The sequence below is a fragment of the Muscardinus avellanarius genome (genome assembly GCF_963383645.1).
Source record: "Muscardinus avellanarius genome assembly, chromosome: 11".
NCBI classification, from domain to species: domain Eukaryota; kingdom Metazoa; phylum Chordata; class Mammalia; order Rodentia; family Gliridae; genus Muscardinus; species Muscardinus avellanarius.
In genome coordinates this window covers 68,771,523-68,842,276 of record NC_137797.1, presented here as the reverse complement: position 1 = coordinate 68,842,276, position 70,754 = coordinate 68,771,523, and the positions used below count along the sequence as shown (strand labels likewise).

At 48.9% G+C, this 70,754-nt stretch overlaps 3 protein-coding genes across 3 annotated transcripts; 1 reads left to right on the top strand and 2 right to left on the bottom strand.

The window, feature by feature from the left end:
* Window positions 1-30,374: 30,374 nt before the first annotated feature.
* On the bottom strand, window positions 30,375-43,224 carry LOC308269517 (thiol S-methyltransferase TMT1A-like; the record flags this gene model as incomplete). The annotated part of the gene is made up of 4 exons (XM_080704881.1): window positions 30,375-30,940; window positions 42,178-42,235; window positions 42,947-43,116; window positions 43,200-43,224. The coding sequence occupies 4 exons, from the start codon at window positions 43,222-43,224 to the stop codon at window positions 30,375-30,377; spliced, it is 819 nt and encodes a 272-aa protein (XP_080561007.1).
* A 79-nt stretch (window positions 43,225-43,303) lies between these two features.
* KRT7 (keratin 7) lies at window positions 43,304-57,120 on the top strand (the record flags this gene model as incomplete). Its single annotated transcript, XM_080705884.1, has 9 exons — window positions 43,304-43,624; window positions 45,004-45,215; window positions 47,413-47,473; window positions 48,595-48,690; window positions 49,194-49,358; window positions 50,753-50,878; window positions 53,758-53,978; window positions 56,543-56,577; window positions 56,972-57,120. The coding sequence occupies 9 exons, from the start codon at window positions 43,304-43,306 to the stop codon at window positions 57,118-57,120; spliced, it is 1,386 nt and encodes a 461-aa protein (XP_080562010.1).
* Window positions 57,121-58,553: 1,433 nt separating this feature from the next.
* Window positions 58,554-65,852, bottom strand: LOC308270148 (keratin, type II cuticular Hb1-like; the record flags this gene model as incomplete). Its single annotated transcript, XM_080705882.1, has 9 exons — window positions 58,554-58,729; window positions 59,230-59,261; window positions 59,468-59,688; window positions 59,971-60,096; window positions 60,346-60,510; window positions 61,023-61,118; window positions 61,997-62,057; window positions 62,921-63,129; window positions 65,472-65,852. The coding sequence occupies 9 exons, from the start codon at window positions 65,850-65,852 to the stop codon at window positions 58,554-58,556; spliced, it is 1,467 nt and encodes a 488-aa protein (XP_080562008.1).
* Window positions 65,853-70,754: the final 4,902 nt, after the last annotated feature.

The following is a 70,754-nucleotide window of genomic DNA, read 5'->3' as shown; positions in this document are numbered from 1 at the left end:
GGAGCGTAGAGTGTGGAGAGGGTTAGGAGGCACAAGGCTTCCCTGAGGTGGAGGGCAGGAGTGAGAGCAGCAGGCAGCTGGCATGTTCTCAAAAGAGCCCGGACTTGGTGACCTGCTACCCTGGGAATTTGCTCAGTCCTAAGTGGGGACTGACCACCATATCCTTGCCTAGCCCATCTGATGCCACTTGAAAAATGACATGGAAACATGGATTAGCCCTGAGCCAGAACCTCCTCTGGGGATTTTGGGCCTCGGCACACTGAAGTGCTTCTCTATGGGATATTGGGGAGGAAAAAGCAGGATAAGAGTGGCTCCGTGCAGTGGGGCTGAGGGAGCATCTGGGGTGCTCACACAGTCTCTGTCTCCTTCCTCAGAGGGCCCCAGCCACCTGCCTCTGTGCCTGGCTGCTTCTGGGGCCAGAGCCTGGGCCTGGGCAGTGGAGAGGAGCCTCTGATTGCCAGAGTCCCTGAGCTGGAGAGGTCCTTAGTCTACCCCTTTCTTTACAGAGAGAACTTGGAGAGCAGGGGTGGGGAGGGGATGAGTGTGTGTGTGTGTGTGTGTATGCATGTGTGTGTGTGTAAACACACTGCTGGTTTTCAGGGAGTTCCCTTGAGGGTGGAGAAGCCTGGCACATCCCTGGGCACCAGCACTGGGGAGAGGAGTGGGGAGGGACAGGTAGCCCCACGAGTCCCTATAGGAGCAGTGGGTCATGAAGCAGAGCCGGGGATGGGGCCCCTGGGGGTAGAGGGGTTGAGAAACACAAGTGTCTGGTGCATTGAACTCCAAGCAGATGAAGCCTTTGTCTGCAAATCGGGCAAGGGGAGCTCCGGAGGCCACTGGCCGGGTCTCCTCCTGCTGGGTTCAGCAAGCTGCGGTCTGTCCAACAAGGCCTTGGGGAGGGATCTCTTGACTCCAGGGGTGGGTTTGGGGGTGGGTGGAGAGGATTATTTGGGGTGGTACATTCAGAAACTTGCCAGGGAAGGTGAGGTCGAAGATCAAGATTCAGGAAAACTTTGGGGCTGGGGCTGACTACCTCTAGGGACGCCCTGAAACAGAGACAGACGCGCCTATTTGGGGATTCAGAGTCACTTTATAACTGGCATTTAGGTGTGCGCCTGTAGCAGCCTCAGGAATGACAGCATTTGACCATTCCCCTCCCGCCCAGCAAATACTTCTTGCCTTAATAGAAGGGCACTCCATTTAGGGCCAGTAGAGAGGCACAAGGGAGACTGGCCCTGGGGAAACACAGTGAGCTGTCCTTGCCTCGCTGCCTGCCTTTGGCCATGGGCAGCACCGGAGGGCCCGGGAGGAGGAGTAGAGTTGGTGGGTCTCTGGCTGAGGGCCACATGTGGAGGCCAGAGGGGCACTGACTGACCCACCGGGATGGCTCTCTTCTGGACTCTCAGCAGCTTTCCCGCCTCCCAACCTCAGGCTCCGTGCCCAGGTCCTGTCGTCAGCACCTGCTCCCTGAGCCAGTGCTGGGCAGATGCAGCCATGAGGTCATGGGGTGGGGTGAGTTGGCAGGCCCCCGATCTTCCTGGAGCCATGGCAGGTGCATGTCGGAGCCCTGGGCCCGGCGCCTCTGTAATCTCCCTCCTGGCCCTGTATCCCTGCAGGGAGGAGGCTCCTCCAACAAGCCAGTTCAGTTTCTTCCACCTCGGCCTCAGACTCCAAGAAAGTGGTGTGAAGCCTTGAGATCAGACGTCAAGGACTTCCTACCTGAAAGATGGGATGGTGGGATAAGGAAGGGGGAGTTAACATCAAGGACACATATTAATAACAAGGGTAACCCTCATCACCGTGGGCTTACGCTGTGCCCTGCTCTGTGCCAAGGGCTTCGCAGGCAGTTCTCATGCACTCTTTGCTGTGACCTTATGGAACACAGAAACTCAGGTGGAGCTCTCACAAGCAGTAAGCAGAGGTGCTGGCACCACACGTGAGCTCTCAGCTCTGGGATCAACCTCAGGTCTGGCGGGGGCGGAACACAGGAGGACCACGGGCATTCACTCTGGCCTACCAAGGTGAAAGAGACAGGTCTCTGGAGGGCAGGAGCTGGAGGTCAAAGAGTTAGGAGAGATAAGAGCCATGCACATTCCTGAGGGCACATTCCTGAGTCAGCCATTCGGAGGGGGTGGGCCTATTTCTGTCTCCCCCCATCTTGAGTCAGAAAGGAAGCAAGCTCATCGGAAATGCAGCAAGAGGGGCAAGGTGAGATAGCAAGGCATTCTGACTTCCGAGGCTGCATGTGGTTGGCAGGCGAAGGACGGAAGGACGGGCTCCCTGGAGAGAGAGGTTGTGGATGACCCAGGCTGGGGTCCGTGTAGGCTGTGTGTGCGCCTGTGTGTGTGTGCGCACACATGCACATTTGTGTGTTCATGGTCTCTATTGACACATTTTCTGCCCTCACTGGCTCTGAGCTCTCCCTGGCATCTGTGTTGCACCAGCCTTGGGGAAGGACTGTTGTCTCTGGAACATACTTTCTGTTTGGGTGCAGCGCTGTCTTGGTTGGGGACCATTCTTGTTCTTCAAATGTCTTACAGTTTTTCAGATCACTTAGGTTCAATCTGGAAACCCAACCCTTAATTATTTCCAGAAGTTTCCCTGCTTCTCCAAAGACCCTGCCCCTTCCCCTTTCCCTGAGGACAAGCTGGGGCCAAGATTCCAGCCAGTGGGGGGCACATCTCCCTCCTTCCCTGGGTGCCACAGTCCCCCTTTGTCTTGCTCACCCCTGTGTCACAGCTTCCCGAGGACTAAACCCACTGCAGCGAGTCTGCCCAGAAGACCAGACCCAGGATGACCGGGGGCACGGCTGGGGTCAACCCTCAGGTCTCCTGTCAGATGACATGCTGGCTACTGGCCCCTGCCTTCCTTGCTGTTTACACATCAGGGATCTGGTGTCAGATTCTGTGCTTCAAGTTCCAGCAGCAATACACACAATCAGAGTCTTAGGGTGTCTGGGCCAGGTGGGACTCCAGAGACCACCCAGGCCCATCTGTTCTTTATTAATGAACATCAAGAGAGGGAAGGGCTCGGGCCTTGTTCTCGCAGGGACAGAGCAGGTGACCGCCAGCTGCAGCCCCTCTCACCGTGCCCTGTCTCCCTAATTTTGACACGCCCTCCCTCTCCCTCTCTTCACTCCTCTCCATATTTTTCTCATGGTTCCCTCTCTCAAGTTCACCATCCTGACCTTGCCCACTTCTCAGGCACAGCCTATCAGATTTCTCTCTTCCGTACCACTAGTAGCAAGTCCTGCTAATTCTCATTTCCTAATTGTCTGTAAACAAATTAATGCTTTATTGCTTGGTGCTCTAATGACCTGGGCTCTACCCAGGCTCAATTGCCTCCTAGCTAGTAACCCTGAGTGAGTTACTTAACATCCTTAATCCTCTGTTTTCTCATCTGTAGAATGGGGCAGGCTGTGTCCCAGTGAGCTGCAGAAGGCTCAGCTTTGAGAGAAGTGGCTTTGGGAAAGGTCAAGGCAGGGATGTAAGGTGTGGTAGGTGTGGGTGGGGATGATGGTAGAGAGACCGGTGAGGGCTGGGTTAGGGGGAGCCTCAGCCAGGGTAGACTATGCTTTGGGGAATGGGGAGCTCTTGAAGCTTTCTTGGTAGGGAATAGTAAACCCCATCTAGACTTTGGGGTGACCATCAGGTGAGGGTAGAAAGGGCCTGGGCTTTGGAGTTTGAAGGTCTGGATTTGAATCGCTGCAAACTGGTTGACATTGCACAAATTGCTAGATGTCTCTGAGCCTCTTGTTTTCAGCCTGCAAAATAAGGACTATACCTATTCTACAGAGCGTGGTAAGGATTAAATGAGAAAATGTCTATAATTGCTTAGCTTGGAGACTTGCCCTTGGCGGGAGTGCTTAAGAGGGGTGGTGCCATGACCGCTGGCGCCATGACTGCCCGCCGTTGTTCCCGCCCCCCACGGCGCACCTCTGCCTGCATCCTGGCCTGGCGTGGTGCCCGGTCTTCTTGGTCCCTGGGTGTCAGGCTCGCTCCTCATTTCCCAACCTGGAAGCTTCCCAAGGGCAGGGCTCACATGCATTTTCTTGCTCCAGATACTGTTGAGAATGCGTGATGTCACCCCTTGGGGCCTCTGGGTGGCTCTGCAGACGCCCCAGGGACCTGCGGGCAGGTGGGGCGTCTAGGGCCCTCTAGGCCACCCTTGGCCTTGCAGTGTCAGAAGGGTTAGGAGCACAGGGAGCTTGGTGAGGACATGATGTGTACCCCGCCCTCCCTGGGCTATGTAGCCAGCTCTGCCAAGGACAGCTCTTGGGCCTCAGGCACTGTGATGGGCCCACTGTTGCTCAAAGACCCCACAGAGGGGCAGGCTTACTACCCAGAGAGGGAGCCCCAGGCCTGGGGGTGACTGCCAGTGACCCCTCCCCCCTGCCAAGAACCACCTAGGCCCACGAGATTGGAGAGCAGAGCCGGATATACATCATCAATGAAATCATTACAGTCTAATAATTATTGGAAAATATTAATAACACACCTCCTAGGGTGTGGAGCAGTGTGTCAGGTGCTGAGGCGAATCACTTGGCAAAGATCAGCTGAGTCCCTGCCTGTGGAGAGGTCTCAGAGGAGAGGGCATTCAGATGAGGTTTCCTAGGCTACTTCGCCCGGGGTGGGGGCTGTGGGATTCTGAGGGGTGCGTTTTGGCCGGCCCGGAGTGGCAGGCTGCAGCTGTGTGGAGGAGATGTAGCTGAGCCCTGCAGGGGACCTGAAAGCAGTTTTGTGATTTGGAAGCACATGGTGCTGTGGTAGTGTTGATGGGGAGGGTAATGAGACTGGGGATGAAGCCAGAAAACGTTGACAAGATTAAACCCAGGGGCGCTCTACTTCCCAGCTACCATCAGCTCTTTTTATTTTTTGTTTTGAAACAGGGTATCACTAGGTTGCTGACCGTCTTACTACTTGCTGAGGCTTTAATCCTCCTGTCTCAGCCTCCTGGGTACTGGGATTACAGGTGTGTACCACCACGCCCGGCAGCAGGGGTCTTGAATGCCACACTGAGAAGTGTGCTCTCTAGGTAAGGGAACTGTGGGGACACTGAAGGGTTTTAGGCAGGGAGAGATATGGTCGGACACAGGGCTGCGGGGCTGTGGGAACGGCAAGGACAAGGACGGGGTGGCCTGCCTTCGCATTTCCCGAGGTAGTAGTGATGGGGGGGTGTCAAGATCCCAGGGAGGGGCTGATCATGGAGCAGGGTGTGAAGAGTCCAGAGGGGGGAGTCTGAGGTAGGCCTGCCCCAAGATACGAGGGCAGGGCTGAGCCTGGGCTCTGATGGAGGGGGAGGTGGAGGCAGAGGACTGGAGCTGAAGGAATAGCAGGCTGGGCTGAACCCTGACAGTGGCCCCCTCTCCTCTCTTGGGCCTCAAAGTCTGGTGTTCTCCACAGGCCAACAGACTAGCGCGTTGCCTCTCTGAACTCTCATCTGATAGTTGGAGAGGGTGACCTATTGTTTAGCCTCCCCCAGGAGTATCCACTTAGGTGATTGGTCTTTGTGTTTCTATCTGGGCACTGAGTTCTGGGATAGAACCTGAGAGAGGTAGGGCCCGGGGCCCAACAGGTGCCCCCAGGCTGCCACAGGGCCTGAGCTGGCTCTGGGAGCGTTTCGGGGGGCTGGAGGGACAGGAGCTCTGGGGGTGTGTCAACAGGAGCTCCAGCTCTGGTTCTCCTCTGGGAGATGGGGCAGGGCAGGAGGGATTAGGCATTTCCAGCTCTGTCTGAGGGTTCTAGTTTTCTCCTCACCTGGTGGAGCCGCTGGGCTGCAGGGGACAAAAGGCGCGTACCCTCCGGTCTATCAGGGTCTGTCAGTCCCCCTGCCTGTCCTCTGGGGCACCTGGGTCTTGCTGGAAGCTTTCCCCGTGGAGGTCAGGCAGGGGCAGAGCTGGCAGTCAAGGTGCTGAGGTAGTGCGCCCCCTGCAGGGGATTCCTGGGAGTGGAGGTTGGGGGAGGTGGGTCCTGTGAGCCCCAGAGGGGAGAGGAGCCCCCTGCCCACTGCTGGGTCTCCACTCCTGGAAATGGTGCTTCCCCAGCCTAGCCGCCTTTGGGGTTCAGTGAGCCCGGCCTGCCTGCCTCAAGACCCTGAGAGTCTGGGTTGGAGGGGGGCGCAGGGCTCTGTCTTCCTGCCTGGGAGTTGGGGCGGGTAGGACAAGGAAGCTAGCTGGCGGAGTGAACCGTGTCTCACTCCCCCTCCCCTCCTGGCACCTCTCTGGTCTCAGTCCTTCCCTCCATCTCCTCTGTTTTCCCAGCGCCCCTCACCGTTCCTTTCCCCTCCTCCTGCTGCCCTCAGTTCTCTACTCTCACCTCCCCGTTGGACTCTGCCTTCCTTGAGTTTAAGCTGCACTTTCCTCTTGGAGCCCCTGGCCATCTTGGCAGGCCAACCCTCACCCTGCAGGAGTCCAGGGTCACTAGGATGTCCCTCTTCTCTCTCCCCAAGGCTTGCTGGGTTCCCACGGCAGCCCGAAGTTGCTTCCTGCCGCCCGCCTGGTTCCCACAGCCCTGCTGCCGGGCTGGCTCTGCCCTTCACAACCCAGGGCTGGGGGTGTGGGCTTGACAGCGCCCCCAGAGGCGGGGCTGGGGATTGCTGCTTCCTACAGCTGCAGCCTGGCCCTGCTCAAATCCTCACCCTGCCCCCAACCCAGATCCTGAAGGTCCGGCTTGGGTGTTTATGGTTGTGAATGAGTGTGTGTGTGGACATCTGGGCATAGTATGTCATTTAGGCACAGATACCTGTGTCTAGGGTGTGTGTGTTTGATCCAAGTGTGTATGTCCTGTTGTGTGAAGTGTGTATGTCAAGTAGATGGGTGTGAATGGGTGTGAATGGCATGCATGGGTGTGAATGGCATGCTGGTTCTTGTCTTTGCACACCTGTGAGTGTGTACACGGGCAGTGTGTAGTACACAGGCAGGTGTGTGGGTACTTGGGGAGTTAGAAGCTTTGCTAAGTGTGAGCTCACATGTGCTTGGAGACCAGGGAGCAGGGAGTGAGGGGCTGTGAGTGTGTTCCTGGGCATGCTCACGGTGCACGCCTGTGCTGCGAGAGCCTGGCTGCCTTCCTGAGTTAGGCTGATGTGCATGTTCATGGCCCATGTGAAGGAGGTGACACCCCAGGAGGGTCCATGGTGTTACACAGGTGCGTGTGAGCCACAAGGGAAGTGGTCTGTGTGTACCTGAGAATCCTCCTGGGCCAGGGGCGTGGCTTGATTACTTAGTAATTTGTAAGTTTTTTTTTTTTTTTTTGGTACTGGGGATGGAACCCAGGGGCATTCTACCTCCAAGTGACACCCCCGGCCCTAATTTTTTTATTCTTTATTTTGAAACAGGGTCTCACTGAGTTGCAAAGGGCCTCACTAAGTAGCTGAGGCTGTCTGTGAACTGTGAGATTCTTCTGTCTCAGTCTCCTGCATGCTGGGATTACAAGTGTGCGCCACCACACCAGCTGTAAGCTTTTAAAGACATGCCTAAGAGGCTGGCATGGTGGCACACGCTTGCAATCCCAGCATTTGGGAGGCTGAGGCAGGAGGATCCAGGTTTGAGGACAGCCTCAGCTACTTAGTGAGGCCTTCTGCAAGTTAATGAGACCCTGTTTCAAAAGAAAGAATAAAAAATAGGGCTGGGGGTGTAGCTCAGAGGTAGAATGCCCCTGGGTTCCATCTCTAGTACCGCAAGGAAAAAAAAAAAAAGATATGCCTCAGACCCCAGACACCATGAGTCCTGAATCACTTAGCCCTGACTCAAAGGTACTCGAAGCACAGGAATGAGAGGGGGTATGGTGGACCCCTGCCCCACCTGCCCACCCCCTGCAGGGCAGAAGCCCCTGCCCTGAGCACCTGGCCACTGCAGGCCTGTGCTGCCACATCAGACCCCCAGCCACTGAGGCCATGCTGATTTCTCCTTGGCTGAGATGGGCTTATAGGGACCTGGGTGGACCTGGGGTCCAGGTAGATCTCTTCCAACCAGGCCTGGTTCCTTCAGGAGAGCTGAGTGGGCCTCCTCTAGGCTGATATTTCAGACTGAGTGGCTACAAAGCAGAGGGGAGGAAGCCCTCAGTAAATTTTGGCTGTGAAAATGAAACAAAGGTCGATACTGGGGGAAAACGGTGGCTTCATGCTGGGAGACTGGCCTCTGAATTCACTTCGACCTAATCTCAGCTTCCTTTTCCTCCTTTCTAGGAAAGGGCAGCCACCCCCTCTCCAGGCTCATCACACCAGGGTGGCACTGCGCCTGGTGCCTTGCACGTGGTAGGTGCTCAGGTGGCGATCGATGTCTGCTCTCTGAGAGTTGGCAGCTGCCCTCAGCCCCTTGCATAGCACCTTTGGATCAGCCATGAGTCAGCCACTGCCGGGCAGCAGGACTCCTTGGGTTCCTATTCTGGAAGCATGAGTCAGGCCCAAACTGAGGAGGAGGGAGGTCACACTGGGGTCAGATGCCGGACCCAGGCAGGAGTGGGCACGTGCCCAGCTGCCTCCTTATCATGATGCCCATTGCCAGTACCTGGATCTCAGGAGCTGGGAAAGCCAGGCCCTGGGGCTGCACTGGGCACCCTAGCTTTGTGGGCAGAGGTGGTGTTGGCATGGGCTTCATGATGTGCAGATGTTTTTCAGATAGAACAGCTTGAGAAGGGCCTTGGCAAGGCCCGAAGGCCCTGCTTTTTCTGCTGCTGTGGGCAGGAGTCCAGCCGGGGCTTGTATCAGAGCTCGCCTGGGTTCCTCACTTATTTCAGCGCTCCAGAATCCAGCTTGCCAGCCCAGATCCTGCCTCAGGATTCCCTGAGAGCACACTCTTCCCCAAGATTTGGTAAACATCCAAGAATGGAAATTCCTACTCTTCGCCCTCTCTCCTGCACCCCTGACTCTGAGCAGTGGCCCGCCTTTCCTTGTTGCTGCAAACACCATTTGCAAGTGCTCTTCATTATGACGGACAGTGTTCGTGTGTGGGGTGGTTGGATGAGCTGGGGCTGAGTGACTCGGTATCTTGCAACAGTCAGTATTTTCACCACGCTACACATATCTTCAGTGCTCAGCTGCTTAATTCTAGGGGCTGTTGTTTCTCTGGGGCCAAGAACTTGTCATTGTCTTATGGCTGATAGCTATGGCTTGTCCATCTCTCAGTAATGAAACATGCCATTCTAGACATCCATGTGCATAGATGACTTTATTTAGGGTGAGGTGTCACAGAGAGAGGCTTTGCAGGCTAAAAATGGAAGGAAGCAGTATGGTGATGGGGCTTCTCTCATTGCCTTCCAGATATACAGACACAGACAGTTAAAACACATCTGAGCACATACATACAGAGAGAAACACAGCATAGCTGAGCACCTGCTGTGGACCATGCTCATTAGGCACCAGGAAGGAGCAGATACAAAGGGCTGCGTGAGTCTGAATATGCACAGGCCTTGTGAGACAGCTGCTCACAGCTGCACAGAGGAGGTAGAGACTCATCACATCAACAGACATTGAATTTTCCCCTCATTTTTTTTCAGTACTGGGAATTGAACTCAGGGGCATTTTATCTCCGGTATATACCCCCAGCCCTATTTTTTATTCTTTATTTTGAAACAGGGTCTCATTAAGTTGCACAGGGCTTCACTAAATAGCTGAGGCTGGCCTGGAACCTGCCATCCTCCTGTCTCAGCCTTCCAAGTACTGTGATTACAAGCATGAGCCATGATGCCTGGCTTCCCCCAGTTCTTAACATCTGTAGAACTATCCCAGAAAAATCAAACCTGGTAAGGTAAGCAAAGACAAAGTAGCAACTTTGCTGAGGGGAGAAACCAAACCTCCCCAAACTCTTAGAGACCAGCCTTGGATGCACTGTTCCCTAAAGCAGTTCCAGTGGCTACACAGTGGTTGGTCCATGCCTGCCCCTGCTGCAGAAGCAATGCTGGGGACATGACCAAGAGGCCCAAGGACAACAGGGTTTGATGATTTAAATAAAATTAACAAATGCCTATTTATTATAAACATAATGTGACAATACCCAAAGCCAAAGGTCCTGCTCTCTTCATTCTCTCTCTCTCCTTTAATTTTCAAGCTCCACCTTCTCTGGGTGTTCAGGGTTAGAGGCGAAGGTCTTGGTCCTTGTGGGGTGTGGAAAGAATCCTGGTTTGCTTCTCCTCCGGGTCCTTGGCCCCAGCGGCCATGGTCTTCTGACTTGCTCCATATATCCTGAGTGAAGAGATGCTCACTGAAGCCTGGGCCTGTGGCCTCACACTGGCTCCCCCCTGCCCAGCCTCAGGTCTAAACCCCTGGACAGAGAGGTGTTTGCCTGGCCCACGCCTGGCACTCTGTCCTTGACATTCAGGATGAACAGGTTTGGCTGCTGGAGCTGGCTACAGCCTTTGCTTTCAGTGGGATAAATGAAGAGTCAGAGCTTTGGGCTACAGCTGACGTGAACTTTTTGGACTTTCTTTTTGGAATCATTTCTAATGTATGGAAATTTGCAAGAAGAATACAAAGAACACCCCCCTCCCTCCTAAAATACTTGAGAGTAATTTGTTGATCCTATGACTCTTAACTCCCAAATACTTAATGTGAATTTCCTAGAACGTTCTCTCTCTTACTTAACTACAATGCAACTATTAAAACCAGGAGTTAATATCAATATGTGACTGCCCTCGAATCCTCAGATTCCACTTGAATTTTACCAGTCTTCTCAATATTGTGTGTGTATGTGTCTCTGTGTGTGTGTCTGTGTGTGTGTGTGTGTATTGTAGTGCTAGAGATTGCATGCTAAGAAAGTGCCCTGAGCCTGAGCCTGGCCTGGTAGCTCATACTTGTAATCCCAGTACTTGGGAGGCTGAGACAGGAAGATTGCAGGTTCAAGGCCAGCCTCAGCAAATTGTGAGGCCCTCTGCAACTTAATGAGACCCTGTTTCAAAATAAAGAATGAAAAATAGGGCTGAGGGCATAGCTCAGAGGTAGAATGCCCCTGGTTTAATCTCCAGTACTGAAAAAAAAAAGAAAAAAAAGAAAAAGCCCTACCACTGAGCTACAACTCCAGCTCATGGTTAGCAGTCTTTATTAACCTCAGTCTTGAGGTTAACCTTTTCTTTCAAGCCTGTCTTGGTTTTCATGACCTTGACACCTTTGAGGAAGATAAGACAGTTATTTCGTTGAATGCTCCTCAATTTGAGTTTTTCCCGATGTTTCCCCATGATGAGATCCTGGTTACGCACGTTGGGTAGAAAATCACAGAAGCTGTGTCACATTCTCCCCATGGCATCCTGTCTGGCATTGTAGGATTTCAGTTTGCTCCATCACTGGTGATGTTAACTTTGATCATTTGATTAACATGGTGTCTGCCAGGTTTCTCCATGCTAAATTACTTTTTCCCTCTTTGTAATTAAAAGCACCTCATGGAGAGATGCTTTGAGACGGTGTAAATATCCTGATCTTCATCAAACTTCCTCCCACTAGTTTGAGCATCATTGATGTTTCTTGGCTTAATTAATACTATGATAGTTGCCAAGTCCTTTATTACTACTACATTTATTAGTTGGCATCTTCTGTATGTTAAAATAACTTTCTCTTCTATATATTTATTCATCCATTTATTTATATTAGTACAGGCTAAGAAATTTCTATCTTACTCATTTTTATTTTATTCTTTATTTATTTTAATACTCAAATCCTCCCAGCTTTTCCCAGGGTATGCCTTTTTAAGCTGGTTACTGTATCCTTTTGATATATCCCTTCCATTTTTAAGTACTTTCTAACTTTCTGGAGCGAGTTGTGTCTTGTTAATCTTGTGTTTTTCTGTTTCAGCCCTGGATCTAGCCCTGGATCAAAGAACTTCCATTTCTTTCACTGGAAAATGATATTTATTTATTTTTAATTTTTATTTTTTTGGTGGTACTGGGGATGGAACCCAGGGACCTTCTACCTCCGGGCTACACTCCCAGACCTATTTTGTATTTTATTTGGAAACAGGGTCTCTTAAACCAGCTGAGGCTGGCTCGGCTTCGAACCTGCGCGATCCTCCTGTCTCAGCCTCCCAAGCGCGGGGATTACAAGTGTGCACCACCACGCCTGGCTGGAAAATGATATTTAGATGCCAAGGTCTGGGCACTAGCTGTGTTCATTTATTGCCTTTGAGATCTTGTCAGTGGACTTGTGAGTCAGGAAAAAGAATGCTTCCTTCAAGTTTTAACATTCTAAACCAGTGATTCTGAAACTCGTTCGGGTGATGAACAACATGAAAATAATGAACGGAATAGAGAAATATGATACACAACTAACTGCCCCTTAGTATCTGCAGGGGGATTGGTTCTAGGAATCCCTGAAGATACCAGTCTAAGGATGCTCAAGCCCTTTGTATAAAATGGCATAGTCTTTGCATTTAAACTATGCACATTTTCTCATATACTTTATTTAAAAAATTTATTGCTGCATTGTAGTCATACATCTAATGGGATACAAGATGGTGGAGACATACATGTACACATCACCCAATTAGCTTTTACCCTTTAAATCCTCTTGAGATCACTTATAAAACATAACACGGTACAAATGCAACATACGTTGTTATTACTCTGTATCATTTAGGGAACAATGTTAAGAAAAATGTCTGTACATTTTAGTACAGATGCACTTTTTTCAAATATTTTCAATCTATAGTTGGTCAAATCTGTGGAGCCCACAGTTAAAGAAGGATAATTGTACTGATTGAGTAAAAGTATTTTATAGGAGATAAGTCATCAATGGAGAGAGTTAGGGGAAAATATATGTATCTGTGTGTAGATATGTATATGTGTTTATATATAATTTAAATCTGTATGTATGATGTGTATGTATTTGGAGGGGGTAGAGGGGCATTCTGCTTCTGTATCTGGGGCTATACCCCAGCCCTATTTTATTTTTATTTTGATAAAATATTAAGATATCTTTGATAAAAGTGTCACTACATTGCTCAGTCTGTTCTTAAACCTGTGATCCTCCTGTCTCAGCCTCTCAAGCGCTGGGATAACAGGTGTACACCACCATGGATGGTTCTGTATGCATTTTGAACTTGTCTGCCTGTTTATTTTGAAGACCATGAGTTCACATGAATGCCTCCACTTCCAAACCCAGCATCACATGGTTCATTTAGTTCATTCCTTACTTGTAAAGCCCTTCTCCAGTGAGCAACCTGTCCTCCATCATGCCTGGGGGGTACCACCCTTCTCTCTTCGCCCTCTCCTATTCTGGGATAAGCCACCTTGCCCACTGTTGCTCTGACATGGATGCTTGGCTTCCTTGGTCCCATCTAATCACAGGGGACTGAATTATTCAGGAAGGCAAGGAGACAGGTAGGCGGCAACATTTTGAAGTCTTTGCTGACCAGTGAATTGTGGCTTTTCTTGATGTTTGGAACATTTAACTCCAAGAGATAGCTTCCACTTGGCTGAAACTTGAGGGTGGCAAGTCCTACAGAGTGAAGACTTCAGTTCATGTGGCAAAGCCTTTGGAGTCCATTGCCAGGACTGTGATGATACAGGAAGGGGATGGGGAAGGGCATACAGGACCTAAGCAGAACCTTGACCACAGATGGTCCCTCGAGGAAAGTAAGTGGTGTGATGCTCTGAGAAGTCTTACCTTCATGACAGTGGGGGAGCTAGAAACCCCGCCATGGGATCTATAACATAGAGATGGCTCAAAACACCAAGGTCTTACTGTAAAAGGATCAGGCACACTCATGGTGGGGCTGTTGAGGCCCGTGGGTGGGAGGCTCTTCTCCGGTTTGTGTCTCCACCTCTTCTTCCTCCACTCCCTTTTATGTTACCTGTCTTCTTACAACGAACTCAATCATGATGCAAGAAGGTTGCTCAGAGTCTTGCTATGTTGCTGAGGCTGTACTCGAATCTGAAATCCTCCTGTCTCAGCCTCTCAAGCACTGGATTGCCACCATGCTTGGCTGCTTGACAGATTATTAACTCTAGCCTCTCTCCCCTCCCTGGAGCCTGGGGGATGGGGCTGAAGGTTTCATGCTTCTAATCGTGGCATGGCCTTTCTTGTGACCAGCCCCTATCCTGAAGCCATCCAGAAGCCCACGAGAATGGCCTCAGTTGAACAGAAGACAATTTTTTTTTTGGTGGTACTGGGGTTCCTGGAAACCCTTCTATCTCCAGGCTACACTCCCAGACCTATTTTATATTTTTTATTTGGAAACAGGGTCTCTTAAGCCAGTGTGGCTGGCTTCGAACCTGCATGATCCTCCTGTCTCTGCCTCCCAAGTGGGGGGATTACAAGCGTGCGCCACCACGCCCGGTGAACAGAAGACACTTCTATCACCCAGGAAATCCCAAGAGTTCTGTGTCAAGAGCTGGGGTCATTGACTAAACATGAGAAGAAAAGACTCTCCTAGCACCCCTGTCATGCAGAAATAACAAAATCTGTCAGAAATCAGGAACAGAGACCAAAATATACTGTATGCTTTATTATGTCGCAATTTGTTCCAACAGAGAAGGGAAAAGTCATTCATCATTGCATCTCTTGAATAGGACAATCGTTTCACACTTGAGAGTATTTCCTTTCCAGTTTTTCTGCAGTGCATCTGTTTTTCTTTTAAGAACAATTACAAGTGTAATGTTGCAACATCTTTCCATTCCGCATGTTTACTTAAGACAATAAAGTCACTTGCTACTTATGAAATACTGAGAGCAGTATGTGCCAGGCTTTGTATAGTTTTCTCTTTCTCATTTAATCCTTGGCATAATCTTGCAAAGTAGGCATTTTCCTGATATTAGAGATAGTGGCTGAGACTCCCATTGTCTTTGTAGAAAGTGGTAGAGCTAGGAGTAGAAGCCAGGTACCTTTCTTTGACTCTGGAATCTGTTTTCTATCATTTTGGTATCTGGCCTCTCTAATGCACCAATATATTTATTTTCATAGTAGGACACCATTCTCATATCCAATTCTTTTTTTTTTTTTTTTGGTACTGGGATTGAACCCAGGGGCATTCTACCTCCAAGCTACATCTCCAATTCTATTTTATTTTTTTTATTTGGAAACAGGGTCCCCCTAAATTATAGAGGGACTCACTAAGTTGCTGAGGCTGGCTTCGAACCTGTGATCCTCCTGTCTCAGCTTCCCAAGTACTGAAATTATAGGTGTGCATCACCATGCCTGGCTCCCATAACTGATTCTTCCTCCTCCTCCTCCTCCTCCTCCTCCTCCTCCTCCTCCTCCTCCTCCCCTTCTTCTTCTTCTTCTTCTTCTTCTTCTTCTTCTTCTTCTTCTTCTTCTTCTTCTTCTAAAACAGGGTCTTGCTAAGTTACGGAGAGCCTCACTAAGTAGCTGAGGTTGGCCATGAACCTGGAACTTCCTGTCTCAGCCTTCCAAGTACTGGGATTATAAGTGTGCATCACCACACCTGGCTCCATAACTGATATTTAATTCAGGCATGTTATATCAATGAGGAACTGTCCCATAATTTAATGACTCCCTACTGTAGAACATATTGCTTTTCTCTTTCTCTCTGCAAATATTTATTTATTTATATAAAATTGTATATTAAAATGTGCACTCATTTCAACACCAGTCTCAAATCACAGTGGCATATTATTGTTTAAAAAATAGGTAATATAAGCTGGGTGTGGTGGCACGTGCTTGTAAATCCAGTACCTGGGAGGCTGAGAAAGGAGGATTGCAGGTTCTCAGCAAGCCTCAGCTACTTAGTGAGACCCTCTGCAACTTAGTGAGACCTTGTTTCAAAAAAATAGGGTGTAGCTCGGAGGTAGAATGTCCCTGGGTTCAATACCCAGTACTGAAAAAAAAAATAGGTGATACTTTTTAGCCAAAAAAGTTAGCATTTGAATACAAGTTTGGTTTTATTTAAGAAGCAATTTAAAAGAATCTGCTGTGTACCAGGAATGATGGCAGACATGGAAGATACAAAGATATTTTTATTGCTCAGTCAAAAAGCCCAAAATCAGGGCATCTCAATTAAGTCTACAGTGACTAAGCCAATTGTTTCTTCCTGAGGGGCTGACGGGATACCTGGGCCCAAAGCCCAAAGGTGTGGTCAGTCAGTTCAGGGAAAATGTGGTGTGGAGCAGATGGGGCTATGGGTGAGGAGTGTGACACTAAGTTACAGTCTCTTAGCTTCTGACCCACACTCATACACTATGCTTTGAAGAGCTGGAGTCAGGACTCTGTAACTCATTTCTGCTTTGGCAGCTGGTTCTGTTTGAACTTGCAGATAGGGGGCGCCAGAGGGAGCCTGCAAAGCCTGTGCTTTTCATGGCTTCCTGCTGGCTTGTTCTTGAGTGGGCTTTGCTCCAACAGTGCCAGCCTTATGGTGACCTGTCTCTCAGAAATACCCAACCCACTGAGCAGCAGCTCCTCCCACAGGTCTGACTTGCAGGAGGGTTCTCTCCTGAGTTTCACTAACCTCTGCCCTCGTCCCTTTGTTCAATCAGTCTTAGTTATGGTTGTGATTCCTGCTAGTTCTGTGATAGAAGTTTGTTTTACCCTTTCACTTAGTTAACAACTGTCTGCCTAGTTTATCATTTTTTTCCCTCCCCTTTGATAGTGGGGATTGAACCCAGGCACATTCTACCTATGAGCCACACCCTCCTGGCCCTTTTTAGTTATTTATTTTTTAAAATTTGAAACAGGATCTCAGTAAGTCACTGAGCCTGACCTCAACCTGTGATCTTCCTGTCTCAGACTCCAAAGTCCTGGGATTCCAGGCGTATGCCGCCACACCCTGTTCCTGGATAATGATTCTTGACATCAAATTCTCTGTTGATGTCTACAAAAGTATTTTCTTTATACCATTATGATGTATGAATACAGTGCACCAATAAAAATAAATAAATGAATGAATTAAAAAAATAACTCATGTGGCTACTGTTTCTTTATTAGAACCTGATTGATAACATTGGTCCTGGAGACCTGGGTGTGGAGGTCCTTGTGGACACAGGCTCTCTTTTCATTTCTCAGTGTACACAGAGATGTGGAGCTGAGTGAGCTCCCTGCCCAGGGGGCCTGTGGCAGCTGCTTCATGGCAGACAAAATGGCATGTTTCAGAGCACCGTGGGTCTCTCTTGTCAGGTCTCAAATAGGAATATCTGGCTGGGAGAAATTCCAGTTAGGATGTTTGGCAGCTGTATGCTCCATGAAGTCAAGGGCATCTCCTCAAGGTGGGAGTCTCTCTCTTAGGGGTATAGCTAGGAAGTAAAATGCCCCTCAGTTCAATCCCCAGTACCACAAAAATGAAGAAAGAAAGAAAGAAATCTCCTCGATAAATCCACACAAATATTTAATTAATTAATTTATTTTTGGTGGTATTGCAGGTGGAACCTAAAGGCTTTCTACCTCCGGGCTATACTCCCAGACCTATTTTCTATTTTATTTTGGAAACAGGGTCTCACTAAGTTGCTGAGAGCCTCACTAAGTAGCTGAGGGTGCCTTCGAACCTGTGTGATCCTCCTGTCTCAGCCTCCCAAGTGCGGGGATTACAAGTGTGCGCCACCACGCCCAGCTATTTTATTGGTTTAATGCAATAACTAGTCACAGAATAACTGTCACTTTAATCCTATTTGTCAAATATTTGTGAGCTAAATTTGATAAATGTGGATGACAGTGGGAATACAGATGTATAATAAACAGTCTTTATCTATTAGATCACACTGTCTACTTGGGAAAGAAATTCATGTGAAGAAATAAAGGATGACTTCCGCATGGTGGTGCGAGCCTGTTATTCTAGTACTAGGGAGGCTGAGATAGGAGGATCACAGGTTTGAGGCCTAGCAACTTAGTAAGGCACTTAACAACTTAATAAAAACCTGTTTCAAAAGTAACCAGCCCTTTTGCTTTTTTGAAAGACACCATGAACAAAAAGAGGCAAGCCATAGACTGGGAATTATTTATAGTTCATATCTTACACTAGACTGAAGAATGTATAAGAATACTTCTAACTCAATAAGAAGACAAATAGTCCAATTTATTTATTTATTTATTTGTCTATTTTTTGTGCATTGTAGCCATACATCTTTTTTTTTCTGCTTCAAGGTTATTCTCTTTTAAAAAATTTTTTTATTGGTGCATTATATTCATACATCCTATTGGGGTAAAAGACTTGTGTGTACATACATGTACATATCACCGATTTAACCCCTACCCAATTCCAACCCCATTCCCTCCCCGTCCCTCCCTCCCTTGCTTGGCTTAGTGGTTGACTTTGATATGTTTAAGTACATTGCGTGTTTTAGAGATTTTCCTTCTTTCCCCCTCCTTTCTCCTCATTTAGGTTGTCTTGTTTGCTCCTCTATAGGATTTCCTTTTAAAAGAGTTCCTCCTATGACCCATTTCTCCTTAGCTTTCACATATTAGGGAAAGCATCTGATTTCTTATTTTTTGTGACTGACTAATCTCACTTAGCATAATTTCCTCCAGTTCCATCCATTTCCCTGAAAATGATGTAATTGAGGTTTTTTTAATGGCTGAGTAAAATTCCACTGTGTACATATCCCACAGTTTTGTAATCCATTCATCTGTTGATGGACATCTTGGCTGGTTCCATAGTTTGGCTATGGTTAATTGTGCAGCTATGAACATAGATACACATGAATTAGTTTGGTAGTTTGGTTTCCCTTCTTTTGGGTAGATACCCAGAAGTGGTATTGCTGGATCAAATGGTAAGTTTGTTCCCATTCTTCTGAGAATTCTCCATACTGTTTTCCAAAGTGATTGCAATAATTTGCAATCCCACCAACAATGTTTTCGAGTTATCACTTCTCCACATCCTCGCCAGCATTTATTGTTTGTGTTTTGAATGATTGCCATTCTAGTTAGAGTTAGGTGAAATCTCAAGGTAGTTTTTTTTTTTTTTTTTTTTTTTTTTTTTTTTTTTGGTGGTACTGGGGGTGGAACCCAGAGGCTTTCTACCTCCGGGCTATACTCCCAGACTTTTTTTATATTTTATTTGGAAACAGGGTCTCACTAGGTTGCTGAGAGCCTCACTAAGTAGCTGAGGCTGGCTTCGAACCTGTGTGATCCTCCTGTCTCAGCCTCCCAAGCGTGGGGATTACAAGCGTGCGCCACCACGCCTGGCTCTCAGGGTAGTTTTGATTTGCATCTTTCTGATTGCCAGTGATGTTGAGCATTTCCTCATGCATTTTTTGGCCATTTGAATTTCTTCTTTGGTGAAGTGTCTATTTAGTTCGCTTTTTATTTTTATTTTGTTATATTTTTATTTTGTTATTATATGATTTGTTTTTTTAGTGTTGAGTTTTTTGAGTTCTCTGTATATTCTAGATATTAGTCCTCTATCAGAGGGGTAGGTGGCAAAAATCTTCTCCCATTCTGTTGGCTCCCGATTGAGGTTCTTGACAGTTTCCTTTGCTGAACAGAAGTTCTTCAGTTTCATGCAATCCTATGTATTGAGTCGCCTTTTAATTTGTTGTGCCTTTGGGGTCTTGTTGAGAAAGTGTTTATCTGCGCCTATGTGTTGCAGTGTTGGACCTATGCCCTCTTCAAGGAGCTTCAAGGTGTCTGGTTTAATTTCCAAGTCTTTGATCCATCTTGAATTGACTTTTGTGCAGGGTGAGAAAGTGGGATTAATTTCCAATTTCCTCCATATGGTTAACCAGTTTTGCCAACACCATTTGTTGAACAGGCTATCTTTTTTCCAGTGTATGTTTTTGGCCCCTTTGTCAAAAATCAATTGGCTGAAAGTGTGTGGACTTGTTTCTGGGTCTTCTATTCTGCTCCATTGGTCTATGTACCTGTTTTTGTGCCAGTACCATGCTGTTTTTATTACAATGGCTTTGTAGTATAGTTTAAAGTCAGGTATTGTGATTCCTCCTGCATGGTTTTTGTTGCTGAGAACTACCTTGGCTATTCTGGGCTTTTTGTTATTCCAGATAAAATTAAGGACTGATTTTTCTATGTCTGTGAGGAATGATCTTGGTAGTTTAATGGGCATTGCGTTGAATCTGTAGATCACTTTTGGAAGGATGGCCATTTTAATGATATTTATTCTGCCAATCCATGAACATGGAAGATCTTTCCATCTTCTAAGATCTTTGATTTCTTTTTTCAATGTTTTATAATTTTTCTTTGTAGAGATCTTTTACCTCCTTGGTTAAGTTTATTCCTAAGTATTTTATTTTTTTGTGGGAGATCCTGAGTGGAAGTGTTTTCTGAATTTCTTTTTCAGTGGATTTATGGTTGGTATACAGAAAAGCTTCTGATTTTTTAAGACTGATTTTGTATCCAGACACTTTGCTGAATTTGTTGATCAGTTCTATAAGCCTTTTGGTTGAGTTTGTTGGTTTTCTAAATATAGTATTATGTCATCCACAAATAGTGGAAGTTTGAGTTCTTCTTTTCCTATTTGTACTCTTTTGATTTCCTTTTCTTGCCTTATTGCTCTGGCTAGAGTCTCTAGTACTATATTGAAGAGAAGTGGTGATAATGGACATCCTTGTCTCTTTCCTGTTTAGGGGGAATTCTTGAAGGTTTTCCCCATTTAATATGATGTTGGTGGTGGGCTTATTGTAGATTGCCTTTATGAAGCTGAGATATGTTCTTTCTATTCCAATTCTCTGCAGTGTTTTTTTTATTGTAAATGGATGTTGGATTTTATCAAATGCTTTTTCCGCATCTATTGTAATGATCATGTGATTTTTGTCTTTGATTCTGTTTATATGATGAATTATATGGATTGATTTTCGTATGTTGAACCAGCCTTGCATCCCTGGGATGAACCCTACCTGGTCATGGTGTATGATTTTCTTTATGTGGTTTTGAAATTGTGTTGCTAGTATTTTAATAGTTTGCATCCAAGTTCATCAGAGATATAGGTCTGTAGTTTTCCTTCCTTGAACTGTCTTTATTTGGTTTGGGTATTAGTGTGATGTTGGCTTCATAGAATGTATTTGGGAGAGTCCCAGTTTTTTCTATTTCGCGAAATAGTTTGAGGAGTATTGGGGTTAGCTCTTCTATAAAGGTTTTATAAATTCTCTTGGAAAACCATCTGGTCCTGGGCTTTTCTTTGATGGTAAGCTCTTTATTGCTGTTTCAATATCTTTGATTGTTATTGGTTGGTTTAAGTGTTCTATATCTTCTTGACTCAGTTTAGGAAGGTTGTATTTATCTAGGAAGTTGTCAATTTCCTCCAGATTTTCCATTTTGTTGGAGTATTGTTTTTCAAAGTAGTTTCTGATAATCCTCTGGATTTCTACACTGTCAGTAGTAATGTCTCCTTTTTCATCTCTTATCTTCACAATTTGGGTTGATTCTTTTTTTTTAGTTAGGTTGGCTAGTGGTTTATTTATCTTGTTAATTTTTCTGAGAAACCAGCTTTTTGTTTTGTTAATTTTATGTGTTTTTTTAAAATTTTCTACTTCGTTAATTTCTGCTCTAATTTTAGTAATGTCCTGTCTTCTACTGGTTTTGTGGTTAGATTGTTCCTGCTTTTCAAGGGCTGTGAGGTGTGTCATTAGGTTATTTATTAGAAGATTTTCTGTTTTTCTTATGTGAGCACTCAGTGCTATGAATTTTCTGTTCTGAGTCCCTGGAGGGCGTGATGAGCTTGGCCACTGGGAGTTTTAGACTTTCTTTGCGCTGAAGAAATTACTGAATTACACCGAATGATCCACAGTTGCTCACTTCAGCTCCTTGTTTACCTTCTCTGGAACCTGGTGGGTTGTTGAGTGCACTGATCTGGAGCTGTTGCGGGTGCAGTGAACTCGCTGCCGCCACTAGCAATATGGCGCTGCTGCCACGCCCTCAGTCGCAAGGCTGGTGTATTTCTTTTCTGGTTTTGAGCTCTGTTCTGAGTCCTTTTCTTCTCTGGAGCCTGGTGCTGCGAGGCAAGATGTCACCGGCATGTCTCCGCCGCCGCAAAGTGGGCTGGTTTCTTTTTTGGTCTCTGGTTGTTCTTCTAGCCTTCTTTTTCTTTGTCCCTTGTATTTACAGTTTTTATTTATCTGCTGATGGTGTTTTCTGGCTATGAAAAGCGCTGATTTCGTGGCAAGAGATAGATTGTTAGCAGGACTCTTAAATGCTGCTTTTCTCAGTCACCATCTTCCTGGAAGTCCTAGCCATACATCTTAATGAAGTACAACATGTTAGAGGCATACATGCACACATCACTCATTTACTCCTTCCCCAATTCCTCCCACTTCTCTCCCTCCCTCCTTCTTATGTTTATAGCCCAATTTAAAAGTATGTAAAAGCCTGGTGTGGTGGCTCATGCTTGTAATCCCAGTACTTGGAAGACTGAGACAGAAGAATCGGAGGGTTGTGACCAGCCTCAGCATCTTAGTGGGGCTCTCAGCAACTTAGTAAGACCCTGTTCCAAAATAAAAAATAATATAGGGCTGGAGGTATAGCTCAGATAGAATGCTCTCCAGTACCACACACACACACACACACACACACACACACACACACACACTCACTAAAAAAATGTGGGTAAAAGATTCTGATGTGGTTGCAGATGCCTGAATCCCAGTACTTGGGGAGTCATGTTCAAGGTTCGATTGCAGGTTCAAGGCCAGCCTCAGCAATTTAGTGGGAACCTGTTTCAAAATAAAAAATAAAATAGGGCTGAGGGTATAGCTCAGAGATTGAATGCCTCTGAGTTCAACCTTCCATACAAAAAAGGTTAACATTTTTGAATATACATATCACAGAATGAAATATATGAATGACCAATAAGTACATAAAATAGGCTAATTATTAATAGTTAGAAAAATTAAATTACAAACTCTCATGAAGTATTACTATAGTCCCACCAGAAGCACTGCTAACGTCAAGAGTTGAGTGTGCTGAGCAACTAGATTGTTCATACATTGCTGACAGAGAAGTAAAACGGTACAGCCACTTTGGAAACAGCGCTGCAATTTCTTTTGAGGTTAAACATACACTTACTGTAAAACCTAGAAATTCTACTTCTAGGTACTTATTTACCCAAGAGAAATAAAAATTTTGTGCCATAAAATGTTTATATGAAAATCTCCATATAGTTATTATTTAAAATAGCCCCAAACTGAAAACAAATCAAATGTCCACTAAAAGTAAATTTATTTAAAAAATGTGCTTAACACAGTGATTGCTATTTATCAATAATAATGAACAAACACTGAAATATGCAACAATATAAATGAATCTTTAAAAATTATGTCCAAATATATTTTATAATGGATGCTTTTGATTATATGCAAATATACCTTGATAAAGTTGATTTTAAAAAAGTACTAGAAGGTAGGTATGGTGGGGCATGCTTGTAATCCCAGTACTTGGGAGGCTGAGACAGGAGGATTGCAAATTCAAGAACAGCCTCAGCAACTTAATGAGGCCCTCTGCAACTTAGTGAGACCCTGTTTCAAAATAAAAGAATAAAATAAGGCTGAGAGTATAACTCAGAGGTTGAAAGGCCTTAGGGTCCATCTCCAGTACCACAAAAACAAAACAAAACAAAACAAAACAATGCTAGAGGATTGGTCCAAGTCTGTGGAATAAGCCTTTGGACCTTGGAATCCCCTACCCTACTCAGAAGGGCTACATTCTGTCCCTCCCCACCTCTGCAGATGCACAAATAGAGGGTGACAAGGTACAGTGAGCCGTTTTGTGGGCATAGACACCTTATTAAGAAGATGGGAGAGATGGGAGTACGTGAAAATTCCAATTGAGAGCTGAGATTGCCAGCCTTCTTCTCACACCAGGTTTCCAGTGTGCTAGAGGCCATGGCTATACATTCCAGGCAGAAATTTGGAAGATTCTTCTCTGGGAATAAGTAGCCAAAAAAGAGAACCCCAAAACACTGACATTAGGATTCACCCTGTGAACAGTTAGCACACCGAGGGTGGACAGGCTGTGTCTGTGCTCCTGGGGTGCCCAGCTGGCCTTTACTGACACCCCAGAAATGTGAGTCAGCCATGGATCACTGGTCATCCAGGGAGAGTCTCTCTCACAGAAACTGGACTCAGACTATGTGTAGGAAACAAAAACCCAAAACCATCAACAACAAAACCAAATGCCCCCCAAAAGATTAAAATAAAAAAAACTAGGAGACCCCAAGAAGGCAGAGAATAAGTAGGAAGATGGAAATACTGAAAGGAAACATCTCTCCCTTTTATTAATATTCTCAGAGAGAAAGAAAAGACATTTCACTGTGAAATAGGGACAAAATGCAATGAAAATGGTAGAGTCTGAAAATAAGACAAAACGAGCCCTTGGAAATTAAGTTGATGCTAGCAGAACTGAAAAATTTAGTAAAAAGCCTTTAAAGTAATCTCAAGGAAATCTAGAATGCGATGCCAAAGGACAAAGAGATGGAAAGCAGGAGAGCAAAGATAAGAAAATTAAAGAACCAGTTCAGAAGGTCCAGCATTCGAACAAAAGGACTTCCAGAAACAGAGCATAGAGGAAAGGTGGTGGTGGGGGATGTGGGTGGGTGGGGAGTCATCAACGAAACAATCCCAGGAAAAATTACAGAACTGAAAAGTCTAAAATTTTTTTTCTTTTTTTTGGTGGTCTGGGGCATTCTACCACTGAGCCACACCCCCAGCCCTTTAAAAAAAAAATTCTTTTAGAGTCTCACTAAGTTGTGGAGGGCCTCACTAAGTAGCTGAGGCTGGCTGTGAACCCGCGATCCTCCTGTCTCACCCTCCCAAGTGCTGAGATTACAAGCATGTGCCACCATGCCCGGCTGAAAGGTCTAAATTGGCAAATTGAAATAGCTCACTAAGCTGGGCGTGGTGGTGCACGCTTGTAATCTCAGCGCTTGGGAGGCTGAGACAGGAGGATCCTACAGGTTCGAAGCCAGCCTCAGCTACTTAATGAGGCTCTCAGCAACTTAGTGAGACCCTGCTTTCAAATAATGTATTAAATAGGTCTGGAGGTAGAAAAGCCTCTGGGTTTCACTCCCAGTACCATACACACACACACACACACAAAAAAAAAAAAAAAAAAAAAAGAAAAAGAAAAAAAAAGAAAAAGAAATAGCTCACTAAATCCTAGTAGATCTCACAAAGTCATTTCACTGGGACAAGAAAGATTCTACAGACTTGTTGAGGGGGTAGAAAGGTTTTTTATGAGAAATCTAGTATCAGAATGGTACTTCTTCTCAGAGGTGATATTGGTCACTAAAAGACAATGTATACTCTCAAAAATTTGAAGAAGAAAAACATTTTTACAGCTCTAAAGTCTACAACTGTACAAATTAGTATTGGGAGTAAAGAATATTCAGACACGTACTTCCTCAGCACATTTATCTTACACTCATCATTTTTCATCAAAGCTGAACAAAATATGCTTTACTAAAACTAGGGAGTAAACTAAGAAAGAGGTAGAATGTAGGAGATGAGGAGTCTGGGTCAGAGACGAAGGAAGAGAGCTCCCTGGATGATGGTAAAGGCGATGCAGAGCAGCAGGTCGGGGCACCCAGTCCAGATGTCCAGATGAGGCCAGGGAGGGGCCTGGGGAAATGGCCTCAGGTCATGGAATGGACACAGTGTTTGTGATCTTTCTCTTTCTTTCTTTCTTTCTTTCTTTCTTTCTTTCTTTCTTTCTTTCTTTCTTTCTTTCTTTCTTTTCTTTCTTTCTTTCTTTTTGGTGGTACTGGGGTTCCTGGAAGCCCTTCTACCTCTGGGCTACACTCCCAGACCTATTTTATACCTTTTATTTGGAAACAGGGTCTCTTAAGCCAGCGCAGCTGGCTCCGAACCAGCGTGATCCTCCTGTCTCCACCTCCCAAGCACGGGGATTACAAGCGTGCGCCACCACGCCCGGAGTGATGTTTCTTTAGATTGAGAAATTTATACAAGTGAGGGAGACTCAGGAATGATTTGTTAACGCAGGGAAAACCAAAGTAAGAAGGTCTATTGATTACATGGTTCAAAAAGTAAATAAAAGCTGGGTGGTGGCACACGCTTGTAATCCCAGCATTCGGGAGGCTGAGACAGGAGGTTCGTGGTTCGTGGCCAGCCTCAGCTACTTAGTGAGGCCCTTTGCAACTCAGTGAGACCTGTTTCAAAATAAAGAATAAAAAATAGGGCTGAGGGTGTAGCTTGGATATAGAATGGCCCTGGGTTCTATCCCCAGTACTGCAAAAAAAAAAAAAAAATATATATATATATATATATATATATATATATATACATACACACACACACACACACACACACACACACACACACACACACACTATGTGGCTCTTCTGTGAATATCAATTGGTAGAATAACTATCCCCAGTACCCACCTCACTCCTCCCCTGCCAGATGAAGGAGAATGGAAAATGTGGTGGTCATCAGATGACTGTAAAAGAGATGATGAGCAAATAAGGTGACCTGACTGAGGGGGATGGAAGGGGGAAGAGGGAAATTCTCTAAGGTACATATGCACATTCACAAACATATCAATCACTTCTCATGAGAAGGAGGGAGGAGTGGGGGATGGGGTGGGAACTGGGGAAGGGCTAAATGAGTGATGTGTGCATGGAAGTCTCTGCCATCTGTACTCCATTAAGATGTATGACTCCAATGAACCAATAAAAATTAAAAAATAATTAAAAAAAGAGGCTGGATTCTTATTTTGTAGAGTGGCAAGTTGATAGTTAATACCTAAACCTGAAAAGTTGAGCAGTAGCTAATTAACATATTATTTAGAGATATGAATATAAAAATTTAAAGTAAAAGGCTGAAACTTGAATGTGGTTGCTTTTAGGGAACAGAGGTTGTTTGTCGGTGAGAGCTGTTATTTTTCATCACAAACCTTACTGTTTCCTGTGTGTGTGTGTGTGTGTGTGTGTGTGTGTGTGTGTGTGTGATTGAACCCAGGGGCATTCTACCTCTAAGTACACTCCCAGCTCTTTTTAATTTTGGTTTTGAAATAGGATCTTCCTAAGTTACTGAGCATTTCACTACATTGCTGAGACTGTCTTTGAACCTGTGATTCTCCTATTTCAGCCTTCCTAGTACAGGAATTATAAGCATGTGCCACCACTTCTGGCTCAGTTTGCTTCTTTGAGTCACATGCATGAATAACTTTGACAAAAATTTATATATCTATCTGCCTATTCATCCATCCTTTTATCTCTGGGGCACATTGGGAAAATGGTTTCTGAAGTGGAGAAGGGTAACTTCTTTTCGTATTGTTAATGAGAGTGGGTGAGGGAAATTTGGTTTCTCCCTGGAGCCCTGAATAGACACAGAGAAACTATGAATTCTTACAGAACCTTGGACCCAAAGGCTTGAGGGAAACTTGTTTGTCAAGTAGAGCCAAGACCTCTTGAGTCACCTAAGCTATGTGGATCCACTCCCTCAGGGCAAGACAAAGACCCCGCCCTGGCCACTCTGCGAAAGGTCTGCAGAGAAGCCATGAATCTACTGATACTGTCTTCCCTGGAAAGGACCCACACAATTTGCTTGGCTGGGAGAAAACTGACCTTGCCTTTGACCTGTAGGAGCCTAAGAAGCTGGAGGTTCTACTTACTCTTCAGACAAGAGAGTCCTGCCCACCAGCCCATTTGCTGCCAGCTGGGAGGACACAGACTTGAATGATTAGAATGGGTGTTTCCTACTGAAGAAAAATTAATGGAACAAATAAGATAGAACTTAAAAAAAACCTACAACAACCAAAATACTTCTGTGAGGATACAACAACATATTGCTAAAGGAAGATCTGGGAATAAGAATGATCTGGTAACTTGCAACAACCCCCCCCCCCATTAAAAACCCAATAGAAGAAGTGAAAAGTAGAATAAATACTGCTGGGCCACAGAGGAAGTCAGCTAGGAGGTCAACTGGAGGAACTATCTTGCAACATGAAACAAAAGTATAAAGAAGTAAAAATTATGAGTGAAAAGATAAAAGTCAGGATCCCAGAGCTAGGAGAAGTTCTAGCTGAATATTTGTTACTAAAAAGAGAAAGGGGGTGTATTCATTTTGAGTCGCCCCTCCATGCCAGTCTGGTATGGAGCTGTACCTATCCTCTGTATTTCTATCTTTCTAATAAATTTCTTTAAATCTTCAAAAAAAAATTGAAAGGAACAGATGGAGTAGAGTCAATAAGGAAAAACAATAGAAGAAAACTTTTGTGATGTAAAGAAAGACTTGAGTATTAATATCAAAAGCATTCTTTGTATGCCTAGCAAGATTAATAAAACAAGATACATAACTGATCACATTCTACTGAAATTTTTGAACTTCAAAGAAATAGTAAAAAAAAAAATTCCAGACATAAAAATAAACAACCAACAACAAAACCTTAGGTAACTGAAAGGGGAAAAATATCAGAATGGCACGGAAGGTATCTATTCAGCAACTTGGAAAATTCAAGGACCATGGAGCAATACTCGGTTTCTGAGGGAAACAACTCAGATCAAAGATTCTTGGCCAAAATATTATTTGAGTGTGAAGGTAGAAGACAGATATTTCCAGATATGCAAAGTCATCTTCACGAACCATGTCTAAAGAAGTTCTTCAAGAAGATAGACTTAGAGAAAAAAATCCCAAACTCACATTAGGGGAAGACAAATAGCATAATAAACAGCAGAGAATGATAGAGCTAGTAATTTTTTTTTTTTTTTTTTAGCGGGTTGAGGATGGAACCCAGGGGCATTCGACCTCTGAGCTACACCCCCTGCCCTATATTTTATTCTTTATTTTTTATTTTATTTTATTTTTTTGGTGGTACTGGGGGTGGAACCCAGAGGCTTTCTACCTCCGGGCTATACTCCCAGACCTTTTTTATGTTTTATTTGGAAACAGGGTCACACTAGGTTGCTGAGAGCCTCACTAAGTAGCTGAGGCTGGCTTCAAACCCGTGCGATCCTCCTGTCTCAGCCTCCCAAGCGCAGGGATTACAAGCGTGTGCCACCACGCCCGGCTTTATTCTTTATTTTGAAACAGGGTCTCACTAAGTTGCAGAGGGCCTCACTAAGTAGTTGGGCTGGCTACAAACCACAATTCTGTCTCAGCCTCCCGAATGCTGGGATTACAAGTGTGCGCCACCATGCCCGGCATAAAAAGCGAGTAAAATTTATAAATAAATTTAGTAAATAAATGGGTGATGATTATAAAGTGATTTTAAACTACAATGAATTAGAAAAAATGAAAAAAATAAAGAAAAATCATTGGTAATAAGTTGTAACTAAAACTATAGATTATTTCAATCAAATCCTGGATTTGGGACTGAGGAGTTTGTGGAGCTGAGAGAAGAGAGGGGATGAGGATGGGGAAATAAAAAGTGCTATAGTGCCTGTAATCCCAGTACTTGGGAGGTTGAGACAAGAGGACCATAGGTTCCAAAGCAGCCTCAGCAACTTATCAAGAGTCTCAGCAACCTAGAGAGACCCTGTTTCAAAACAAAAAGTAAAATGAGGTTGGGGGTGTATCTCGGAGGTAGGATGCTTCTGGGCTTAATCTACAGTGGCACAAAAATAAAGGGCTGAGGGTATTTCTGAGTAGTAGAGTGCTCCTGGGTTCAGTCCCTTAGTACCAAGGGGAGGAGGGCCTTCAATCTCTTAGTTTGAAGGGAGGGGAGAGACCTATTTTTCTGGTTGACAAAGGAAGCACATATTTATAGGTTGCAATTATGTGTTAATAGTTTGTGTTAATCTTTTGACAGAAGTGATAATGCTTATTTCAGCCAATTAAGCTTATCAGAATAAAAGAGAAGAAAATAAAAATACCTAGGGGACAGGTGAGGGGAATGGGATTTAGAGATGTGAAAGGAGAACTTCCATCCTCTCTCCCCATGTTTTTCTTTGATTTTTAAATTCATTTGAACAATGACACTAAATTGATTAATTACATTTATTATTAAAACAGTGCTGTAAGAAACACCAAAAAGGCAGTGGTGTTCAAGGATGCAGGGAGGTGCCATGAGCAAAGTCTTAGAGCCAAGGCTCCCACCAGCTCTTTCTTTCGTTCTCAGCATGCTTTCTTTTTCTTTGTCTCAGAAAAAATAAATAGTTACTGTCACTAGGGAAAAGGCTAAAGAATGGAATGCAGATAACTCTGGGAGGCCCCAGAGTAAAACCAAAGAACATATGACATAAATAGAGATGGCTATCTATGAGCGTACAAGCTTCTATTTGTTGGAGGAGGGCGATGTTCTAGCATGCCCCACAGGGGATTCCTTGTTCTCATCCTGTGAGAACTGAACTCTGTGATGGGGTTTAGGAGGTCATAGGTCGATGCTAGGGACACCCTGGTCAGATCTCTGGCCTGGATGTTAAGGCACCTGTGTTTTACTTGCGTCTCTGCCATTTCTGTAAGCTATATGTCATCATGCTAATTGTTGCACATGATCAGAATCTCTAAAGATCTGCTGAATAAATAATACATGAGTGAGTGGACTGACTTGCCCAAGGTCCCTCTCAGTGTGAGCTGTACCTAAGCATGCAGCCCGATGCGCTGTCCAGCTCAGCTCGTAGCCAGGATGGGCCGCTCCACCTCCACTTCACTCACCGGCCTCAGCACTCTGCGCACCTCCCGGAGAATCTGCTCCTGGTTCTGCACAGAGCACAGCACCAGCGTGCAGACCACGGCGTCCACAGAGCCGTCGTCGGCCACCTGGTGCATGTTCTCACCCGCAGCCACCACGAAGCGCTCAAACTGCAGGTGTCGGTTTTCAGCAACACTCTTGAATAAGAACTTCTCAAAGTTGGGGTTGGGGTCAACACAGGTCACTCTGCACCCCGGCGGGTAGAACCTGAAGTTGGCCCCGGTGCCGCAGCCCACCTCCAGCAGGGACGGCTTCCCCGAGGGGCCCGCGAAGCCCTGCAGGGTGCTGAAGAGCTCCCGCTTCTTGCTTGCCATCTGTTCGTTGTACATCACGGTGAACCTCACCATGAAGTGGGGAAAGCATTTCTTGGCGATCCAGTTCCACAAGCCCAGAAAGTTCAGCAGGTACATGGGGAATGCTAGGATGCACATGGCCAGAAAGGGAAAATTGAGGACTGTCAGTGGATAAGAAGATGTACCTGGAACTGTGGGGATGGAGAAGAGGGGAGTGGGTAGGGAATGCAAGATCCCATAGAATCCCCTGCACCCTAGTACCACATAGTTGTCAAGTGAGGGGCAAATCAAAGATATCCTGAGTCTCAGTCTCCTTAGTCCCTCACCAGAAAAGAGAGGACAGGAATGTCTCTGAGCATGAAAGATATCCAAAGGTCGGCTGCCATGACAATAACTTCAATAAGAGTTCCCAATTATCCAGTCTTTCTGATGTGTTTAGAGCTTTAAGTACATTGTATGCTTTACCTTCTTCAATGCTCAGACCCATGAGATAGATACTATTAATTACCCATTTTATAGACAAAGAAAGAGTCTCATGGAGGTCAACTACAAGATTGTATAGCTAGGAAGAGGCAGAGCTAAACCAGAGTCTATACCTCCTCCTGGAGTGCCGTGTGGTTTGGAGACTGCTAATCTCTTTTACAGGGTGAAATTGGGATGTGGATTGAAGTAAAAAAGTCCACATACGGGACAATCAGATATAGAGAAATTGGGTGGAACAGATCCACCAAAAGTAGCTTCTATCTCCTCCAGAAGTAGAAATAGCTGTTCTCTGAGACTCTGTAGAGCCTCCTCTGCTCTAGCCCAGCTGTGAATGTCTGTGCCCTTGTCCACCCTCAGCTCCTCCCTCCCACCATAGATACGGAGCTGTTTCTCCTAGGCACCATGGCCAGCCTGTCCCACCTGGACTCCTAGACACGGCAGCTCTCTGGACCTTGCTCCACGAGCGTCGCCTGTGATAGCATCGTCCTTTCTGGCACCTTGCTTTCCCATCAAGCTAACTTTCCATCTCACTTTCGCCTCTGTCGGACATCCTTGGAAACTGTAACTGGCATTCCCAGTTTCCACTTCCTCATCCCAATAAAACCTCAGCGTGTTGACATCTGACTTCTTCCCCCCCAGTCCAAGAAAGTGCAGGCCGACAACTCTGCCAAGGAGCTTGGCTGTGAAGGGAGGTAGCAGAGGGAGGAGGGGAGAAGAGGAGGTAGAGTTGTAGGAAGGAGCGGTAACTGATGGAAAGGAAGTCTGCAGAGCCGAGAGGCGTGTCCAGGGCACATGGGTGGAGAGATAGTTTGTTCTCAGTACAGACAGAGGGAGAAGGGTGGGAAGGGGGTGAGTTTAGGTGGGGGCAGGAAGGTAAAGGGATTCTTACCAAATGGCCTTGGTTTTCTCAGTGAAGAAGAATGCTGTCATTCTTTGTAGAAGGGGAGAGGGTAGGGGGTAAGGTGAAGGAAAGGAAGAGGGTCCAGGATCTCAAGGAGCTAACAGGGAAGCCTGGGAGAGGCAGCAGACCAAAGGCAGAGAGAACTTCCCAGTAACAAAGAGGAGGCAGCTGAGCGGGGCTGAGTGCTGATAGCACCTGATCTTGGACTTGTGCTTTTCTTCCCATATGCTCTGTGGCACAGAGCTGGAGGAGGGGAGTCCAGGCTGAAGGGGGCTGGAGACTTACACAAGCAGAGGAGACTGCAGGCAAAGGTCAGAGAGTGAGGTCATGATAGAGGGGTCCAAGCTGGAAAGTCAGAAGGAGGATGATGGGTGGGGAGAAAATGGAACAGCAGGGTTCAGGACTGGGGAGGGAGGCTGCTGGAGCTGGGAGTCCACCTGCTGACAGCGAGTTAGAAATGATCCTGCAGTTTCAGACCTCTAGAGACAGAGCAGTTCAGTGTCTAGAGTGTGACCAAAGGCAGAGTCATGAAAAAAAAAAGGGAGGAGGGAGTAGAAATTATTGGAATTGAGTAGTCCAAGGAACGCAGAGGGTGCTGTGTGTGGTCTGTGTGGAGAACGAGGGTGCCCGGGATGGCGAGGAGTGTTAGGACCCAGGTGCCAGGATCCTGGTGATCAAGAGGCGGTGCGCCTGGAAGCCAGTGGCCGAGGGATCGGTGCAGTGGAGCGGGGGAGGCTTGGGCTAGCCAGATGGCCTGAGCCCTATGATGTGTGTGCGCGCGCGTGTGCACGTGTGTGGGTGTTTCTGCAATCATTATGTAAAAGTTAAAACTCAGTCAGTATATAAGGGATGTTTTTCATTTCAACATTTAGCAATATGTTAAATGATTTAGCTCAATTCACTATTCAGTTCCCTCCTGACCTTGACAGGGACAAATGTTTCTAGTTTTCATGAACATAAAACAATGGCAGTGGAGACCATGTGCGTGTGTGTACATTTGTTGAGCATCTGTAGGCTAAGAACCTGGCAGTGGATCCACTTGGTCAAAGGAATAGTATGCTAATTTTATTTATGGAAGGGTTAATGTATTATTATTATTATTATTATTATTATTATTATTGTTATTATTATTATTAGTGGTACTGGGATTCCTGGAAACCCTTCTACCTCTGGGCTATACTCCCAGACCTATTTTATATTTTTATTGGAAACAGGGTCTCTTAAGCCATCTGCGATCCTCCTGTCTCAGCCTCCCCAGCACCAGGGTTAATGTATTTTAAAATTTGAGATCTTTTGCTAACTTTTCTGTCAAATAGAATGTGCCAATCCATAATTCTACCAGCAAAGAACAAGGATTTCTGTTACATACACAGCTGCCAACATGGAATACTGTTATCAAATATTTCTTTGATGAGTTGACAGGAAAATGGCTTTTTGTTTCTGTTCTTATTGTGTTTTTTTGAGTGAGGTTAAGAACTTTTTTTCCATACTTGCTAATAGACTTCCTTCTGTTTGTTTGTTTTTGCTAGGGATAGAATCCAGGGCTTTGTACCTGGTAGGCAAGTGCTCTACCACTGAACTACACCCCAGCTCATCTTTTCTTTCTTTCTTTCTTTCTTTTTTTTTTCTGTACTGGGGATGGAATCCAGGGACATTCCACTTCCAAGCTACACCCCCAGTCCTATTTTTTAGTCTTTATATTTTTTGAAACAGGGTCTCACTGAATTGTAAAGGGTCTCTCTAAGTAGCTGAGGCTGTCCCAGAACCATGGTCCTCTGTCCTCTGGTGTCCGCTTCCTGAATGCTGGGATTACAAGCGTGTACCACCACACCCAACTCCTTTCTTTCTTTCTTTCTTTCTTTCTTTCTTTCTTTCTTTCTTTCTTTCTTTCTTTCTTTCTTTCTTTCTTGTAATCTAGTGGTTCCAGAAACAAAGGTTCAATTCTCAGCTTTTCTATGTACTAGTTGTGTAAGCTTGAACAAATTACTTCAATTAGAGACTTCCGGGAAGATGGTGATGGAGAGAAGTGGCGCTCACGAGTCCCGCTGACGATCGATCTCTACTACCACAAAACCAGCGCCTTCCATAGCCAGAAAACACCATCAGCAGAGAAACAAAAACTGTAAATACAAGGGACAGAGAAGAAGAGGGCTGGAAAAACGAGACACCAGAAAGAAACCAGCCCGCAGTGCTGCAGCTGGAGCTGAGGCGCAGAGCCGCGTGGGCGCCATCTTTCCTCGCAGTGCCAGGCTCTAGAGAGGAGGGACTCAGAACTGAGCTCAGAAGCGGAGAGGAGATACGCCGGTCTCCTGGCCGAGGACGCAGCAGCAGCACCTTACTGCCGGCAGCAGCGGCGAATTCACCGGATGGCTCCAGACCAATGCACTCAACAACCCACCAGTCCCCAGAGAGGAGGGGCGGACAGCGAGCTGAGCACACCCTGCATGGACGCAGAGCGGAGCTCAAAACCAGAGAAGAAATACTCCAGCTTCACGGCCGAGGACGCGGCAGCAGTGCCTTACTGCTGGTGGCAGCGGTGAGTTCACCGGACGACTACAGACCAGTGCACTCAGCAAGCCACCAGGCTCCAGAGAGGAGGGGCGGACAGTGAGCCAAGGTGAGCAGCTGCGGAACAGCCGGGTGTATTCGGCAGTTTTTTTCAGCGCAGGGAGCATCTAAAGCTCCCAGGGGCCAGGCTCAGCACACCCTGTAGGGACTCAGAGCGGAGCTCAAAACCAGAGAAGAAATATGCCAGCCCCACAGCCGAGGGTGTGACAATGGAGTTATATTGCCAGCGGTGGCAGCAGCAAATTCACCAAGTCCACTACAGCTCCATCAGCACACTCAACAACTGTGAGTCAAATTGCGGCCCCTAGAGGAGAAATCCCAGTTCTGTATTCCCAGGGATTTGTGCAGATATTCTCCCTGGGTCGGAGATTTTTGCAGTCCAACTCAGTGGGGGAGTGGTGGTGACAGAGATATCACACCATAGTCACAACTCCCCGCGGGAGAGCGCCCAACCTGGCACCCCCCAGCCCCATGTAGGTCTAAAGAAGCCTCGATTGACTCCCTGGGTCTGAGACTTTGCGATACAACCCAGCAAAGGAGTAGTGGTGACTGAGATACCACAGATTCAGGATCCAGAGCACCCTAAGTGGAGTCGTAGTGAACCAGGGAAGAACTCAGAGAAGGCACAAACTTCTGAAATCATGGGAAAGAGGAATAACAATGGAGCAATGAATGCCCACAACCCCACAACATCAGAACCTGATAACTCAGAAATTCAGAGATCTCTAGAAGATCAAATCAGGAAAATAACTGTAGAAATAATAGAGGACTTTCGAAAAGAATTCAGAGAGAGTCAAAAAGAGATAAAGGATGCAATCAGTGAAGTAAAGGCCTCAATTCAAAGTATAAACAACCAATTAGACCACATGGAGAATAGAAACTCGCTTCTAGAAGATGATCACTCCAAAAATGAATGCATAGTTTCTAATTTAGAAAAAAAAATCCGACAGCAGGAATCTGACATTGAAGAAATATGGGCCCATTTTAAGAGAGCTAACCTAAGAATAATTGGAATAGAGGAGGGAAAAGAAGGTGAAACCAAAGGGATCAATGAGCTCTTCAAGGAAGTAATAGCAGAAAATTTTCCAAACATAGAGCAAGAGGTCGATACACAGGTCCAGGAAACTTATAGAACTCTCTTTAGACAGGATCAGATAAGAGGATCCCCACGCCACATAATTGTCAAAATGACTAATGTTGAAGCCAAGGAGAGAATCTTAAAGGCAACAAAACAAAAGGATAAGTGACATTCAGAGACAAACCAATTAGAATCACTCCAGACTTCCCAAACCAAGTCATGAAAGCCAGAAGGGCATGGAGTAACATATTCCAAACTCTGAAAGAAAACAATTTCCAGCCAAAAATTTCCTACCCAACAAAACTATCTATCAAATTAGATGGGGAAATAAGAAGCTTCCATGACAAACAAAAACTGAAGGAATTTATGTCTTCAAAACCAGCATTAGAGAAAATACTCAAGGAGATTAACTGCAAAGAAGAAATAGGTAATACACGACAGAACCAAAGAAACAAGATTTCCCATCCAACAGACAACTAAGCAAAGAAGAATAAACAGTATCTCAAACAGAAATAAAATCTTAACATGTTAGGAATTAAAAATTGTCTCTCTATAATCACACTGAATGTAACACCCTCAACTCCCCAATAAAAAGACATAGATTAAAAATGGATTAAAAACCAGAATCCATCCATCTGCTGCTTACAAGAAACACACCTTACAAGTAAAGATAGGAACAAACTCAAGGTAAAGGGCTGGAGCAAGGTAATCCATGCTAATGGAGATAGAAGAAAAGCAGGAGTAGCAACTATGATATCAGACAAGTTAGACTTCAAACCCAAACTTATTAGAAGAGACAAAGAAGGTCAAATTTTACTGGTAAAAGGAATAATACAGCAAGAGGAAATAACAATAATCAACATCTATGCCCCAAACATAGGTGCAGCTACTTTCATAAATCAAACTCTTTGTGACATGAAGTCACACATAAATCCCAACACAATAATACTGGGAGACTTCCACACACCTCTCACAACACTAGACCGATCTTCCAGACAAAGGATCAGTAAAGATGCCCAGAACTAAATAACACCATTAACCAAAGGGACCTGTTGGACACATAGAATATTTCACCCAACTACAGCAGAGTTTACATTTTTCTCAGCTGCTCACTGAACCTTCTCTAAAATAGGTCACATCCTGGGACACAAAATGAGTACTAGCAAATTTAAAAAATGTTACATACTTCTCTGTGTCATTTCAGACCATAATGGAATGAAACTAGAAATCAACTATAAGAAGACCCAGAGAAACAACATAAACAGGTGGAGACTGAACACCACACTTCTGAATGAAGAATGGGTCATAGAAGATGTAAGAGGTGAAATCAAGAAATTTCTAGAAACAAATAAAAATAAATATACAACATATCAAAATCTCTGGGACACTTTGAAGGCAGTATTAAGAGGAAAATTTATAGCACTGAGAACTCACATAAGAAAAACAGAAAATCTTCAAATAAATAACCTAATGACACACCTCAAAGCCCTTGAAAAGCAGGAACAATTGAACCCCAAAGCCAGCAGAAGACAGGAAATTATTAAAATTAGAGCAGAAATTAACGAAATAGAGAATAAAAAAACAATACAGAAAATCAACAAAATCAAAAGTTGGTTTCTTGAAAAAATCAACAAGATAGATAAACCACTAGCCAACCTAACTAAAAAAAAGAGAATCAACCCAAATTATGAAGATAAGGGATGAAAAAGGAGAAATTACTACTGATAGTGTAGAAATACAGAGGATTATCAGAAACTACTTTAAAAAACTATACTCCAACAAAATGGAAAATCTGGAGGAAATCGACAACTTCCTAGATAAATACAACCTTCCTAAAATGAGTCAAGAAGATATAGAACACTTAAACCAACCAATAACAATCAAAGAGAATGAAACAGCAATAAAGAGCTTACCATCAAAGAAAAGCCCAGGACCAGATGGTTTTCCAAGAGAATTTATAAAACCTTTATAGAAGAGCTAACCCCAATACTCCTCAAACTATTTGGCGAAATAGAAAAAACTGGGACTCTCCCAAATACATTCTATGAAGCCAACATCACACTAATACCCAAACCAAATAAAGACAGTTCAAGGAAGGAAAACTACAGACCTATATCTCTGATGAACTTGGATGCAAACTATTAAACAAAATACTAGCAACAAAATTTCAAAACCACATAAAGAAAATCATACACCATGACCAGGTAGGGTTCATCCCAGGGATGCAAGGCTGGTTCAACATACGAAAATCAATCCATGTAATTCATCATATAAACAGAATCAAAGACAAAAATCACATGATCATTTCAATAGACGCGGAAAAAGCATTTGATAAAATCCAACATCCATTTACAAAAAAAAAAAAAAAACACTGCAGAGAATTGGAATAGAAAGAACATATCTCAGCTTCATAAAGGCAATCTACAATAAGCCCACCGCCAACATCATATTAAATGGGGAAAACCTTCAAGAATTCCCCCTAAACAGGAATGAGACAAGGATGTTCATTATCACCACTTCTCTTCAATATAGTACTAGAGACTCTAGCCAGAGCAATAAGGCAAGAAAAGGAAATCAAAAGAGTACAAATAGGAAAAGAAGAACTCAAACTTCCACTATTTGTGGATGACATAATACTATATATAGAAAACCCAACAAACTCAACCAAAAGGCTTATAGAACTGATCAACAAATTCAGCAAAGTGTCTGGATACAAAATCAGTCTTAAAAAATCAGAAGCTTTCCTGTATACCAACCATAAATCCACTGAAAAAGAAATTCAGAAAACACTTCCACTCAGGATCTCCCACAAAAAAATAAAATATTTAGGAATAAACTTAACCAAGGAGGTAAAAGATCTCTACAAAGAAAAATTATAAAACATTGAAAAAAGAAATCAAAGATCTTAGAAGATGGAAAGCTCTTCCATGTTCATGGATTGGCAGAATAAATATCATTAAAATGGCCATCCTTCCAAAAGTGATCTACAGATTCAACGCAATGCCCATTAAACTACCAAGATCATTCCTCACAGACATAGAAAAATCAGTCCTTAAATTTATCTGGAATAACAAAAAGCCCAGAATAGCCAAGGTAGTTCTCAGCAACAAAAACCATGCAGGAGGAATCACAATACCTGACTTTAAACTATACTACAAAGCCATTGTAATAAAAACAGCATGGTACTGGCACAAAAACAGGTACATAGACCAATGGAGCAGAACAAAAGACCCAGAAACAAGTCCACACACTTTCAGCCAATTGATTTTTGACAAAGGGGCCAAAAACATACACTGGAAAAAAGATAGCCTGTTCAACAAATGGTGTTGGCAAAACTGGTTAACCATATGCAAGAAATTGGAAATTAATCCCACTTTCTCACCCTGCACAAGAGTCAATTCAAGATGGATCAAAGACTTGGAAATCAAACCAGAGACCTTGAAGCTCCTTGAAGAGGGCATAGGTCCAACACTGCAACACATAGGCACAGATAAACACTTTCTCAACAAGACCCCAAAGGCACAACAAATTAAAAGGCGACTCAATACATGGGATTGCATGAAACTGAAGAGCTTCTGTTCAGCAAAGGAAACTATCAAGAACCTCAATCGGGAGCCAACAGAATGGGAGAAGATTTTTGCCACCTACACCACCGATAGAGGACTAATATCTAGAATATACAGAGAACTCAAGAAACTCAACACTAAGAAAACAAAGCATCCAATAACAAAATGGGCAAATGAACTAAATAGACACTTCACCAAAGAAGAAATTCAAATGGCCAATAAATGCATGAAAAAATGCTCAATATCACTGGCAATCAGAGAGATGCAAATCAAAACTATCCTGAGATTTCACCTAACCCCTACTAGAATGGCAATCATTCAAAACACAAACAACAACAAATGCTGGCGAGGATGTAGAGAAGTGGGAACTCTAAGACATTGTTGGTGGGATTGCAAATTAGTGCAACCACTTTGGAAAACAGTATGGAGAATCCTCAGAAGAATGGGAAGAAATCTACCATTTGATCCAGCAATACCACTTCTGGGTACCTACTCAAAAGAAAAGAAACCAAACTACCAAACTAATGCATGTGTATCTATGTTCATAGCTGCACAATTCACCATAGCCAAACTATGGAACCAGTCAAGATGTCCATCAACAGATGAATGGATTACAAAACTGTGGGATATGTACACAATGGAATTTTACTCAGCCATAAAAAAATCTCAATTACATCATTTTCAGGGAAATGGATGGAACTGGAGGACATTATGCTAAGTGAGATTAGTCAGTCACAAAAAATAAGAAATCAGATGCTTTTCCTAATATGTGAGAGTTAGGGAGAAATGGGTCATAAGAGGAACTCTAGATGAAAAAGGAAATCCTATAGAGAAGCAAACAAGGCAACCTAAAGGAGGAGAAAGAAGGGGGGAAGAGGAAAATCTCTAAAACACACAACGTACTTAAGCATATCAAAGTCAATCACTAAGCTGAGCAAATGAATGAGGGACGGGGAGGGAATGGGGTGGAAATTTTGTAGGGGTTAAATCAGTGATGTGTACATGTTTGTACACACAAGTTTTTTTTTTAACCACAATATGATGTATGAATATAAAGCACCAATAAAAAATTACTTCAATTATTTGTGCCTAATTTTCTCTCTTAAAATGGGGATAATAATACATACCTAGATCATAGGGTTATTTTTTATTATTTTGTGGTACTGGGGAATGAACCCAGGGGCATTCTACCTCTGATCTACACCTTCAGCCTTATTTTTTAGTCTGTTTTTTGAAACAGGGTCTCACTGAGTTGCAAAGGGCCTTGCTAAGTAGCTGAGGCTGTCTGCAAACTGCGATCCTCCGTTCTCAGTCTCCCAAATGCTGGGATTACAAGCGTGCGCCACCACACCCTTTGACCATAGGGTTATTGAGCACGAAAGGGCTTGACAGGGTCAAAGTGCTTCTGAGGGCCAGGTGCATGTCCTGTAGGCGCACTATAAGCAAAGCTCTTATTATTCACATTTGGTGCACACTTTTCTGTTGGATTCTTTGTCTTTTTCTTAGTGATTTGTATACTCAGGGAAGCAGCCTGCTGGCTTTCATGTGTTGCTTCCATTTAACCTTCAGTGTGGACTGTGGGTAGTACTTAAGTTGTGATAAAGCACAGCTTTACCCAGCATTACATTCCATGCAGAATGTTAAATGGCTTTTGTTACGATTACAGGCATTCCCCTGTGAAGATAATGAAAAAAATTGCTGTTTTTAAAAAAGAATTAGAATGTGTTTTTAGGGGATGGATAATGAGTAATAATTCTGAACATGAAGCAAGGAACCAGACTCCTTCCCCCCCCCCCCCGCCCCTTAAGGAGAGGAGCAACAAGTCCCACTTGGAGCCAGGGCTGCAGGAACTGATGGCCAGGTTTAGTGCAGCCAAGCAGGGCTCAGAACCAGGGGTTCCAGGGAGTGCCGTGGGGCCGCGGAAGAGCAGAGTGCAAGGACAGGCAGTGTGTGCTTAACTTGGCAGGTGTGTGTGTGTGCCACAGAATGCGCTGCCTTTGGTGTGGGCCGAGGATGGCTAGAGAAAGACTTTGTGGGATTAAATTATAAAAATTCTGTCCACGATCACAAAAGGTGGTCTTTGTGAGGCCAGCAGAGGCATGTGGGGTGAGTGTAAGGGATGTGTGTGTCTGCATCCACACACTTGTGCATATACATGGAGACTGAGTTTGAGCCACTGGACTGTGAGCCCTGGGGCAGGTGGCTGGCTCTAGGCTTGCAGTGCGCTCCTCCGAGGCCCTCCCCAGGATGTTTGTGTTTGCTGCCTGGCAGCAGGTGGTCTCTGGGTTGGCCTGGGAATGTAGGGACAGGAGGAATCTGGAGAGTGCTAGAGCTGCCAGGAATGCTTCAGGGAGGGGACATGGGCCCAGGCTGTGGGAAGGCGCTGGCCCTGGAATGGGGAAATGTTGCTGGGTGGTGGGGAAAGGGAGAGTGTGGTGAGGAGCCACTGAGCAGCCCAGGTACCTTTCTACTTTGCAGCTCCTTCCTCTGCCCCAGCTCCACCAGGTGCAGAACTCAAAGATTCACAGTTGTTGAAGGAGCAGTGGCCTAGAGAGGAGGAATAATTTGTCCTGTCACCATGTCAGCCAGGCCCTAGGGTGGGCCACACCCTCCAGACTGCAGACCCTAGGGGTGGGGAGCGGGTGGGAGGCAGTGGGAAAAAAGTTGGGGAAGGGGGAGAGGTTAAGAAAGTAGAGAGAGAGAGAGAGAGAGAGAGAGAGAGAGAGAGAGAGAGAGAGAATGTGTGTGTGTAAATTAAACAATTGGTCTCTTTTGCCTGCTTAGGGGTTTCTAACTAGAAAGGGCAAACCAGGAAGGACATTCCATTCCCACCCTCCTCCACCCAGGACTCCCCCAAGGGCTTGGCGGGGTGAGAGCCTGGCCAGCTCATCTAGCGGGCGGGGCGGAGGTGGGCTAAAGGTGGAGGGGGCTGGGGCAGGCGGGTGAGGCCAGGCAGAAGCTGCAGCCTGTGTGTTGGAGGACACGGGAACTGAGCTGCTGGGGCAGCTGATGCGGCTCTTAGTGCTTCAGCCTCTCCACCAGCGGGACGTGTGTGTGTGTGTGTGTGTGTGTGTGTGTGTGTGTGTGTGTGTGTTGGTGACTGGGTGGGGGAAATGAGAGCCTGGGGCCTTTACACAGGGAAATGGGGATTGGGATTGGGAGGGGCACTGGACAGTGAATAGGAGCACATACATACAAGGTGTGCAACTGTGTACCCAGACCCCCTGTACACAGACTCCCGCTGTGTAATATACCTAGGGGTGTGGGCACCCAGAAGTGTGCACACTGTCAGTGTCACAGGGACCCACGAGTGTCCCCTTCCTCCACAGGGACATACAATAAGTGGGCAGGAATGTGAGTAGGGGGTGGGTGAGGCGGGCCTGGGCTTTAGATGCCCTTGGGAAGGTGTGAAAATGCCAGGTGGAGATGCTGCCAGGGAAACCAGGAGGGCAGACCACGCAAGGGGCCAGATTACTCAAGACCTGAGCCGAGGTCTCTGGAGCAGTTGAATGTGGTGGTGGGAGAGTGTCCGGGAACACCCTCTGGCTTCAGTAGCCTGTGGTTGGGGGTCTGGACTCTGACAGGGAGCTGGAGGGCCCACCTCTTCCCTGGTCCCTTTGGCTTGGACTGCCGCCCTCAGGATGCTTTTAGCGGCTCCCCCAGCCTGCTCCGGGGAGCCTTCACTCCTCAGCTGCAAGGTCGTCCCTGAGAGGTCCAGAGGGCTCTGCCTGCTGCCCCACCTGCACGGGGTGGGGGTGAAGTGGACGGTGCCTGTCGGCAGGGGTGGGCGGCGCGGGCGGAGGCGGCCCCTGGAGTTGAGGAAGGTGGCTGGCGGCGGCCTGCCCCGCCCCTACCTGTGAGTCCAGCCACCGCGCCCATGATAAAAGCGGCTCGGTCTGCCCGAGGTCAGCGAGTTCGCTCTCTCCTCCCACCGCTAGGCCGCCCGCGTCCAGCCGGCATGTCCGTCCACTTCAGCTCGCAGGCGTTCAGCTCGCGCTCGGCCGCCTCCCCCGGCCGCGGCGCCCAGTGGCGCAGGAGCGCGGGCCGTCCGGGCGGCCTGGGCAGCAGCAGCCTCCACGGCCTGGGAGCGCGGCCGCGCGTGGCGGTGCACTCCGCCTATGGCGGCCCGGTGGGCGCCGGCATCCGCCGGGTCACCGTCAACCAGAGCCTGCTGGCCCCGCTGCGGGTGGACATCGATCCCTCCATCCAGCAGGTGCGCCGGGAGGAGCGAGAGCAGATCAAGACTCTCAATGACAGATTTGCCTCCTTCATCGACAAGGTGAGCAGGGCCGGACGCCAAGAGCCCGACCCCGGATCTCTCCATCTGTATTGGAGGGCTACCTCAGTGGCCTTTCTTCTTCCCACATATTTTGTCGCGTTTTCCCCCCTTGGCTCTCAGGCCTTCTCTTTTCTTCCAGAGTGATGCCCCAATGGCTCCTCCCTTTCCTGCAGGAATGTGTCCAGCTCTGCTGGCCTCCCTGGACTGAGGCCTCTGCCGCACTTGGGCCGGCTTTGTCCAGACAAAGGCCGGGCGTCTTTGGCTGTTTGGGAGGGTCCATGTGGAGTCAGGGGTGGGCTGGGTGACATGCCCTTCCTCAGAGGGTCCCACCAGAGGGAGATGCTGGCAATGAAGGTCCAGAAGGAGGGGGCTCTGGCCCCACCCGCACCTGCTGGCCCCCCCAGCTTACCTTTGGTGGCAGAAGGTGAGGCTACCTCCGCCCTTGGAGGTAGCCCCGTTGGGGACAGGAGCCATGTGGGAGTGTTTTTCCTGGCTGGCTGTCGCTGCTGCACATGGGTTCTTGGGCAGGAGGTGCATACTTGATGGGAGGGCCTGGGAGAAGGCTGGGCCAAGTGGAGCTGGACCCAGGAGCTGAGCGCTGTGGTATGCGGGACTCTCTGGCCAGGGCCCTCCCTTGGGCTTAGACCAAGCTTTTCCTCTCCCGCCTGTGTGTACTGCTGGGTCCCCAGTACCATGTCTCCTTGCATTTACCATGCAGACCACCCCAGACCCAGGTCCCTTCCCTCTGTTGAGCTGCACCATCATACTGTGGGCACCGAAGCCCTGGTGCCCAAGCTGCTGGTTTTGAGGAGACCTCCTCTCCTTGCTGGGTCCTTTCTGGGCCCCGGGCTGGGCACATAGGAGGCTCCTTTTACACTGAATTGATGAAGGCTCCTGCCCTGAGGCCTTGCCCGGAGGAAAGGGGAAGGAGAGAGGAAGCCTAGGAAGGAAGAGGCGAGGTCCCGCCTGCAGGGAGGGGTAGGCCTGGTCAGCCCAGGCTCCAAAGACAGAGCCGGGGTCCTTCAGAGGGTGGAGAATGCCATGGGGAGCAAGGAAGGTGGAGACCCCATACATCAGTGAGCCAGGCTGACCTTGAATAAGTGATGCCCCAGTGCCCCTCCCTCCGCATGCCTGCTAGTGGGCACTGGGGGCAGCACCTGTGTTCTGTGTACCCTGTGGTTGTATGGCTGAGCAGGAGCAGGAATACTAGAAGAGAGCAAATAAGGCCTCTCCAAGGCGTTCCCCATCATGTTCTCCTGAGGAGATGACCAGTGCTGGGGGCCTGGTCAGGTACAGTGGTGGGAACATGGCCTCTGCTGGGTGCCCACTGTGGTGGCCCAGTTGCCCCCTCAGGACTTGCCTCCCCATGCCTTTTCCAGGTGCGCTTTCTGGAGCAGCAGAACAAGATGCTGGAGACCAAGTGGGCGCTGCTGCAGGAGCAGAAGTCTGTGAAGAGCAGCCGTCTCCCTGGCCTCTTGGAGGCCCAGATTGCCGGCCTGCGGAGGCAGCTTGAGGCCCTGCATGTGGACGGCGGCCGCCTGGAGGTGGAGCTGCAGAGCATGCAGGATGTGGTGGAAGACTTCAAGAATAAGTAATGGCCCCAGTGCCACCTGCCCCATGACAGTGTGCCCTCCTCACTGGGCCTCTGCAAGTCCCCCTGGCTTGAGGGTCAGTGTGTAGCTAGCTACTCAGCAAGATCGTCCCCCGGAGGCACAGCCTTTCCTAACACATTCCCTGCATCTCTTTGCTCCTCTTTGTCCCTGGGCATTGTTTCAGGGTATCTGGCCTGTTCTCCTGACTCAGTCCAAGGTCCATACAGGGTGGCCCTGACCTGCATGGTTCCCTTTAGGTGCCTGAGCACGCCCCCAAAGGAGGGTAGGCAAAAGATATCCAATGGCAGGTATGCTTCAGAACCCGCACGGTCTCCCAGATCATGTAGCACAGTTTCCTCTTGTGCAGCTAAGGAACTGGGAGGCCTGAGAAGTCGAGGGACCTGGTTGAAATCACATAGTAGGTCACTGGGAACTGGGACTTGAATTTTGGGTTCTTGACTTCCTAGAGGAGTCAAAGGGCCGATGTTGGAAGGAAACAAAAGCAAGGAGGGAGAATGATCATCATATAACACGAGCCATGGATAGGGGTGGCAAGGGCTGAGGGGTCTGCTCAGGGCAAAGCCAAAAAGGAGGCTGTAGGGAGGACTTCCTGGGGAGGTTTGGGGACAGGCTTTTAAATGCTCACTGACCTCTCTCTTCTCATGGAACAGAAACCAAAGCTGGAGGTGTGGGCTGCCCCCCCCCCCCGCCTGCCTGTGGGCACTGGGGGCAGCACGTGTGTTCTGTGCACCCTGTGGTTGTATGACTAAGCGGGAGCGGGAATACTGGCTCTGACGGGAGGAGAGCAAATAAGGCCCCTACCTGCTGCTTCCCTAGGGCAGAGTCAACAGAGTAATCCTATAGCAGGTAGAACTATACCAGCCTGGGTGAGCCCGCCATCGGGGACTCACATTTGTGTGTGCATGTGTATATACCCCTCACCATCTCCCCCACCCCAGAGCTCTCAGTGCTTTCCTGTGGAGCCAGGCAGAACTCCAGGCTGGGACTGGTGGAGGAGCTGGCAGCAGGGAGCTCTGATCTGTGCATCCTCTGGTCCTAGGTAGAGGGCATCACAGATATCGCTGCAGCTTATGTAGGACTAAGGTGCAACTTTGGGGGTATAGATGCCCTGAGCCTGGGCTCCTAGAGGGGGTCGGATTGTCTAGACATTCTGCTCTTCACCTAATACTCCGCAGGCTGTTCCTGCTGCTCCCCACAGCTGTTGGATGGCACTGAGCTCATATTCCCTACACCTTTGTTTGAGTCCCCAAAGAAAAACTGGGTTAGGCCTCTTCACCAAGGTCCTCCTTGCTTCAGAACATGTATGATCAAGCATAAGTTAGCTGGCTCCTTGGGAGGAAGAGGGATTGGTGGGGGGAGCTGTGAGAGGAGGGGTGGGGTGGGCCATCCAGCTGTGGCCTGATACTTCTGTCCTGATTTCAAGTTTCCTTCTCGCCGGGCATGGTGGTGCACGCTTGTAATCCCCGCTCTTGGGAGGCGGAGACAGGAGGATCGCGCAGGTTCGAAGCCAGCCGGGCTGGCTTAAGAGACCCTGTTTCCAAATAAAAATATAAAAATAGGTCTGGGAGTGTAGCCTGGAGGTAAAAGGGCTCCCAGGAACCCCAGCACCACACACACACACACACACACACACACACACACACACACACACACACGATTCCTTCTCTTTCCTTTCCTTGGGGCAGGGCTAGCTGGTGGTTAGGGCATGAGTGGAAGAGTTAGCCGCCAGAGCTCATGGCTGGGCTTTGCTGTTTAGCAGCCTAGTGACCTGAGCAGGTTACCTGCAGGGTTTTCCCCTCTGATAATCAGCGCCACCCTTGTAGGACTGTTGTGGGGGAGATGAGTTAGTGTGCAGGAAGCACGTGTCAGTGCAGGTCCTACAGGCGCTCACAGCCTGGCTCACGTGCCTTCTTTCCCCCAGTATATACAGCCTTCGCCTTTGATTCACACACACTTCCTGCCCCTTCCCCTCCATGCCAAGACTCAAAGACCCAGGGATAGTCACGTGGAAGGCAGGGAAATTAGATCTTGTAGCTCTGACACGTGTTTTGTTTTGTTTTGTTTTTGCATGTCATTAGGTGGGGGAAAGGGGAGGCAGGCAGGGTAGGTTTCACACCTGTAGGTGAGGGGTTGGAGGCAAAGCTGCGCCAACTCTGTGCCCTTGTCCTACTGCAGGTATGAAGAGGAAATCAATCGGCGCACGGCTGCTGAGAATGAGTTTGTAATGCTGAAGAAGGTGAGGGGACAGACAGGTGGGGCCCTGTCGCCTGAGCAGCCCGTGGGGACCTGTGGCCAAGGTCCAGCTGGGCCGCACAGAGGAGAGCAGTAGGCTTGGAGAGGGAGAGGCCCGAGTAGCATGGCGGTGTGTGTGTGTGTGTGTGTGTGTGTGTGTGTGTGTGTGTGTGTATGTAGTATCAAGACTAATTTCTCGGTCTTCATGGTGAGAAATGGGACAATGGGACCAAGAAGTGATGGAGGTGATGGAGGTTCGAGAGGGAGATTTCAACCCTGTGCTCTGTCAGCCAGAGTGTTTCATCCCAGGGAAGGTGGTACCTGGTTAGCCTGAAGTATTTACTGAGTGAATGCCATGAGCTGTCTTGGGGCAGGGAACTGTCTGTCCCTGGAGGGGGTGGTGGTGATACAGGTGGAGTCCTGAAAGCCTTAGGTGCCGTTTGAGGGCTCTCAGATACATGCCCTTTGAATACTGCTTTAGTGTGTACCCAGTGAACAGACTGGGACTCCAAACCATTCTAGAAAAGGAACCTGCCCAGAGTACTAGGCTCTTGCAGATTCAGGGATGAGGAAAAGTAGCCCTACCCACACACAGAACTTGTAGCTCGAGAGGTCCAGACATAGTCTGACGTGGTTGCTCTCTGTGGCCTGCCTGCCTCAGAGCCACCTGCTGCCACCTAACAGGGTGGCTGGAGCTGCCCCCTCTCTAGGAGGGCACCTGGGAGCTGGACCCATGACATGCTCTCCCATGGACTGAGGAGAAGTTGAAGCTCATAGAGTAGAAGTGATTTGTTTTGGGTCACACAACTATTTGGTAGTAGAGACAGGGCGGTGTCCACATCATAGAGTCTTTAGGAGCCCGTCAAGTGCTAGGTCTGGGGCTTTACGCTACTCTGGGCTGCCGGTGCTGAGAAGGCAGCGCTGGTCCTGCAGATGCCTGGAGAGCCCCGAGAGAAGCTGTCCTGAGGCCCTTGTGTCAGGAAGCCCAGAGAACCCTCAGGTTTCCTGGTAGACTGGAGGTGTAGGCACTGGGCTTGGAAACAGGGCTGGCTAGCTCCTGTGATTACTAAATGTCCCCCATGCTGAGGACATGGTGTCCCTCTGTCCTGCCTGCCTCTCCCCCAGGATGTGGACGCTGCCTACATGAGCAAGGTGGAGTTGGAGGCCAAGGTGGATGCCCTGAATGATGAGATCGACTTCCTCAAGACCCTCAACGAGACAGTGAGGACCCCAGGGATGGGTGGCAATTCGCCTACTTTGCGTTCTAAGCAGGGAGATGGAGGTCTAGCCCCTGCCCCCTGTCTGGGCCTGTCTGGGTTGGGGTGGAGACATTATCCAGCTCTTTGCCCCATAGCCCATCATGGATTCTCCAGTCCAGAAAGGGTTTAAAGTCTGCAGAGTGTTCCACTGTGGGCTGTAATACTATCTATGAGCCTTGCCACCCCCATGACTCTCATCAGCCTGGAGCTCTGTCCAGAGGGGACCCCAGGAGGAGCCAGCTCAGAGCTCCAGACTGACACCTTATCTCCTGTAATCCAACCAGATCTGTTCTTTGCTTAGCCTATGCTGGGTCTGCCCACACTTTCCATCCACTCAGCCCCACGTTGGCCTCTTCTTTATTTTCTTTTCATTTTCCCCCCCATTTGTGTATGGATTCCCAGGGCAGGTGTGGACACAGGGATGGGTCGTGCCCTACATCCCACAGTTCTGTCTGGTCCCTGCAGGAATTGGCAGAGCTGCAGTCCCAGATCTCTGACACGTCCGTGGTCCTTTCCATGGACAACAACCGCTCCCTGGACTTGGATGGCATCATAGCCGAGGTCCGCGCCCAGTATGAAGATATGGCCAACCGCAGCCGCGCAGAGGCTGAGTCTTGGTACCAGACCAAGGTGTGCTACCATCAGGGGCTTCTTCCCTCCTCCTGCTGGGCCCTCGGTCGCAGCTTCCCTTCCTCCTACCTCCATCTCGTCTGGAGCCTCCAAGGCTTGGGGCCCCACTGTCCTGATAGGGAGGCACCAGTAGTTAAGTCTCTGGTGCTCTCTGGAGCCCAGGGAAGAAGAGGCTATGAAGGCTTGGCCCCTACCCTGAGAGAGGGACCCCTGATGGGGAATCAGGCAGAGGAAGTTCACATGCATTAATAACAATTAAAATTTGGCAAGTACCTGTGATAGGCCTAGTTTCAATACCAACCCCGGGCATGGTGATTTTATATAGTGCTAGGCGATGTTCTTAATATTTTACTTCCGTTGACTTAATTCACAGAACATCTCTGTTAGGTACATATCATTATTATCACCATTTAAAAGATGAGAAACCCGAAGAATTTAAGTAATTTTTCTAACTCCACACAGCTGGTAGATGGGAGAGCAGAGACTAGATCCTGAATCCTTGGGCCCTAGACATGAGAGACTGAACTCTAATTACACATACTTCTTGGAGGCAGGGCGACTGGGTGCAGGCGCTGAGGGAATGGGAGAGGTCACCGGGATACACCATTGTTACTAAAGAAGGAAGCCCGAGGCAAGGTTTAAAAGCAGCATAGAGGATGTCTCTGCAGAGATGGAAGGCATCCTTGGGTATGCCAACACTGAGTCTTGGGTGCTGGTGCCCATGTTGCCATTGATTTTCATTGATCTGTGAGCCTGAATAGTGTTTCTTCTTTTCTGGGACTCACTCTGCATCTGAGAAATGGGTGGAAATGGAGGGGGCTGATGAACAGGTGCACACCTCAGACTTTCAGTGATTCTCCAGCACTAGGGCTGGGCAGGAGTGGGAAGAGCCTCAGGGTCAATGGGGAGGGGGTCTGGGAGTCTTCCTTGTCCTCCTTGTTCTGGCCAGGATGAAACTGAACCCCTTCTCCATCCCACTGCTGAATAGTCTGGCTTACTCCCATTGGGTAAAGATGCCTGGGATTTTTTTATTTTTATTTTTATTTTTATTTTTATTTTTTTTTTTGTGGTACTGGGAGTGGAACCCAGGGGATTTCTACCTTTGGGCTACATTCCCAGACCTATTTTGTATTTTATTTGGAAACAGGGTCTCACTAAGTTGTTGAGAGCCTCACTCAGTAGCTGAGGCTGGCTTCCAACCTGTGCTATCCTCCTGTCTCAGCCTCCCAAGCTCTGGGATTACAAGCATGCGCCACCATGCCAGGCAAGATGCCTGGGATTTAGACTGCTCCTCCTTGGAAATATAAGCTGGGAGGGGCTTCCTTGGGTGGGCAGAGACCAATCACCTGTAATCACTGCCCACTTCTGCCATGCTGTCTGTGTGGCCCTTCCAGTTTGAGACCCTCCAGGCCCAGGCTGGGAAACATGGGGACGACCTTCGGAACACCCGGAATGAGATTGCAGAGATGAACCGGACCATCCAGAGGCTGCAGGCTGAGATTGACAGCATCAAGAACCAGGTGGGGTCAGCCTCCTCCTCCCCTCTGCTCCTTGGGGAGAAGCAGTCAGCTGAGGCCAAGTTCAGGGGGAAGGGCAGAAAGTGGAGGGGAGCGTGTGGGTCCTGCCCTCCAGGGGTGAGGCTGGTCCAGTTCTCAGGCCTCTGGTGAGACCTACAGGGCAGAATGCTCTTGGCTAGGTCCTGGCTTGGGTCTGGAGGGAGAAGAGTCCAGGCTGGGGGAGGAGCCTGTGGCTGGAGTCTTAGGCTGGCAGGCCAGAGAAAAGCCAGCATCAGTCACCAAACTGACACTCTGCTCTGGGGCAGCAGCAACATTTGGGAGTTTGAGGTCACAGTTCAAAGGGGGGACTTAGCCATGAGATAACCTCAGCATGGCTCACAAGCTCCTTCCCACCCCAACCTTGTTTACAACTCACTTTGCCTGGGCCATGCTACCCGCTGCCTGTATCTTGCACTTGCCAAGCACGTTCCTGCTTCAGGTCCTTTGTGCTGGGTTTGCTCTACCTGGAACGCAGCTCTCCCTATGCTGTGGCTGTCCCTTTCTCATCTCTGGGGCTTAGGACCAAAGACCCCTTCTTGGAGCTGGCTTCCATAAACATCCATCCATGATGCCAGCAGCCTGCCTGAAGGTTTTTGCAGCACATACTACTTTCTGAAATGTTATTATATTAATTCAGTTGTATATTGTTCCCACCCCCATTGGTGCAGCCCCACAAATGCTTTGAGAGAAGGGACCCAGCACTTGGCACAAGACAGGGTGCAGATCTCAGATGAGAGGCTGACTGTGAGGTGTACTTTGCTGGGAGCTGGGTTTGGGGTGTTGATGAGGGAAGGACCCCAAACCCTGGCTAGGCTCGGATGTGGATGGGGCAGCTCAGCAGGAGCAGGTGTCTGCAGTGGGGGGAGGGAGGCAGATGACACGTGCAGCCTTTCAGATAGTTTATTTCCCAGTAAGCGGGGTGGTGGGAAGTGGGGTGATTTACACAGAAATATCCTCTCCCTGGAGCCCTGCAGGCTTGTTTACACAGGGGCGGAGGCTGTCTCCTGGCACAGATTTTGGGCCCATGAATCACTTGTGAAGTAAACCAGCTTCCAGGCCAGGAGGGGAGGCCCAGCATAACGCACGCGAGTTCCAGCCTCCACCACATCCAGTTCTTCTCTCACAAGATGGGGCAGAGCCAGGCCCTGGAGGCAGGGTGTCTGTGATCAGTGAGGGGCCCCAAGTCAGGCTTGGGGGATACAGAGGCAGGGGGATGGCCCTGACCCGGGGCTCCAGTGTGATATAGTTGAACTGTGGCTGAAGGGAAGAGGACTGAGGGAAGAGGACCCAAGGGCAGGAAATGGCTGCGGAGAAGGGAGGAGAAGTCAATGCTGGGCTAGGGGAGGAGAACGGCAGCTTTCTGAGTGGAGGAAGAGGCGGCCTGAGACTAGACAGGTTCTCGGTGATAGTTCTGTCGGTCAGCTTCCTGTCACCTTGACAGAATACCTGGGAAAACCAAGTCAAGGAGACCAGATTTATTTTGGTTCAGGGCTTCAAAGGCTTCAGCCCGTGCTTGCTTGCCCCTCTTGCTTTGGGTCTGTGATGAGGCAGGTCATCTTGGTGGGGACCACATGCTGGAGTGCCTGTCAGCTCACCTCCTGACAGCCCGGACACAGAGACAGATGCAGGGGCCAGAGTCCCCATCTCCCCTTCAAGGGCACCCTGCTCCAATGACCTCACTTCCTTCTACCAGGCCCTACCTCCTAAAGGTGCCACCACTGTCCAATAGTGCCATCAGCTGACGACCAAGCCTCCAACATGTGGGCCTTTGGGGGACAGTCAAGCTCCACACTATAACAGTGGAGGTGGAGCCCGATGCAGGGGGAGCGCTAATGCCGGTGGCAGGTGGTGGTTACTCTAGGCAGATGCAGGTCCATTGGAACCTGACCATCCCTGCCCAAACCCATGGCCCTTGGATCACACATCCCATGGCATGGGTTGACTGCTGGGATCTCTTTGCTCCAAGCTCTCCTGCTAGCTCTCAACTGGTCCTTGTTTTAAAGATTGTTTCTGGTCCTTGTCAGCTGCCCAGCATTTGGGGGACTCAACCTTGGAGCTCCTCCAGCTGGGGAATAGGAGACCAGGTGTTTATAAATCAAAATAGCATTTATTAATAGTAGTAATCATAGAATGGGGTGTGTTGGTACATGCCTGTACTTGGGAGACTGAGACAGGAAGATTAGAGGTTTGAGGCTAGCCTCACCAATTTAGTAAGACTCTGCTTCAAAATTAAAAAATAATAAAAAGGGCTGGGGACATAGAACAGAGGTAGAATGTCCCTGGGTTCAACATTCATTACAACCCCCTCCTCCCCAAACTACAACAAAGCATAATAATAACAGTAATCATAGTATGTATGTATGTATTATGTATGTATGTATTATGTATGTATGTATGTGTGTGTGTGGTGCTGGAGGTCAAATCCAGGATTTTGTGTAGGATCGGCAAGTAAGTGTTTTACCACAGAGCCACACTCCAACCCCAATAGCAGTTATTAAGCCCTTGCTTTGTGCCAAGACTTCTTGTGTCTTATCTAATTTCATCTCCACAGTAGCCCGATGAGATAGACACTGTGATTATTACTTTTTTCAGAAGAGAGACAATGTTGGCTTAGGAGGGTTGATTCATGCCAGACCACATAACCAGCTAGTGAGGGGCAGAGTCAGAATGGGAACTTAGGTGTTGGATATCCAAATCCACAGGATTAATCCCTGGGATTCCCTGGGCAATGCCAGGGAAGCCACCTCCAACAGGTGCCCAGGTGCTCGCTGCCAGATGGGCAGGCAGGAAATCAGTGGCTGGTGAGCCTCTCCCCCAGCTCATGGTTCTGCCACTGCCCACAGCGTGCCAAGTTGGAGGCCACCATTGCCGAGGCGGAGGAGCGTGGGGAGCTGGCCCTCAAGGATGCTCGTGCCAAGCAGGAGGAGCTGGAGGCCGCCCTGCAACGGGCCAGGCAGGACATGGCGCGCCAGCTGCGCGAGCACCAGGAGCTCATGAATGTCAAGCTGGCCCTGGACATCGAGATCGCCACCTACCGCAAGCTGCTGGAGGGCGAGGAGAGCAGGTGAGGAGTGCACAGTTGGGCAGCAAATCCAGGGGCTCAGTGGGGTCTGGCCTGGACATTCATCTATCCACGAGTGATTCCAGTGTGCCCTCTTCTGCAGGGCACAGGGTGGGTGTATAGGGGGCACAGAGTGATGCTTGGTGTTTTGCCCTCAGTGCAACAGCTTTCCAGAAGGAAAGGCTACTTTGTGGAAAGCTCCTTCATGTGTACGGCCATTAGCAGATCTTACTTGATCCTCGGAGCATGCTCGGGGTATCAGGTCAGATAGTGTTGACTCCCCAGTCTGCAGTTTTCTTCACTGAGGGAACAGGGCCAGTGAGCAGCCAAAGGGGTGCTAGTTCTCAGTCCAAGAACCTGCCACAATGCTAGGCTGCTTTTCACAACATCACTCAGCTAAATAGTGTGGTACTGATTGAGTGTGCTGGGGAGGAGAATGGCTTCTGTCCCCAGAGATATTTGCATACTTACCTGCAGTTGGAGAGGAGGCTGGGATGGGTTAGTCTTGTGGGTTATTTTTCATGAAAGACATGGAGCTTCCATTCATGGAGCTGGGCTTTTGTTCTTACACGATGGGGCTGGTTGATTCTGTCAACAGGTAAGGATTTAGAGCTACACCTTAGGGGAAGGTTAGGATTTGGAGAGGTGAGAACAACAGTGAGAAGTAGGACTGGTTATGCTTAGCTTGTTAGAACCCAGCACAAAAACAGATGATGATATGGAAGACATGCTTCTGCCCTCGGGGAGGCTGCACATCAGTCAGGCTGGATGCCTGCAAAGTAAGCACCCGCAGAAGAGTAGCTTGCATTTTTGAAATGATAAATTCATAAACGAACATTTTCTTTTTGGGCATTATCACTGAGGGGCTGAGGAGAGAGGATAGAGGATAGATGGGTTGGAGAGGAAGGGAAGGAGAGTATGCTGGGCAGAGTACCTGAATGCTGAGAGGAGGAAGGAGAGAGGAGGCCACAGGATGTGAGCTGGGAGGCTGAAGAAGCAAGGTCTCTGTCCTGCGCTTGACCTGCCTCTTCCCTGGCCGGGCACTCACTCTTCATTGTGGGAAGAGGACCTGAACATCAGAGGCCTCTGGGAAGAGAGGAGCTGACCTGGGGTCAGAGAAGCTCCAGCCAAGATGCCTTTCTGTACTGTCCTCCTCCATGGGTATGGGGCCCCCAGATGTCTTGGGAATCTATACCCTGGGCCTTTTTCCCTAAGAGAAGTCAGAACTGGGGCACCTTTAGAGTGGGACCTGATCCAGCTCCGTTCCATGGGCACATGAGGTGGCTGAAGCTCAGAGATGGGAAGTGCTGGACACAAGGCCACACAGTAGAGGAAACATCCTCCCCGAATGCCTAATCTTCATTTGGGTTGTTATAATCAGGCTCAGATCTTGATTCTTAGAGAAGGGAGCATCCTTCCCTCCCTTGGGAGCACATGGAGATGGATACCTTGCTCTCAGCCCTTTACGAGCAGATCTAAAATCATGGCCCAAAATCAAACAATCTTTTGGGGCATTCTTTGAGAATGCAATTAGAAATACAAAAATCGGCACAAAAATAAATTCTTATCTAGAATGAGAAAAGAAAAGAAAAAAAAAAAGATCACACAAGTCACTAAAGCTTGGAATTCAGGTCTCTTCCTTCTGAGTTCTGTCAGTGTTGTACCAGAAATTCTTGGTATAGAAATGGCTGCTTCATGGAACCTGGCCCATCCTCCAATGTCTAGCAATTTCCAACACAGGCCGGGGCCATCTGAACCAGCATCCTGGAAGCCTCCAGAAAACCTGTCTCTTGTCCCCTTCCTGGGCTTGAGGCTGCTGAGGCCAGCTGGGCTTCCCAGACTACCTCCACCAAAGGAAGTCTCTCCCCCTGTAGAGCAAACTCATCTCCAAGGCCAAGGGCTGGGTGACACATTATGGGACTATGAGTCACAAAACAAACACACCCAGCTGTCTCAGATGGATTTTTAATTTCCTCTGCAAGACCTGTTTCAGCCCCACAGGCTGATTAAAGCTACCCCACCTACCCCGGGGGGCCCTCCTCAGTCCTGACTGGAGCCTCATTCAATCAGTCAACAATTCACTAATTATTTCAACACACACCAATTACTGTGTTCCAGGCCTCGTGCTGGGGGCTGGAGACACAGGAATCAATAACAACACACTTTTAGGACTTTACGATCTGTTGAGGGAAGGCAGACACTTATATAAACAATATCTGCAGCTACCACTTACCAAATCCTGGGTGTGCAGGGCTTTTAGGTAAATTGTATTATTTAGCCTTCATGAACAAGCCTCTAACCTTGGTCCTGTATTTGGGCCCAACTTATAGGCGGGAAAAGGGAGGCTGTGAGGCATTGTCCTATGTATGTGGCCAGTAGGGAAAAGGGTCTAAGTGACTCTCTCCCCCCACCACCTACACTTACTTTGCAACAAGGCTGAGGGCAGGGTGGGGGTGTGGGGAAAAGAAGGAACAAGGATCCTGCTTGGAGCCTGGAGGGGGTGCTGGGAGAGTCTTCCTCTGGTGCTGAGGAAAGGGCTCTTCTCACTGGTCTGTCCTCTGCCCCAGGTTGGCTGGAGATGGAGTGGGAGCCGTGAACATCTGTAAGTGCTTGGTGGCCAGCCCTGTGCAGACTGTCTGGGTCTTCATAATGGTGGACTGGGCCAAGGGCCCTGCTGTGGGGCTGGGAGCTCTGTCCCTTCCACCCCTTCTGGCAGGTTCCCTGGAGCTCACATCTAGCTCAGTGGCCCAGGGCCACAGTGCAGGGGGAGGGAGGCCTGGGATGGTGGGTGGGATGAGCCCCTGCCACCTTCAGAGACTCCTCCTAGTTGGCCTGTGCTGGGGCAAAGGAGAGGAGGCTGGGGCCAGGGAATGGGTGGAAATTGAAAGGATGGAGTCCTGGTTATGTGTGTGTGTGTGTGTGTGTGTGTGTGTGTGCGCGCGCGCGCGCGCGCACGCACACCCACACCCCCCCACAATCTCTTCTTTCTCTCCTAGCGATGGTGAATTCCACTGGTGGCAGAGGGCTGGTCTTCGGGGGAACCATGGGCAGCAATGCCCTGAACTTCTCTAGTAGCGGGGCACCTGGGGCCCTCAAGGCCTACTCCATCAGGACCACATCTACCCGCAGGAGTACCCACAACTGAGCTGAGGGTGTGGGGAGCCTGACACCCCTCTACCCACAGACTCCATTCCCTGCCTCCACCCCTGGTCCTACAGTGGAAACACAGTCTGAAAACTGATGTCAAGTAGCTTCAATAAAGAGACTTTCCGAGCCACGATATCTGGCGTCCTGGCTTCATTAGGCTGGGCCAGAAAGAGGGGAGAGGAGAGGAGGGGACTGGAGAGGCAGGGTCTGCCCTGGTAACTGGGAAGCCTTCTGTGCAGGAGGCTGAGGATGCACATGGTGAGTCGGGGTGCTGCTTGAAAGGACTGGACTCTATGGAGGGTGATGCTCTGACTCCCTTCCAAGGCAGGCTGGGAACCAGTTCCTCTCCTGAAGAAGTTCAGGAAGACCAGGGAACTTCACGTCCTGCCAGCAAGTGGGCACTGGAGCCCTCTGCTGCTGGGGGTGGCAGCACTGTAGGCACCCCTCCCCCATACACTTCGCTGCCAGAAAACATTCCTCTTGTGATGGGAAGGACACAAACATTTCGTTGCCCAGGCCTGGGTTTCGGGTGGCCCAGCCAACTGTCATGCTTAGCTGCCCTCAGCCCTTCCTGGTGCTGGGTCAGCCAAGTCCTGGGGCCCTGGGCCGGATTCTCTGGGGGTGATGGTCATGTTTGGACCTGTGCAGGTAGGGGAGCATCTCAGAGTTGAGGTTCCTGGTAGGGGCCTGTGCCCTTGATCCCTAGGATGGGAAGATGCATGAGGGGGACCTCTGTGCATCACATCTGGGCTTGGTGGAAGCCTCCAATTGTCAGGGTCTGACATGGGCCCTGTGTGCCTGTGAGTGTTGGGAGTTTTGCATCAGGACCTATGCAGGGGGACACCTGTCCCTGATGGGCAACAGCACATCTGAAGGATCCTGGGTAGGTGGTGGAAGAGCTCTGCCTTCCTGCCGGAGAACAGCTCCTCTGTCTGCCGCCTAAGAGGGGGACTCGCATAGGAAAGTGCAGAGTGTAGGGCCAAAGGGAGATTATCAGAGCACAATTTATATGACCAGAGCTTTATTGGAAACAGGGGACCAAGCGTAAGGCAGGAGAGGGAGCCCAGGCAGCCTGGCAGGGTTCGTCCCTGGGAACTGGAACCGGAAACGCAGCCTTGTCACTGGAGCTGGGTTTGGAAGGCAGGGAAGGCGTGCTGTGGGAGGGTTCCTAGGGCCAATCCATGAGAAGCCACGGACAGCGGAAGTCCTCAGGGCAGCCCGCTTTGGGTTCAAGTGTTTGACTAGGGTGGCGAGAAAACCACGGTCATTTGGACACGACGTGGGAAAAGCCCGGCCCTCCCTGAAGAGACAAAGGGGCGCAGCTGCGGAGCGTGCAGCCCTTCCTCCTCAAGTCTTCGGAGCTCCGGGACCATGGCGGGCACAGGAATTGTGGGCTCGCGATAGGAGCTGGGCGGATGCACAGCGGGGGCGCTACGCGAAGCGCACGGAGCGGCCGCTGCCACAGCCCTGGTTGCAGGGCGCACACAGCCCGGTGCCCACGGCCAGGTTCCCGCTGCATGGTGCGCTGCAGGCGCTGCCCACTACCGGCCGGGAGCCAGAAGCGCAGAGGTCCCCACACACGACTCCGCCCCGGGAGCTGCTGACACCTGCGGGAGGAGGACAGGGCTTAGCCTCCAGCGAGGTCATCGCAGGTGGCCCCTACAAGCGGCAGGAGCCCCCTTTTCTTGCTCAGAGCTCCTCCCCTTGGTTTCTAGCCCTTTCTCTCGGGCTTTCTCACTCCTGGACATCCCCTGTAGTCTAACCCCAAGCATCCTTGCTGCACTGTTAGCCCCGGCCTTCCCTATGGGTAGAAATGGCTATTTAAATTACCATAATCACACTACTCCACCCCCTCTTTCACTTTAGGATTCACAAACTTTGGCCTCCAGCGGGTTTCCTGTTTGTAAATAAAGTTTTATTGGAACCCAGCCCGACCTATTTAGGTATTGCCTATGGCTGTGGCTGCTCTCACATTACAGGGCTGAGTGGCTGAGACAACTGCACTGCTGCAGGTCTAACATATTTACTGTCTGACCCTTTAAGAAAATGTTTGTCTACCTTAACTTCAAACCTATTTTAGAACCCACCCACAGTGTAGATTACTTACAGACATTTATAGCACCAATGCCTTCACACAACCTTGGGACAGCAAAGAGACAAAAATTAGTTGGAGAGAACAAAGTCAATGAAGTCTTTTAACATGCAAATTCCCTCCTCTAAAATATGTTGATGTAAATTACATGCAAATAATAAAAATAATATGAAAACATGCTCCTGGCTCTTGAAGCTCTGTAGCCTTGCTAGGGAGATTGAAGAGATACCCTCCCCACAAGAAGTGCCCTCACCTCTGCTCCTCGCCCTCCAGCAGGCGCCTGTAGGTGGCGATCTCGATGTCCAGGCCCAGCTTGGAGTTCATCACCTCCTGGTACTCCTTGAGCAGGCAGGCCATGTCCTGCTTGGCCTTCTGCAGGGCGCCCTCCAGCTCGGCCAGCTTGCAGCGCGCATCGCTCAGGGCCGCCTCGCCCTGCTGCTCAGACTCTGTCACTGCAGTCTCCAGCTTGGTGTTCTGGGGTACAGGGATTGCAGGGAGGAGAAGGGAATCTTAGTGTCCCAAACACTACCACACTTCAATAGGATCATTAGGTTTCTGTTCTGGACCACTACCCCTCTCAGCTTCTGACCCTCCCTTCCCTCCTCTGGCCAAGACATGAGGACTGTCTAGCATTCCCTGCTCTCACCCAGGAGACTGCATTGACCTTAGTCTCTGGGAAGACTTGCCCAGAGTCTAACTTAAATCCCTCCGCCGCAGGCTGACCGCACTCTCTGCCCGCACGGGAGGGCCCCTTACCTGGCACTTGGCGTTCTCCACCTCGGCCGTCAGCCTCTGGATGATGCGGTTCAGCTCGTTGATCTCCTCCCTGGTGCGGCGCAGGGTCTCCCCATGCCGGATCACCGTGGCCTTCATCTCCTCGCACTGGGGGAGGCAGAGAGGCTCAACATGGGCCAGCCCACCATTCAGGGCACACTGATGACTGTGCAGGTCGTGCAGAGCTCAGCCTCTGAGACCACACATGACAGCCCTGCCCTGCCTCGGCCAGGCAGCTTGGGCCTCTGTCTACCATCCTTAGGGATGAGAGGCAAGACGGAAGGAGCCTGGCTTCTAGCCAGCAGCTGGCATCCTCCCAGTGGCCCGTGGAGGGGGCAGGTGTCCTGAGCCGCTCACCTTGGTGCGGTACCAGGCCTCGGCCTCAGCTCGGCTGCGGGTGGCAATGTCGTCATACTGAGCCTTGATCTCAGCAATGACACAGTCCATGTTCAGGTCCCGGCTGTTGTCCATCTTGACGATGACTGAGGTGTCTGAGATGTGGGCGTGGAGGACGCGAATCTCCTGCAGGAGGATGAAAATTGGAAGAGCTTCTTTGTTCAAAATCCTATCTTTGATAGCACATCCTCTAAGTCCTTCCTTGTCTTTTTTGCCTGCTTCCTCACTGTCTGAAAACCATAGTTCAAGTCACAGTTTAATTCCTAGCCCTGGGACCCCTCCATGTACCTCATGCTGAGTGCCTGAGGCTGAGAGGAGTAGGTGGAAGAGTCCATGTCTGAGGCCAGGTGACTGAGTTCAGCCAGAGCAACCTACTTGATCTTTTGGGTCTAGGGCCAGAGTTTACCAACTTGTGATAACTGTCACCATAGGAACCATGAGCACCAACTTATTCAGGGTACAGATGAGAGGTCACACCCTGCTTCTTCACCCTTGGACAGGGAACCTGCCTTGGTTTTCTCAACTGCCCCGAACTCCTCACCCCTTGCCCTGAGGCTCAGAAGCCAAAATGGTGACAAGTCCTTCCCAAAGACTATCTCACATCCTCCTTGCTGTGTCACTGCTCCGTGCCCCCTCACCTCCTCGTACAGTCTTCTCAGGAAGTCCATCTCCTGGGTCAGCGCCTCCGCATTGGCCTTCAGGTCCGACTTGCGCAGGTAGGCGCAGTCCACGTCCTAATGGGGGAAGATGGGCCGGGAGCTTCACTGCATAGACTACCCAGAGCTGTCATTTCCCTGATGGGAGGGAACCTTTCAGGCCGAGCAAACTCCCTGAGGACTCTCCTGGGGGTCGTCCCAGTGTCCTCTATGTTACTGTGTGCAGGCAAAGCCCGTTACGCAGTTAGTGGGCTCAGGAGCAGGTGTGGGGACGGAGGGGCCCCAGGTTTCCAGGCACTTCCTCTTGGTCCTCTGGAATCACTCCTCCAGACCTACACCTGGCCTCATCACCACAACTTAGGGTCCAGTGTTACAGAGGTCATTTCTAGTGATGCCGAGCACCTCTCGCTCTGGATCTTACAGAGAACCATCTAGATCTGTGGTCAGAAGGGGCTTTGGGGCAAGCCTGTCCTTTCCCAGCCAACAGGACCCAGAGCGAGACCCCCCCACCTCTGTGCTTGTCCTCATGATTGCCCTGCCTTCCTCACACCGAGGTGCTTGGCAGGAAGGAGAGTCAGTTTGGTGGCACAGGTGCAGAGCCATGTTTAAGAGGTGGAGGGATAAGGGTTCCCCACTGCTGCTGGTCTGAGGATGTGGCCCTTCCCTGGCACTCATGCACACATATTTATTGAGGGCCTCTCTATGCTGCCACAGGTCTGAAGGAGGTGGGAAACTGGTGGGCATCTGGGCAAGGCTCTTGCCCTGCCTGAAGCTAGTGTTGTACTCAGATGTCAGGGGCTACCCAGGGAGCTTGTGAGCATTTGGGGCAAGGAGCAGGGGTAAAGCTGGGCTTTGTAACTTAGGGCAGGGGCTGCAGGCCTCGCGGAACTATGGGGTGTGCCCTGCTGTCTGTCTTTGGTTCTGATTTGGGGGGTTCATACGTAAGGGTCACTCACCTTCTTCAGGGTCACAAATTCATTCTCAGCAGTGGCCCTTAGTGCCACTTCCTCTTCATATCTGGGGACAGAAAACACAAGGCTTAGATTTGGGGAGAATAAAAGAGAATGAAGACCCAGGCAAACACATTCCAGGAATTAGACCTGTTGGAGGGGTCATAGGATCAATCAGTGTGGGATAAGAAGGGACCTCGTGTGTCCCTATCCTCTGGGCACTCGGGCTGACCATGCCACCTGAAGCTTTCCTGTCTCAGGGCTTCCACTGCTCATGTGGTCAGGGTGGGTGCCTTCAAAAGTGCATTTTCTCAAGTCTTCTGTTTCTGGGCAGTAACTCCTGGCAGGTGGGGTAGAAAGCCTGCCTCCATTCTCATGTTCCCTTCCCCTCCTCCTCTCTTTCTTACTGCTTCTCCATGGGGCCTAACACAACACCTGGGACACTGAGTGGATGCTCAGTGAATATATGAAAAGTTAATAAAGATATAATGCCGGGCATGGTGGCACACGCTTGTAATCCCAGCATTTGGGAGGCTGAGACAGGAGGATTGTGGTTTGCGGACAGCCTCAGCTACTACTTAGTGAGGCCCTCTGCAACTCAGTGAGACCTTGTTTCAAAGTAAATAATAAAAAATAGGGCTGGGGATGTAGCTCGGATGTAGAATGCCCCTGGGTTCCATCCCCAGTACCGCGGCGCGCGCGCGCGCGCGCGCACACACACACACACACACACACACACAGTTAAATAAATAAAGATATCATGATGAAGTAGCAAAGGCAGCTCAGAATTTGTACAATCTTTCAACTCCCAGCCTGGAAAAGAAACAATCCTCCCTAATATCGTCATTGTTTTCTTCTTGGTGGAAAGTTGCACTTGTTTTGACTTAATCCCATTTTTGTTTCTCCAACCCTCCTCCCCACTGCACTCACTTCTTCTTGTAGCCCTCCAGCACCTCCTGCACGTGGTTGAGCTCAGAGGCCAGCCTCCCGCTGTCGGCCTCCACGCACTCGGCCTCCCGCCTCAGCGTCTCGATGTAGCCCTCGAACAGCGGCTCCAGGTTGCTCTCGCAGCACTTGCGGTTCTGGTAGAACTGCCACTTGGTCTCCAGCAGCTTGTTCTGCTGCTCCAGGAAGCGCACCTGCCGTTGAGGGTGGGGGTGGGAGAAAAGTCCGTGGGAGAGGCCAGCGGCCCTCACCCTCCTTAGAGGAGGGGCAGAGTCAAGACCGAGCTGGAGCGGGCATGGTGGTGCACACCTGTAATCCCAGTAGTTGGGAGGCTAAGACAGGAGGATCACAAGGTCAAAGATAGCTTTAGTGAGGCTCTCAGCAACCTAGCGAGACACTGTTTCTAAACAAGAAAAGGGTTGGGTGTGTAGCTTGGAGGTAGAATGCCCCTGGATTCAATCCCTAGGACACACAAAGGCAGAAGTAGCAGCAAGATGGGGCTGAGGCCAGGGAGGTCAGTGGAGGTCGTGGCCCTGCTGGGCTCTCCTGGCTTTAGGATGCACTTGGAGAATCTGTTTCATGACTGCTGTTCAGGCCCGAGTGAAGGTCTGTCCAGGTTACAGACCTTCACTGGGTGGGAGGAGTATGCAAATGAGAGGCACGCAGGCTGTGCTGGGTTACTGCTGGGCCAGGGAGTGCCAGTCAGGGAGGGTTCCATGGAAGAAGGGATGCAGAGTGGAGTTGGGAGGGATGGCGTACAGGAAGCCTTCTGCCATGAGCTCCCTCATGGTCTAGCCTCACCTATGGACATTCAGGGGCCAGTGCGGCTTGGTAGTGCACATCTAACTGGACAAGGTGGGAAGGGCTTCCTTGCAGGGAAGGCAGAAGGTTAGGCCCTTGCTGAGCAGAAGGCCTGAGGTCTGAAGAGGCCTGGGGAGTGTGGGGTATGGCCTAGGTGGCCTATGCTCATATGTTGGACACCGCATTATACATCTCTGGACTGGCAGGCAGTGCAGATGGGGAAGGTTTCAGCAGACAGGGAAGGTAAAGCTGCCATTCCTCATTGGCTGTCATTTAAACTGGGTAGTTATAATGGCAGTGATACGCTGTGCTGGCCAGGAAGTGTCAGCAAATAAGATGAGACCCTTTGGCCTCCAGCTTCCCACTTCTCAGATGTCTGCACTGGAGTCAAGATGTCTCCTGCATTTTAGCCTTGGGACCCTTTCCATCCAACTCCATGAAAGTAGTTAGGAATTCCCATGTTGTAACTTCTACAGATGGGGAACAGAGACTGTTGGTACTGTATGGGATTATTTTTGGTGGTCTTGGCTGACAGGATCTCTCATGGCTGCCTTTTCAAAGTCATGGCTAGCTCACACACTCCACTCCACCCAGGCCTAGCGGGAAGGGTGCTGGGGTGGAGAGGGTGGGTTACTAAGCAGCATCACACAGTGAATCAGAGGGGTCAGGGTGTGGCGCTCAGGCTGGGCCAGGCCCTTTCCACACTTCGCTCCTTGGTCACCTTTCCAGGGTACAGTACCTGCAGAGGTGGCCAGTCTCTGCTGGAGGAAAATGCGGACAGCTGGGGCCCCAAGCTTTGTATCCTCCAGCCCTAGGAGTCTGGGGAGCTGGGGAGAGGCTGGGCCTGGAGTCCTGCTCTGGATCCTCTTCTTGTGGCCTTTGGGTAGACACCTGCCCCTTTCCCGCCATCTTTCTCTTCCGCATACACTCAAAGGACTGCACGTCTGCAGCAATCCTCAGATATCAACCCTTTGCAGGCTGCCAGGATTTTGCCATCCCCTTATGCTATTTTACACGTATGAAGCCTACAAAAATTTCACTCAATGAATCTATAAATAGCTTTGCTCAACATTTATGCCTATATTTGAACTTACCATGGCTGTAAAACTAGTATTGATAGGCACATGTAAGGAGTCCACAAAACATTACATTCTCGCCAGAACTATTGTCCCAGACAGCTTGGCCTCACTACCTCCACATGCATCAAGTTTGCTCTCTATAAAAAGCAGATGGGGCCGGGTGTGGTGGTCCACGCTTGTAATCCCAGCATTCAGGAGGCTGAGACAAGAGGATCGCGGTTCCCGGCCAGCCTCAGCTACTTAGTGAGGTCCTTTGCAACTCAGTGAGACTTGTTTCAAAATAAAGAATAAAAAATAGGGTTGGGGGTGTAGCTTGGAGGTAGAATGCCCCTGGGTTCCATCCCCAGTAACGTAAAAAAAAAAAAAAAAAAAAGAAAGAAACACCCCACAACAAACAAACAAACAAAAAACAGAAGGGGGAGCAAGGATGAGAAATCAAAGATAATATATTCCAATGAGATTTTCTCCAGGCATTTTAAGGAAGAAACAGGCATGGAAGGGCATGAACTTTCTCATCAGATGTTTTAATATTACTTAATGCCAGGGGTACTTAAATCATGTGACATAGCGAGCCCCCACTTCTAAAAAGACTGTCCTGAGGATTCCCATCTCCTCCCTGAATGTCCGGCTCAGGAGGGCGCGGTGAGGACACCCACCTTGTCGATGAAGGCGGCGAACCTGCTGTTGAGGCACTTGATCTGCTCCTTCTCCTCATGCTTCACGCACTGCGCGTTGGGGTCGATGTCCAGGTTGAGGGGCGCCAGCAGGCTCTCGTTGACCGACACGGTGGTGATGCAGGGCGGGCTGGGGCCGCACACGCCGCCAGAGCGGTAGCCGAAGCTGCGCCCGCAGGAGCCGGAGCGGAAGGCCCCGCAGACGCTGCGGCTGCCGAAGCCCCCTGCGATGCCGCGGTAGCAGGAGATGCCGCGGTAGGGGGCGGCGGTGATGCAGCAGCGGCCGGGCCGGGGCCCGCAGGCCGAGGCGCAGCTGAAGGCGCTGACGCCGCAGGGGCCACCGACGCGGGAGAAACAGGACATGGTGCAGCTTCGGCAGGGGCGGGGCAGACTGGACCCCGAAGCCCGCTCTGGCCTTATATGGCGGCCCGTGGGCCCCGGGAGGGAGCTCGCCGCCCAGGCGTTTATGAGCTTGGAGGGCTCGGCCCTCGCACCTCGCAGAACCGGGAATCAAAGCGGGCCGGGCCGCCCGGCAGCCCCCATAAAACGGCGTTCACCTCCGCCCGTGCTTTATGGGGCCGGGAAGCGCCAGGTCGAGGTGCGGGCGGAACCCCTCTGCCTCTCCGCTGGGACTCGGCCCCGCAGCTCTGTAGCGCTGGGTTATTGGCTCCATCCCTGGGCAGGGCGGCTGGGCACACCCTGTCCCCACTCGGGTCCTAGCCCTGCCTGTGCCCCTGCTTTGAGGGATGGCAAACCGCACGTGTGGGGGCCAGTGTGTGTGTGTGTGTGTGTGTGTAGGGTGGGACCTCTGAAGCCAGGAGCGTGTTCACAACGTGACCTCGGATAGGCCAATAACCTTCCTGGGCCTCAGTTTCCTTGCAGGCAGAGCAGGGATAATAATAGTACCCATTCAAGAGCTGTGTGGAGGGACTAATGAGATAATGGACCAGAAAGCATTCCAGGCCCTAGCTAGCATTAGGGAGAGCTCCATAAATGTTTGTTTATTTATTTGTTCTACTTATTTTACTACTATTAGTTTGTCATTCCACCTGAGTCCCTTTGGGCACAAACTTTCTCCCTTCTCTTTTTCAGAACTCTGCTCATGCCTCCTCTCCCAGTACGCGTCCCTCTTAACCTGAGCAATGCTCTATTCAACTCTCCACTCATCTTGGGGAGGGGAAGGGAGTCGTATTTAAGGAATGCCAATTATGTGCCATTTCTGATTTCTGATACGTTATTTCTTCAAACTCCCGGGGCACCCTTCTGAGGCTGGTATTATTGTGCCCGCTCACCTATTAGGAAGGGGAGTTTGGAGTGGTGGAAGGAGTTAAGGTCTTACATGGAAGGCTTCCTAGAGGAGTGGAGTCAGGGTCAGAGGTGACTCCACGCTGGCCTCTCCCAGGGTTCGAGTCTCTGGGGGCTGAGCCAGGGCTGAGTTCTTGGGGGCAGGAGCATTGACAGCTGGCTCTGGCTCTTAGAGAGATGGCCCGATCCAAAGCTTCTCCTCAGCTGATGCTTGGTCATGGCCACTAACTCCAGAAGGACATAACCTGTCATAAAGAGGCTAATTATATGTCCAGTTATTGGCAGAAGAAACCCGAGTGTGTGCCCGGCAGCTGGCATTAAAGAACAGCTTGCAAGTTACCTGAGCTTCCTTTGCTTTAAAGATGGGTTGTTCCTGTGCATACGGTAATTAAAGCCTGGCACTCAGAGGTCATCAAGGCCAGCCAGGCTCTGGCTGCCTGCCTCCTCATTTCTAAGGAGTGTCCCTATCATTGCCTTTGCTATCTTTTCCACCTTTGCATGGGCTGGGATTCCTTCTGTCCAGCCTTGTTCTGTTTCGTAGCAGTTTAAGCCCCAAAGCAGTTTCCTGCAGAAGACGGAGCCCAAGTCCAAGGTGTCCTGTGCCTCCACGCCCAGCTGCGGTAGGGGCGCCCGCTGTATGCCTGTGTGACGAATGTTTGCCTGCACGATTAAGTATTTCTATCCCAATTCTCTTTTGTGAGGAGTGGTATTGGGGGTTTCTTCCTTGGGATTTCTTCTGCAAATGGACTTCCTTTGAAGCATGAGGGATTTCAGTCAGACTTATGGAGACACTGATTCTTGCTTGGCCTCTGCCTAGGTTTAGGTGGGGGGATGGAGCAGACCTTCTGTGCCTTCATGAACAATACAGATGTTAGTAGCCAGTCTTTGTCCACACAGCTGGTTAAGTGCATGTGAATCCAGAGAGAGGGGAGAGCTGTGGGCCCAGCTGACCTGCTAAGAACATAACCCGAAGTGAACCGAAGTCAAAGGTTTGACATCTTATCCACAGTGGTCACCCAGAATGCTGGCACTGGTGTCTCAGGGAAACATGCTCCCTGGTAGCCCCCTCGCCATTCCTGAATCTCGAGATGAGAATTGGGCTTAAGCACGAGAACTTTCAGATCCAATCGAGAACGGACATGCTGATAGGAGGGTAGGTGATCACAGATGCTTGGAATAGGAGGGCTTCTCCATTTGCAGCCAGATCTTCTAGAAATCAGCCCTCTGCCCCTTTTATTCCTAGTACACCAATCTACGAATGAAAAGCTGGTATCATGACTTGGTCATTGTTGTGTTTAAAATTTTAGGTTAAAGTTTTATAACAAAGTGTGCTATGAGAGTGCAGTGCGGTGTAGTTGCTAAGAAATTGCTTAAACTAATAATGTTGATCAATAGTATTTTTTAAGTTAAATAGTCCTAAATAATTTTAAACTTTAAGTCTACCTATTAGTTGAGGGCACCCGCCCTAGCTGAGAGTATCTGCCTGAGTCCGGGTCGCATACCTTAGATAAGAGACCCTCTCTCAAGTGACCTTCTCTCCTGTGACCCTGTTATCTTCGGGAACATCTGTGTGCTTTGTGTAGCTGCTTTAATGTATAGAGTTGTAAATGTTAAAAGTCAAGGCTGATGTAATAAGAATGACTTTGCAACACAATAGTAGATAAGATACCCCTACCCCTACCCTATTATCTTAAAAATGGTCTGTACAAGTTACCTTATTGGATGGAAGCTGTAAATTCAAAAAGCGTCATCAATGATGTAACAGACTTGCAAGATGTTGTATAAACCCCCCCCCCCCAAATGGCGATCTTGGCCCTTGCCGCTTATATGGAGACACATGCGCTTGGGTCCAGGTTCGAACCTGTAATATAGTGTGGCTTGACAGACTAATAGTTGGCTGTGGACAGTTACGTTTGCTACAACAGTCATCATGGCTCTTCTTTACCCCTCAGGGGTCCCAGGAGCCAATTCAGCGCCCAACAGAGACCAGACCCAGAGCATGAAGGAGGCAGCTGTGGTCCCTAGGCAGGGCCAACATGCACACAGGAGCAGGGGCCTGGCTATAATGGAGATACACCATGCTGTGGGGACTTTGACTCCAGCACAGGGCTTGGGGCTGAGGTAGCAGATGATACTTGGGTTGGACCTGAAGAATGTGAGGAACTGGAAGTGCCAAGATGAGGGAGGGAGGAGGACTCAGGCTGAGGGAATGGCATAAGCCAAGACGCCAAGCGAGGGAGGCCAGAGCATGATCAGGGAATGATAGGCAGCCCTCTGTGGCTGAAACACAGGATGTTTTCATGATGAGGGCAGAGGATGGATGTACTTGGACACTGGGTGGGTTGGACTTAGGGCATCAAGCTTGGCCTGGGGTGGACCATGCCTACAGAAGTGTGGGAGAGAATGGGACATGGGATAGTATACGGGGGTGTTTAAGTGTGAAAGTGTGTGTGTGTGTGTGTGTGTGTGTGTGTGTGTGTGTGTCCACTTCTGATAACTTCATTATGAAACATCTTAAACATTAATGTGCCCATTTCAAAAATACATTTCTTGTCCATTGTATAGCAGTCAAAGTGTCTTTGGAATCAGACATACATCAGCTCTGCCCCTTACAGTCTGGGCAAAAGCATATGTTCAACCTCTCTGAGCCTTAGTTTCCCTAGTATCTAGAACTGAGGTAATAAAACTTGCCAGGCGCGCTCCAAGGATAAAGTGCGGTGTGCGGATAAAGCCTTAGCTCAATGACAGGTGCATAGCGAGTGGTCAGTACATTGCGGCTGCCTGTCCTGGCCACCATCCAGAGCCCTGTGTCCTGGCTGCTCTTCCAGGTCTCGGGACCGTGGCCTATTGCACACAGATGCTCTCCTGGCTGGGAATCCCTAATGCTGCCCCTCATTTCAGTTTCTGGTGGGCCAGTCACAGGGCTTATGGGATGGCTCCCCAGACAACAGAGAACAGCTGGAGAGTGTGGCCCTGTGCTTTGGGTAAAACTGAGGAAGAGTTTGTATGGTGTGGAGTAATAATCTTGAAGCACACTGGAAGGACTGGAGGTGGGGAGTCTTAGGGACCCAGATATTTGGACCCCTTGATTCAGGTGCTCATCCACACCCCCAAGTTCAAGGGCCCTGCAGCCAGAAGAGCTGAACAAAGAACTGTTCAGGCTCTTGGGCTGACCTTCCCAATGGGGGTGGACACACCCCCGTTGGCTGGGCAGGGGCCAAGTGTTTCAGGTTACCTTCAGGACTTAGCACAAGGGCCTGCCTGGGGAGCCCCTGAAGGCTCTTTCTCTCAGGCTGCCAGGGTGTACCTCCTGGAGTGAGGATAGTTGGCCCTTTGTCCTTGGACAGAGATCAGCTTGTAACCAAAACTGAAAGACTGAGGTTCTGAGTCTGGCAGACAGCTGGAAAGGAAGCCAGCCTCCTCTTCCCTTCCTTAATTGCTTCACAAAGTGTTAAGTCTCTGGGACCTGCTGACTTTGGCCGCTTGGGCACGCATGAGCCCTCCGCTGAGGAGGAAGTGCAGGTGGGATTTCAGAATTGCCAGAGTGTAGGATTATGCAAAGCCCCATCTTGATGATGTTACTTACCTCAGGAGAGAGGAGAAATGACTGTGCAAGTTCCCAAGTCCCTAAAGGTGACAAAATGGCCACTCTACAAGGTGAGTCAGACAGATCTGGGGCCTGGGTTTCTTAGAGGGGCCAGCAGTGATGGAAAAGTCAGAATCCTTTCCTTCCTCCTCTGGCTCCATTTTCTTCAGCCTGAGTCACCATGACTTGTGGATCGTCTGGCTCAAGCTCCTGTAGTGGAGCCTGCAAGTCCTGCTCCTGGAGGAGCACTCAGAGACCCAGTTCTGGCTGCACCTTAAGCTGTCCTTTGGCCTGCAGGTAGCTCCCTACCATGGCCTCTACTGCTGCCACTGCTTCACTGGCTGGGAGGGGGTGGCTTCATCAGCCTCTGGGTC